Raw genomic sequence first — 72,089 nt, 5'->3', positions numbered from 1 at the left:
TAATTTAATAGTAATTTTATTAATAGCACTAATATGAATAAATTGTTGCTAATATATATGTATTAATTGTAATGGAGTGGAGAATAGGAAAGCGAACTTTAAGATAATGTGAAGGATGGTACATAGAATAGCGTGAGCTAGAGTGCATCTGAGGGACGAAGATCGAGAAAGAGAGTTTCAAAGAGAAACTTCAGAGAAGATGAGAGTTGAATATGTAACTGGGACCAGTCGACTAATAAAATTGGCAATCGACTGAGAGTGAACAGAGACATTCTGTTCGCTCAACCAGCAACTACCAGTTGACTTGTATGTTTACCATTTGATTGGTAAGTGGTCATTGGTGATCGTTGGTAGAATTCTTGATTCTGCAAAGTAGCCGTTGGGTATATCCAATGGTAGCACCAGTCGACTGATGAATTTGTCAGTCTATTGGTGTGCAGGAAATGAGTTGATTGAGATCAACTCTTTCCACTTTATTTAAAGGAGCTTTGAGGGATGAAGGAGGTTATTGGTCTTGTTGAAAAACTCCTAAGTCATCCCTCAAGCTTCCAAGGTTTTCTCTTCCTCCTCAACCTAAGTTGCATCTTGTAAAGAGGAAGAGATGCTTGTGAGAGATTTGCTCCACCGAGAAAGAGAAAGCATTAGCCAGAGATTACCGTAGACTAATTCACCAAAGGATTAAGGGTTTATCCACCTCAAGGACAATCCGTGGAGTACAAACAAGCAATCTCTGAACGACGTTACATAATCTTGTTAGAGTTTGTTTTCTCTTTTACTTTGTTTTCATTATTATTTTGCTTACGCAACTAATTATTTGTAGAGAAGCAAAGAATTTGGGTCAACATTTATTCAACCCCCCTTCTAACTGGCCTAAGATCTCCAACAAGTGATATTGGAGCGAGGACGCCCTTCAACGGACTAATTGCTGAGAAGAGCACTTTCAAACAAAATGGCCGGTTCAAGCATTCATCCACTAAAATTTGAAGGAGAATTCTCTTTGTGGAAAAAGAGAATAGAGGTATTTTTTGAAACCAATTTTGATATATTATGCTAATCATGGAAAATGATTTTGAGATATCTAGGGATCAAAACAATGAGATACTCAAGAAAATAAGATGGATCAAGAAGCAAAGGGAAGAACATTTGGCAAATTCAAGGGCAATGCATCATTTACTAAATGTGCTCCCCCAACAAGAAGTAACACAGATTGGAAACTATACAGTGCCAAGGATTTGTGGGAAAGGCTAGCAGAGCTTCATGAAGGCACATCAGAAGCAAAGTTGGCAAGAAAAGATCTTCCCCAAACTCAACTCAACAATGTCAAACTTGAAAAAGGAAAAAAGGTAACCATAGTTCATTCTAAAATTAAGAAAATTTTGAATGGACTAATAAGTGTAGGTGAGAAACTCTCAAATAGTGATATAATGATAAAAGCCATCAATGTTTTTCCACGAACCATAACTTGGAGCTCAATTATAGACTCATTCTATATTTCAAAGGATCTAGAGAAGTGCTCTCTAGATGAATTCTTCTCAACAATGGAGCTTCACGAAACTAGAGTTGAAGGGTTAAAAGGAGAAGCCCATAGATCAAGGGGAGTAGCTTTCATAGCAAACAAAGAAAATGGTAAGAAGAAATCTTCATTCCCACCATCTTCCAACTCTGAAGAATCAAATACCTCAATGGATAGCGATCAAGAGGCGTATATGGTAAGAAAAATGAGAAAAGCATTTAAAATTTTTTCAACTAACAAATCTCATGCTAGGATAAGTTCAAGAAGCAAGAGTAGAATTAGGAGGGTCATTTGTTCTAATTGCCAAGAAGAAGGACACATGAGGGATCAAAGCCCTCATTTGAAGAAAAAGGAAGGAAAGAAGAAGAAAGAAAAGAAGAAGACAAAAGAAAAATGGAAGAAGACCCAAAATCTAATAGCAACATGGGATGATCCATCATCATCGGAGGTAAAAGAACACTATGTATCCCATTTTTCTCTAATGGGAATTGATGATATTGCATCTACTTCATTTGAAAGAGAAGAGGAAAGAAGTTCAAGTGAAGAAGAGGGGAGCTCAAGTGAAAGGGGACGTCAAACATCGGATTCGGAGTTCTCGGTAAGTGAGGTATATAATCTACCCACTCAAACTTTAGTTAAGATCATTATAAGTACAATTAAGGATTTATTCAAAGCTAAGAGGAAAAACAAAGCCTTGAAACATGATATTAGCATGCTTGAAGAAAAGTTAGAATCCATGACTCTTAAGGAAAATGATATGCATGCTTTTTCCTCTAAGGTAAATGTATCATGTTTAGAAGAAGAAAATAATGATTTAAGGAAAAAAGTATAATACCTCACTAAAGTCCTTGAAAAATTTGAAATTGACTCTAAAACCCTAAATATCATCATTGGGAGTCAAAGGGTAAGTTTCAACAAAAAGGGTTTAGGGCATAAGGAATCAAACAATGAAAAGTCTTACCATTATCTAATTGCTAGGGCCAACTCAAGACAAAGATCATAGACAGAAAATGAATTCCCAAGGAATATTTGGTTAACTCAGTTAGAAAGAATTTCTATTGGGTGCCAAAATCAATCTTCAAGGGTTAGAGAATTTAGGGTTTAGTCAATCATAAATGTTATAATTTAAAATTTTAAAAAAAAGGTTGACTTAAGACCTAAGGAGGGAAACTTGACCATTACCTTCATTACATCTCACAATACACTATAAGCATGACTTGCTTTACATATTTCTAGACATGTATGTGAGATGATAGGATAATACTCATAATTCACTTATGCTTATGGCATTTTTGATGGGTTATGAAATGTATCAATTTTTAATGATTATAATACCAACTATGGGGAAAACAAATATTTAATTAATGGACATCTTATCCATAGATCATGGTTGGATAGTTTAAATGTTTTGAAAATAATTCTATGTTTTATAAACAGTGACTTAGTTTTTTAAAAATATATGAATTCAAAATAAGTTTTAAAGTTAATACAAACTTGAATAATTTTCAAGGTTTTTGAGTTTTTATCAAAACTTCAAAAATATAATGAATTTTCATGAAAATATATTTTTCATAGTTAGAGGACATTAAAAGAAATATGTTTTCAAAATTTTATGATTTTCAAATTTTGTGGATTTTCTATATATTTCTGAAGTTGGATTTAGAAGCTGAAATTTAGACTGACTATGTACCAGTCGATTGCATCAGATGGCAGATGACTAGTAGCTTTTTCTAGTATTTTTCTTGTATTGTCAAAAATTGAACTTGATTCAAATTGAGTCAAAATTTGATACCACGGTATATACGATTGTTGGTAGCAATCTTTTTGATGGTGTCAAAGAGAGAAAAAGGGCAAAGTTTAAGTTAGAAACTTATTTCTCCATATTTGTACAAAACTTAAAAATTAAAGTATTCGAACATACGTTAAGGGAGAGCTTGGTTGTATGCTTCATATTTACATTTTGCTTTTAATTTTCAAATGTTATTTATGTCTAACTTAAACATATTGCCACACATAAAAAAGGGAGAGATTGTGGGTACAATTGACACTACAAGAATTTTTGCATTCAACAACACCCAATAGACAACGCTTTTTAATAAAAACGTTGTCGTTCTTTGTTTTACAACGCTTTTAGTGAAAAGCGTTGTCTATGGTATTTACTTTTTACTAAAGACAACGGTTTTTAATGAAGTGTTGTCTTTAGTGTTGTTGTTTATGGTCAAAGACAACATTTTTTTAAAAAACGTTTTTTAAAGTGTTGTGTATGTTTCCCCTAAACTCACTTAAAATAAATTCGCAGCCCTCGCTTTGCTAAACTCTAAACCCTCAACGCGCGCGCGCCTTCTCCTCACCACTCCTCTCCACGAGTTCTCCTCTCCACTCCTCTCCACGAGTGCCTTCTCCTCTCCTTCTCCTCTCCACGAGCGCCTTCTCCTCTCCACTCCTCTCCACGAGCGCCTTCTCCTCTCCTTGCCGCGTGATCTCCTCTGAACCCTAATCTCGACCCAAACTCCTCACGCAAAACTCCTCACGCCGGCCCAACTCCTCCAAGTCGAGATCCCTAATCTCGCATTTCCCCATCTCCTCAATCAAAGTCAGCTTACCCTTCCTAATCTTCTCACGGCGGAGGCGACGGAGCCGAGATCCCTCAATTTCTTCTACTATCCGACGGAGCCGTAGCACTGCCACGCGGTTCTTCGATCCGGCTCCTCGATATCTTTGCTCTTGCCCTCACTGTTCCTCCCTCTCTCTGCTCTTCCTTACCTTCACTGCTCGTTCTCGACTTCGCTCTCTCATCCCTTCGTAATGGCGTCTCCACGAGTGCCTTCTCCTCTCCTTCTCCTCTCCACGAGCGCCTTCTCCTCTCCACTCCTCTCCACGAGCGCCTTCTCCTCTCCACGAGCGCCTTCTCCTCTCCTTGCCGCGTGATCTCCTCTGAACCCTAATCTCGACCCAAACTCCTCACGCAAAACTCCTCACGCCGGCCCAACTCCTCCAAGTCGAGATCCCTAATCTCGCATTTCCCCATCTCCTCAATCAAAGTCAGCTTATCCTTCCTAATCTTCTCACGGCTCCTCAACTCCTCTGAACCCTTCGATCTTAGTTCCTTCCTCGCAGAGCAGATTCGAGAGTAGGAGGAACGGAAGAAAGAAAGGTAAAATTTCTTCCATCCCTCTAGAATAAGATTTTGTTTATTTTTGATTATTTTCCGAACTAGCCATTTTGCCGGATTCATACTGCATCAATTTTCCCCCTCCCCTGATTGTATTTTCTCATGATTTAATCTGGAATTTTTAAACGTTTAGCTATAGACTTTGGCAGTAGGTATTAATCCTTAAAAATAGCATGAAGCATATAACATGCTATCCTTTTTTCTCAAATTCAGTGTGAAGCTGTTGGCCAAGTTGTAGATATTATTCACATTCCAGCCTTTCTTTGTCGTCAGGTATAATGTGCAGCTTGAAATTAATCAATCTCTAGTGTTATTCTACTATTATTTTTATTGTGTACCCTTAATGCGCAGAGAATATCTCTCATTTTTATTGTATCTAAAACTTGTGTTCTGCATTATCTCATCTTAATTCTGGGCAGTGACTTGTGCCTACTCAGTTTGTTGAATTTATATCAACTACTATTGTTATATTTATGTCACATGCCTTCTAAGAGCTTAATGGCTTAAGTATGATTTAATACATCATGCACTATTGCATTGAGTTGCTTATGTTGATGTCCCTTTGAGGAAGTTGCAGATTCTCAAGTGCTAAAGAAACAAAGTTGCTTATTATAAGTTATAATTCAAGCATTTTCCTGGAATGGTTTCATTTTTCAACTAAAGGTTAACATGTTTCAATAGAGAATATGTTTTGGTGAATGCTCCAATATTATATGACTCTACAATTTATACCAAGGCAAAAGTACCTAACTACCTATACGTAGACTCTAACAAACATGTACATATGGATAATATAGATAACTAGGTTATCTCCCCAAGTGAGAAAATTGCTATTGGGATTGCATTTTGATGAGAAACCTGTATGGTCAAAAATTTTCAGGTAGAAATACAATTTTGATTAATTGTTTAAATATTTTGTTATAGTTTCACACTATTGTTTGTGTTAATATTTTTAGGTATTAGCTCATTGTTGATTGATTAGTTATAAAGAATGGACAAAGATTGGATGTCAAAGGATAGACTATCACGTGAATATGAGAATGGAGTTGAGTCTTTCTTGCAATTTGCAATGGAAAACACTAATGATCCGAATATGGGAATATCTTGCCCATGTGCAAAATGTGGCAATCTAAAGAAGAAAAATATACAAACTATCAGGGCACATCTGTATTGTAACGGTATAGATATGACATATCATACATGGATATGGCACGGCGAAAGATCTACGATAGGGATTTCACAAAATGAAAGTGACCAAGTAGGGCCAAATGAATATGTTCGTGAGGAACCAATAAATATGGTTCATGATGCATATGATAGTTATGCTTTGAGAATCCAACCCAATTCAATAAGCTTCTTGAAGATGCCGAGACACCTTTATATCCGGGATGCACTAAATTTACAAGGTTATCTGCAATTGTGAAATTATTCAACTTGAAGGCCAAATATAGTTGGAGTGATAAAAGTTTCACTGACCTACTCAGTTTGTTAGGAGAAATACTTCCAGATGACAATAAATTGCCTTTATCTCTGTATGATGCAAAGAAAAGCTTATCTGCATTAGGGATGGATTATGTAAAAATTCACGCTTGTCCTAATGATTGTATCTTATACCGGAAGGAGTATGAGGATTTAACTAATTGCCCTACTTGCGGGATGTCAAGGTGGAAGTTGGGAAAAAAAAATATGATAAATGAAGGAATTCCTGCCAAGGTTTTGTGGTACTTCCCCCCTATTCCAAGATTTCAAAGAATGTTTCGGAATAAAGAGATATCTAAGGAGTTGACTTGGCATGCCGAAAAAAGACTTTGTGATGGATATTTACGCCATCCAGCTGATACACCTTCTTGGAAAATAGTTGATCGCAAATGGCCAGATTTTGGTATTGAGGCAAGAAATCTCAGATTGGCTATATCAGCTGATGGGATGAATCCTCATGGTTTAATGAGTTCTGCATATAGTTGTTGGCCAGTTTTAATGATTACTTATAATCTTCCTCCATGGTTGTGTATGAAGAGAAAATTTATGATGCTCACATTGTTAATTTCTGGTCCCAAACAGCCGGGAAATGATATTGATGTTTACTTAGCACCTCTAATTGATGACTTAAAATGCTTATGGGATATAGGTGTCGAAGCATATGATGCATATCGCCAAGAAACTTTTATGCTTAGGGCTATCTTATTATGGACGATCAATGATTTTCCTGCATATGGGAACATGTCAGGATGCATTGTGAAAGGATATCATGCATGTCCTATTTGTGGTGAAGATACCTATTCAACAAGGTTGAAGCATAGTAGGAAAATGTCTTATACAGGTCATAGAAGGTTTCTACCTGCAACTCATCCTTATCGAAGGCAACGGAAGGCATTTAATGGGAACCAAGAATTTAACCCTGCTCCAAAACCATTAAGTGGCGATGAAGTTTTTGAAAGAGTTGAAAGAATTAATTGTCATTGGGGAAAAATGAGTAGAAAGTCTCAGTCGAATGATGATGTAAAATCATGCTGGAAAAAAAAATCAATTTTCTTTGAACTTCAGTATTGGAAACATCTATACATTCGACATGTTCTTGATGTGATGCACATTGAAAAGAATATTTGTGAAAGTCTTATCGGAACGTTACTTGATATTCCAGGAAAAACAAAGGATGGAGTAGCAGCGAGATTAGACCTTTTGGAAATGAATGTCAGGACAGATTTGGCACCAAGGATGGGGGAGAAGAAAACATTTTTGCCAGCAGCCTGTTATACACTTAGTAAGGATGAGAAAAGGAAAATTTTGAATTCTTTGTTTGGAATACAACTTCCATCATGTTACTCATCTAATGTTAAAAACCTCGTGTCGTTGAAGGACTTAAAACTTATTGGCCTTAAGTCACACGACTACCACGCTTTAATGCAACAATTGCTTCCTGTTGCGATACGTGGTGTTTTGCCCAAACATGTTAGAGACACTATCACTCGCTTGTGTTTCTTCTTCAATGTGTTATGTAATAAAGTGATAGATGTTTCAAGGATGGATGATATGCAAAGAGAGATTGTGACAATATTGTGTTTACTTGAAAAGTATTTCCCCCTTCATTTTTTGATATAATGATTCATTTAAGTGTTCATCTTGTGCGGGAGGTGAAACTGTGTGGACCGGTTTGGTATAGGTATATGTATCCATTTGAAAGATACATGAAGATTTTGAAAGGTTATGTGCGAAATCGCAATCGACCTGAAGGGTGTATGGCTGAATCTTATATTGCTGAAGAGGCTGTTGAATTTTGCTCAGACTATCTGTCTAGTGTGCACACAATTGGGATCCCATCAAGTCATCGACAAATAGAACTTACTAAGCCTTTATCAGGTGCAGTAGTCTACTCCACTACTCACGATGAGTTGACGCAAGCACATCGTTATGTATTGGCAAATGATCTTGAGATTGATCTCTATATCGAGTAATGTATCTAACTTATTAATATTTTAATGTGGTTTGCTTACATTCTGTTGGTTTATTTATACCAAATAATTTGATTAGGGAACACATGACGTATTTGAATGCAAGATTTCCTCGTAAGGCTAAGTCCAAGAAGTGGTTACAAGATGAGCATAATCGAACGTTTATTACTTGGTTGCGTGATCGTGTAAGTTTCTTTAGTATTACATATTGGCATACATTCATTTTCATATTTATGCATAATTAAATATTTATTGCATAAAAAATTTAGGTTCTTGATGTAGTTGACCATTCCACTCATCAAGTTTCAGAAAGATTGATGTGGATAGCTCATGGGCCTAACAAGCAAGTACTAAAATACTCTAGCTATTTGATTGATGGGGTTACTTATGCTACAAAAGAGCGTGATGCTATACGAGTTGTTCAAAACTCGAGTCGACTTAGTTGCAAAGACAATGCAAGTTGCAAGTGCAAAGGATAAAAATCCTATTGTGTCAGATATGGTTTTTTATGGAGTTATAGAAGAAATATGGGTAGTTGATTACCATAAATTTCAACTTCCAATGTTTAAATGTAATTGGGTGGAGCATAATAACGGCATTAAAGTAGATGATCTTGGTTTCACATTGGTAAACCTCAATAGACTTGGATTCAAATCTGACGCTTTTATCCTGGCAAGCCAAGCAAAGCAAGTATTTTACATTGAAGATCCCGAAGATCCTTTATGGAGTGTTGTACTTGCAACACCAAACAGAGACTACTTTGAATACCTAAAGGGCGAAGAGTTAGAGGACACTGCTATCCACTATCAATGTTTTAGTAGGGGTTACCATCAATGGATATTGACGGAGAAGATGATAATGAACCACCATGTATTCGTGAAGACTGTGATGGGAGTTGGATTGACAATATTTAATTGCTGAATTTTTGCTTTTGATTATAAGTGTGTAAACAATTTACATATGAGAATGACTTTGTGGACAATATTAATATGTTATATTCCTCACTTTAATTGAATCAGATATGTTGTGATGTTATTGCAAGTTTCGCTTTTATCTTTTATTTTTTTTCATTGTTGTGATTTTGTTGGTGTAAATATATCATCTTGCTGTGAGTTTATGCATGTTTCTAACTAAACTTATGTTGATCAGTCTAAGTTGTTATAGATCAATGGATTCTACTAGAAAGAGTAAGAGAATAGGGCAACTTGCAAAGTTGGACAAGGGTAAAGAAGTCATTACAGCTGCCCGTGAAGAGAGTTGCGAGGGTGATAAAGTGTTGGATTCCAAAGACACTATCTCCTCAAGAACTTCTAGAGGTCGCACACAGTTGGATAAGATTACAAAGCAAAGAATGCAAGGTATTAGAAATGAGGTGTCATTCAATAATTTTGGACAACCGATAGGACCAGCTGCTGTAGCCATGCAAAGTTACATTGGTGTCTTGGCTCGGCAAAAGGTTAATATTAAATACAAGACATGGAAGCAAGTCCCAATTGCTGTCAAAGAATTAATATGGGAATCAGTCAATGTAAGCAAGTTAGCATGTTTTAACAATTATAATATTTCACTACTAATGATAGATATATTTTATGTTTGTCTTAATTAATCTTATTAATGTTTTCCACTTATTTGATGTACAGTTGATTTATAATGTTGACTCAAAGTGGAAAAAGGGATGTTTGAGGTCTGCAAACAGTAAGTGGAGGCAATACAAGACCCATCTCACCCAAAAATTTATTTTAAGCAGGCGTGACAAACCTGAGGAGTTGAATGAGCCACCTATTGGCTTTGAAATTACAAGAGAAGATTGGCGTGCGTTTGTCATTAGTCGCATTTCTGAAGATTTCATTGTAAGATTCTAAATTTTTTCTTTTGAAACTATTCGATCATAATTCATTATGTATTATTCAAATTTGATATGTCGCCTGTTTGAAATAACTAGAAACTCAGTGATCAACAAAAAGAGCGAAGGAAAAAAATAGATATCCTCATCGACTCTCACGCAAAGGGTATGCACGCTTTGCTGAAGAAATTGTAAGTATTTTTAAAATATATTTCCTCTAAGAACCCTCTAATTGATTCACATTAAATTATTTCACATTTGTTATTTGATTTTTCTTTGTTGTAGGGGACTGAATTATGTGATGATAATGACATCAATAGAGCTATTATGTGGAAGAAAGGACGCGCCAACAAAGGAGGAGAGTTTGAAGGTGAAGATTTGGTGGACACAGTACACAAGATTGTAAGTAAATTTTCATGTTCTTCTGATAATGACTTCAATATATCTTCTAGTTTTCGAGAGTAAAGTTGCATGCATGCATACCCTTTGCGTGAGGAAGCCAAGGCAAGCAATGCAATGAGGAGCCATTCCTTGCATAGCTTGAATTCTCAGTACTAGAGCATGTATTGAGGAAGTAAATGGTGAATGAATGCATTGAGAGCTTAGAGGTGACGGGTTTATATAGAACAGATGTGGATTTACTAGGTATCTAGGTTTGAAATGTTCTTACTTGGAGAAGAGATCAAGTCGAAAAGTCTATTACATGCAGTGGTTTCCTTTTGCTGCAATCAATTAATGGTGAATGCATTGAGAACTTAGAGGTGATAGCTAGAGTTTCTATAGAACAGATGCAGATAAATCAACCAGGTTTGAAACGTTCTTGGCAGTAAGAAATTTGTAAGCTTCAGTAACCCAAGGGCCAGTAAAGTTGTTCCCCAGACCACTGCTCTGAAGCTTCTATTATGTTTTCCCACTTAGGAAATAAAGATTAAAGAATATATAACAACCATTGCTAAATGTGTATAACTTTTATAATTTCACATCGTTTATTTATTAATTGTTTACGTACATATTTTCATCTTAAATTTATTTTTCAGTTTTTTCTTGATAAGTATAACTTTGATTATTCTCATGTCTTATATTTTTCATTGTCATATGTCCACATATTCATCCTAATATTCTCATCTACATTTCCTTATAAATAACTCATTATCTCCTATTTTAATACCGATCTTATTATTATATTATATGCTTATAGAAAATGGAAGGTGTGATACGCATGCACTTACATTACATTTCACAAAAAGCTAATTCTATAAGCAAAAATTAGATCCAGAAGAAGAAACAAAATTGAGATAAGATAAAGGACTGAAGGAGAAGTTTGTTTGGTCTACCGGCCCGCCTAACATTACAAAATTGAGATAAGATAAAGGACTTAAGATAAACAAAATTTGTTTGTTTGGACTTACATTACATTTCATGCATGTCCGATACTTCCCTAACTTCTCCTACTGGCCCGCCAGTTAACTACAGGTAACAGCAACAAAAGAACAAACAGTGCTTTTCATTCACATTCATTGTTAATTTGTATAAAAGAAAGAGAGGGAGCTTCAGAGAACTAACTCACCTCCTTTAGCATCAAAGACTTCGGAATAACACTGCATACAAGGACATAAGTGCATGAGGCACAACTCAATTAATAAGTTAATAAGAAACGATATATTAAAATGAACTCTTTAATTTGTATACACATTTAGCAGGTTTACTTTTGATTATTCTTTCCTGCAACTCCAGACAATTAGCTTCAATTATGTGGTGGTCCTCTCTTTATGGGTTTGTGTAGTGAAAATTTATTAAAATTTTGTCATTTTATTAAACTTGTAGTCAATTGCTCAATCAAATATGTGCCTTTTTTAGAACTGTGCAGAAGTAAATATATGATTGAATGCCAAAAAAGGAAAAAATATTTCAAAGTCAACTTCATATTTGTTCAATATGACTTACTAAGCACTTGACTTGAGCTATCACGGGAAGAACCGGCCTGGACATCAGTATTTTTTAAACCAATATTGCATATCCTTGGTAATTATCCTTGGTAAAGTACTGATAATTCTTTTTAATGTTGCATTACAGGATGAATATATACAGCAAAAGAGGGAGGGTAAGCTGCAATGCGAAGGAGCAAAAGAGGATATTCTTACCAAGGCACTTGAAACTCAGGAATATTCTGGGCGTGTCCGGGGTATCGGAGGTCATATCAACCCAACAATCTATTTCAATGTTGGTAGAACAAGGAAGAAATATGATGTTACCCTAGATATAATCGCTGAGCATAAAAGGGAGTTGAAGGAGGCGAAGATGCAAATTTTAGAACAAGATGTACGCATCCAAAAACTTGAAGCATTAATGCATAAAAGGGGTGCATGGGACAATTCAATTGATGACAAAGGCAGTTGCTCGGTGAAGTTTCATCAGAAGAATATTGAAGAAGATGACGTACAGATTGTGGGTAAAGACGAAGTTTTACAGGTAAAATACAAGTTATAGTGATATTCATTATTATTATAGCATTATAAACTAAATATAATCAATATGTTTTTTTTAATTTTTTAGGGTCAATCAGTTGCATTGACATTGGAATCTTGCTCAAATATTCTTGCATATGGTACAATTGTTTGTTTCAATGGCATGGAAAAAATGCTTCATGGTATTCCATTTCCCAAGAATTGCATTCGAGTCTCCATTGATCAAGCAGTGGACAAATCCGCTCCTTTGCCATATCCAATTCCAAGTGAATGTGAAGTAATTGGTGATGCCATAGGAACTGTTGTGGCTTGGCCTGAACAGCAGATTGTGAAGCAAGATGAGGTATATGAGATATTATATTTCTAATTATATTGTCACTTTATTATTATATTTCTAATTATATTGCCACTTTATTATTATTCAACCTAGCTATCTAACTTGTTTATATTTGAAATTATTAGAAGCCTAGAAGGAAGAAGTTTGAACGAAAAAAATCAAAACCTACTTTGTCAACAAGTGTCCCAAGATCATTACATATGTTATATTGTTACAGTAAGCATGCTCTAGATGGAGGAAAATGTATATCAATGTGCTTAGATAATGAAGTGTTTGATGAAGATTGTGAACTTTTTCTTGACCTTGAGGACATCAATTCTTTGTATCATTTGGAGGCAATTTCAGGAAATTTGATCGTTGCCTACATATGGTAAGTAAGTTTATTTAAGCAATTTCAGCAACTTTTTCATCACATGTTTGCTTCCCAATTTTAGCAACTTATTATGGTTTATTGTTACAATTTCACCAACTTATTATGAGTGATCATTATTTTTTAATCCACATGATTGTTTTGTTAGTAAATTTTATTATTTAGTATCTAAATATTATTTTCTCGGTTGCAACTGCATTGCTTTACTTATGCTGGGAAATTACTGCATTGCTTTATGTTTCTTGGGAAATTCTAATATCTAGCAAGACAGAAAATCCCTGATTTGAACTGCAAGAAGTTTACTAATATTGTTGTGTGAACAAGTTTACTCTTGAAAAATTCAACTTCTAGTAATTTTCTCATACCATGTTATTCTCATTAAGTTAATAGTTCATCATTTCTATTGAGAGGTTTACTAATATCAATTGATGTGGTACACTTTACATAAATATAGCTCATTCATTTTCAACCGGCCCTTAATGTTTGGCTTCTGCCATTTGTTCTTCTAGACAGGAAGTACTTTGCTCATATCTTTTTTCTTGTATATTTTTAAGTATCTTAAATGTGCTTGTCCTCAAGAAATAAAAGAATTTGCATGTATACATTTCTGGTATGTTTAATATGCAAGACTGTTCATAGTAAGTTCTCATGTATGGATGTTACTATCATCACCATAACTTAGTGTTATGAGTGATCATTATTTTTTCCAAGTTATTATGAGTGTTTTGTATCTAAATTTTATTATTTAGTATCTAAATATATTTTTTCTTTGCAATGATAGGTGTCTGTATAAAAAGATGGTGAAAGATACCAAGACAAAGAAATTCAGATTTATGAATCCTCACAAACTCCCATATCTGGCAAAAGCGGCACAAGACAAATCAGTTAAGCTTGAAACCCTGAATCAAAGGGCAACTCTTTTAGCAGATAAGCTGACAAGTGCATCAACAGATCAACTAGTGTTAGTGCCATGTAATGTCGGGTAAGCAAGAAGTAAAACATCACTTTCAATTGCTTCCTTTCGATAATTTATTCAATTTTATGATCTAATCCTATGTATTTGCCTAGTTTCCATTGGAATCTTAGTGTTATTGAACCTTACAAGGATGCTATTTACCTGCTGGATTCCCTAAGTTGCCGCATTCGCGATGATGATTCAAAATACGTAATGGAAATGTGAGTTCAGATTTCTTTTAGTAAATATTTATTATAATAAAAATCTTATTTAACAAATATTCTTAACGTATGAAGGGCCTTAAAATTGTTTAATTCAACCAAGGGAAGGAAAGGTAGGAAAAATGTTAAGTGGGAAGTAGTTAAGGTATGTGTACTTTTGTTTAACATATATTGTAATGTGTATAATTTTCATTAACAATTTGACTCTAATTACTATATATAGGCTCCTCAACAACCGGATGCGAAACAATGTGGTTTTTTTGTGATGCGCTTTATGAGAGAAATTATTGAAGAAGTTGAGACTATTGAGAGAGATTCACTGCAATCAATAGTAACATTATTTAGCTTATCTCAAATTATTTGACATAAACTATTTAAACTTGCAAAGTGATCAGTGTTGATTATTTTTCCATTAACATAAATTGTGTATGCTCACAGTTCACAAAAATAGGGTACTCTCGTGAACAAATTGATGAGGTTCGGTCCGAGTTGGCGGAGTGCATACAAGATCATATTTATGAATAGGTATGGAATGATAGTTGCCATAATTCTATTTAGATTTAAGTTCATGGAATGGTGGTTTTTTTTGGTGGAATCATAGTTAATGCCAATTTTTTTGATGCAGTGCATAGTTACCAGATCGACCTTGAGCAGTTGACCCCAAAGAAAAGTTGTCACTGAAGTTTAAAAACTTGTGAAAATTTTTAGTGAATGATGATGTTTTGTGAATGATGATGTTTTGGAAAAATTGTCACTTAGGTGAAAGGATGTTTTCTGGATTAATATGCAAGTACAAAGCACTGTATTATATGTTATTCTGTAAAGTTCTGTCAGTGTAAATTATCTAGTTTCTTTATCAAGCTTTTGTTCCACTATTGGGTTTGTTTTTCTAATAATTACTCGTGCAGCAATATACTGAGCAAGAAGCTGTAGATCTTATAATCAGGTAAAGTAGAAAAAGTTAACTACTTCATTATGCTTTCATCTTAGTATTTGTATATTTGATTTGTCTTCTTTGAACCAACTTCAAGTCAAAAGCGAGATCCTCTAGATAGCTGTTAAAAATAAGGTATTATTTGGTTTGTCAGTGATCTTAATATTTGGTAATATTTGGTCTTTGATGCTCACGACAGAGTTCCAACGCTGCATGATTACCTTGTTCAAGCAGATTGCTCGCTGCCTCAGTAGCTCGCATTTTCAGGTTTGTTTCATCATTGATATTCCTTCTTTTTAGTGTTCTATATTAAAAGGAAATACTAACTGTCGATGAGATTGTTATCCTCTTGCTTGAACATGAACCAAAGTATTAGTGTTCAAGCAGATTGTTCTATATTCCTTGCTTGATGTGTTTAAGGCATTCAAAGCTATTGGCCTCATCCGGTGGGTGGCTGTTCAGAAGACTGCTCGTGAGGGGATGCAGTGGGTTTCAATTGGCAATGAGGTGACATAGTAGGTTTCAACCGACAAAGAGGAACACATGAGGTGTTAAAGGCGGCAAGCGGTGGTGCAGTTCATAGGAGCATACCAGTAGTTTTGTTCTTTTTCGTGTGCCAGTTGGCAGATGGAATGAATTTTTTTCCCTGTGCCAACCAGCATGGACAAAATTTAAAACTTCGAGGCTTCTAAAGTTGTTGGTCTCTTCCTGATCAATACTTTTAATCTTCCATCTTAACTAAGGTAATATTTCTTCGCCATTTCGTGTTCTGGTGTTTGGATTGCTATGGATGGAGAAGTTGTGCAATAATTCAGAGTGATGCCACCGTTGGGATTCGAGGTGATAAGTTGCAAATTTCTAGGCTAACCAAAACAATGTGGGTGCTTCTCATGTGGTGTGGTAGGATGTCTTAAAAAGAATAGGACAGTAAGATGAGTAATTTACTTTTTTTGATTGCTTGATCAGATGGCCTTTGGACAAATGCATAACCATAAAAGATGGATAATTCAGAATATTGGTTATTAGGGAGAAAGGTGATAGAGATCTCATTTACGATGAGCCACACAATCTTTTCAAGAAAATAAAGTTCTTATGTGCTTTATATTAACTTGGTTTTTCTCTAATGATTTCTATCTGTTTGTATTGCAGGTTCTAAAATATAGTAAGCATTGTAGAGTCTGTGACAAATGCGTTGATGGCTTTGATCATCATTGCAGGGTGAGGGTTTTCTCCATTCACAACCTTATATGTTTTGTTATCTTGTAGTAATATGCAGTATTCATCTTTCCTTGTAGTGGATCAATAACTGCATAGGAAGAAAAAATTACAAAAGGTTCTTCATCCTCATGGTGTTTGCTCTTCTCTTGGTAAGCACAAATATTTCCTACCATTCCAATAGTTGTATTCATTAATCATGCATAGTGATTGACACTATTTTCTTAGTGTAGATTTATCATCTGTGTGCATCAACTTAGAAGATACTATTTTCTTAGTACGTGAAGGACCTGATACATAGAATGCATTTTATGTCAGGTCCTTTTCATTCTGATTGACTATTGATTGGTCTCCATGCTTTGTGCACCTTGGCCCAGCTTATTCTGCAGTGGGCTGTTGGGATGCTTGTGCTGATACTGTGTTTTGTTGAGAGAAGGAGATTTTCTGCTGAAATTGTTTCAAAGCTGGGTAGTAGCTTTTCCTTGGCACCCTTTATCATTGTGGTGGTGAGTACTCAGAAGAGAAAATGAATGAAAATCACACATCATAATGAGGATTTTTCAAGGTTCTGATACTAATTTGATAATGTCTCTATACTGCAGGCTGTGTGCACTTTATTAGCCATGGTTGCTACTCTTCCAGTTGCACAACTTTTCTTCTTCCATATTCTTTTAATAAAAAAGGTACACTACTTTCATATTTCTACTTGTGACACAGCAAACACTACCAGTTACACAGCTCCTACATTTATATAAAACAAACCTATGTATCCGGTCAAATATCTCTATTTCAAGGAATATATCTTTTATATTTTCAAATTCTTTGCATTCATCCATACACTGAGCATTACTGAAACTTATTATCCAACTGAACTATTACAGCTTGTTATTTAACTGATAGATTTTCCATAGTGGAAAACAAATAGTAGAATTTGAACGATATGGTGTTGTTTATTCATCAATTCTGGAGAAAATTGACACTTTAACTAGCTCATGCTACTCTACATGGATGCGCTTACAGGGAATCAGCACCTATGATTACATTATTGCTTTGAGGGAGCAAGATCAGGAGCAGGAGCAACTTGCTGTTGGTGGGCAGCAAAGTCCGCAAATGTCCCAAGTGAGCTCTTTTACTGGACTAAGCAGCACCAGTTCTTTCAATCAATTCCATCGCGGTGCATGGTGTACTCCGCCAAGATTATTCCTTGAGGATCAGGTATCATACTTTCATTATTTAGAAAGTTATTGTGAATGTAATTTACCATGGTTAAGATTATTTTTGAAAAACCTTTTAATAAGATTTTTTTTACTGTACGAGGCAAATCCATTTAATTAAAAGTTTTTTTTTGGTAAAAAAGCCTAGTTGTAAATCTTTATCAGCACTTCATTCATTTCTCCTTATTCATCATTATCGTATTTTTGAATAAAAATTGAAATAACAAATGTAATCCACTTGCTTATTGTACACTTGGTTCAATGGTTAGCGAACTTAGGTGTGTGCTGTTTGAATTTTGTTTTCATGCATTGACCTCTTTAGATGATTTGTTTCTTGTGAACCTATTTTGAAAGATGCAATATATCTTTTAATATGGGAAGTTAATGTTGTTATAATTAACCCGTTTTTATGGAATTTCGTGAACTAAGAATCTTGTACACTGCATGCGATTTCTTATTCAAGCTCTCGCTGGAAAGCTAACCAAAATCAACTTAGTTGATCATTAGCTATTCATAAATTGAACTGCATTCACATTTCCATTGCCAACTTCTGACTTATGAGAATTTGATAGTAGGATAATGTCTACAGTTTGTTAATATATATATTTCCATGACGCATGGGTGTTGGAAGGGAATAGAATGTCGTCCTCGATTTTGGGACTGTGAATGTGTCATGTCAAGTTGAACTTTTACCTTGCTTCAGCTCAATTGTGTAAATAATTGTCAATCTCATGGTATAACTTAAGTTAGATTCTATTACAGAAATTCTAGTTCAAAATTAATTCTAGTTCAAAATTAATGTCAATAGCACTCGTTGCTTTTTCACGTTCGTTTAAAAACAATTGAGTAAAATGCAGCAGAATATAAGTTAAGTAAAAACAATTGCTAACACAGTTTATTTTTACTTGGTTCGGAGTCTACAGCACTCCCGCTTGGTTAATATATATGCTTAGAACTTGTAAAGACAGGTCAAACATTAATATGCTTGGTTAATATATCCATCTACAGCACTCCCGCTTTTTCCTTTAAATATGATTTTCATTTAGCACAGAACTAATGCCAATTTTTTTATTTTGATGCAGTGTTTAAAGAGCTTGAGTAGAAGTTGGCCCTAAAGAAAACTTGTCAGTTACGATATAAACACACTTACGGTATGAATTACATGTATATATAACATTGACATATTATTTAGTACGAGATTTACATGTATGAAAGTTTTCATACAAAATTTCTTGATTGCCTACAACCCCAGGTGTGCTGATGACAAGTTGAAGAAGATGGCTCTAAGAGTGATAGCTGAAAGCCTTTCAGAAGAAGAGATTGCTGGACTTAAAGAAGCAATTCCATGCGATGGACACCAACAACAGGGGTTAGTCAATGATGAGGTTTTGTAAAACTTGTGTGTTTGAAAAATTATTGTCATGAAGTTAAGGATAACTTGTATGATACAAATTTAATTTGTGGATCAATATGTATACATTTTGTTTGTATAATATAAAGTTTTATTTATTTGTTAAATAGTCTTCTTATAAAAATGATTGTGGTTGTGGATATTCAATTATATGTAAATTTTGAGTATTTTTTATAATTTTTGCTATTTAATTAAGAAAAACACTATTTTTTATAAATTTAAAAAGACAACGTTTTTAAGTAATAAAAGACAACGCTTAAAAAACAATGTCTTTGAGACCAACCACAACGCTTTTAAAGCGTTGTCTTTGATATGTGCATTTTTACAACAGCATCTTTAACAACGCTTTTTAAGAACGAATAGACAACGCTTAAAAAGCGTTGTCTTTGTGACCAACCACAACGCTTTTAAAGCGTTGTCTTTGATATGTGCATTTTTACAACAGCATCTATAACAACGCTTTTTAAGAACGAAAAGACAACGCTTAAAAAGCGTTGTCTTTGTGACCAACCACAACGCTTTTAAAGCGTTGTCTTTGATATGACTTTCTACAACACCATCTACAACATCACTTTTTAAGTACATACGACAACGCCAAAAAAGCGTTGTTGTTTAGCTTTTTTCTTGTAGTGTGACCTAGGTTTGATTGGGTATGATCATGGTTTTGATATATATGTCAAAGAGTTTAAGTTAGGTTTTATATTAGTTTAATAAATGTTTGAGTCATGCAGGACTTGGAGAACCACACATGAGAAGCTTGGTGTGACCAAGTTTGGGAAGCTCATCCTAGGGCTCGGGTCCTTGTTATGAAGCCACAAGTGCATGAGTACATCGTTAGTAATAAAAATATTGATCCTATAGGGATTGGAAACACTCAAAGACTCTCACCTCGAAATAGCTAAAATAATGAATTCTTGAAGGAGTGTTTTGCACAAAAATAATAAAGTAAAGTAAACTAAAAATATCAAGTGAGGAAGTCTTGAATAGTGAAATGTTCTGGGGGTTTCAGTTTCAATGTGATATAAATTATGTGCTTGGATTCATCTATTTCCTATCATCAATTTTCATACATGTAGGAAGCATAACCAAATTCCAACTAATCTGAGGCTGTGTTAGAGTGCTATTCCTATTGTCATCCTATGCTCCTAAATGGAGATGGTAATCTAAAAAGTCCAATTAAGAGGGAATCCCTTTCACTAAGAATCCTCGGTCATATATTCTTAAATCATTCAAGTCACCTATGAGCACAAGATTAGGAAAAACCTATTAAGTGTAGCTAAGTCTCCCTCATGGGAGGATTGCCTCCTTTATCTAGATATATCCCTAGATGTCCATTTAGAGGGAATCCTTATCACTAGAACCCTCCGGACATATAATCTAAAGATCAATCTATACTAAGTTAACAATCCATACACATCCACCAAATCTAATATGAGAAATTAGCACAAATCCACACATGCACATTAGATTCAACAAGAATAAGAATGAAAACATTACTTGAGCAGGGCATTGGCACAATCCAAGAGTTTTACATCAATATCCACATCACAAATACTCTCGAGTCCCTAGAACAAGAAATCTACTCCATAATAAGATGGAAATCAAATCCAAAGACAAGGAATGCAAGCCTCAAATTTCAAATCAAGAAAGAAGAGAAGAAGAGACTTAGTGAATGCCGATGAGTGATCTTCGGATCAATCCCTACTAATGGAGTGATGGAGAACTAGAATCCAGCCTTAGATAGTTGATTTGAGGTCTCCGAGACACTAGATCTGAGCTTGGATCATCTTCCCTAAAGGGGAAAAAACTTCCTCCCTTCAAATGGGGGAGAAACCACCATTTATAGGGATGGCACGATCCCTGCCGCGGGCCATGCCACGGTCATGCCCCTTGGGCACAGCCAAAGCTTATTGGCCTCCGTGTGGTGAACGGTCGTGTGGAATCCACACGACCCCAGCAAGGTTGGTCTCGGGAGGTGAGGCATGACTGTACCAATTGACACGCCTCAGTTGAGTTGAGCTCTGGATCCACCACACGGCCGTGTGAATCCACACGTCTTAAGTGGGTTAGCAGCTGGTTGTTCCGCACGGTCGTGCCTGGGGGCATGGCTAGACTCTTATTGCTCTCAAGTGAGGAAACATGGTCGTGCCAAGAGGCACGGCCCTGCTCTGCTCCATTCTTCGTAAGTTGCTCCTTTGCGTGTTTCTGCTCTGTTTCCACTCCAAAGGTGTTCCTGTCACAACAAAATACACAAAAGCATATCTCTAAACTAAAAGAGCAATTATGTTGAAATAATGATGAAAGGAAGTGCCAATGCGTAGAACATACTTGAAATAAATCCATGAATGTGAGATAAAGTGTGGATAAATGTGTATGTAAATTACGCACATCAGTCCTTGAGATAGGTAAAGGATGATGTGGAAGGCATCCGAGGGACCACCGGATGAGAAACAATGGAGTGTAGCCAAGGGAAGTGGACTTCAAGGTAATATGAAGGATGCCATAGAGAGGAGCCACAGAATCGAGTGCATCTGAGGGATGAAAGCCGAGGAAGAAGGTTTCAAAGGGAAACTCCAGAGAGAATGAGAGTTGAGTGTGTAATCGAGACTAGTCGACTAATGAAATTGGTAGTCTACTGATCCAATTGACTGAGTAGTTGACTGGGAGCGAACAGAGGCATTCTGTTTACTCAGCCAACAGCTACTAGTCAACTGGTTAGTGGTCGTTAGTGACCATTGGCAGAATCCTTGATTCTTTGAAGTAGTCATTGGCTATATCCAACGGTAGCGCCAGTCGACTGATGAGTTTGTTAGTCGATTGGTGCGCATGAAATGAGTTGATTGAGATCCACTCTTTCCACTCTACTTAAAGGAGTTTTGAGGGATGAAGGAAGTTACTAGTTCTTATTGAAAAACTACTAAGTCATCCCTCAAGCTTCCATGCCTTTCTCTTCCTCCTAAACCTAAGCTACATCTTATAAAGAGGAAGAGGGCCTTATGAGAGGTTTGCTCCACTGAGAAGGAGAAAGCATTAGTCAGAAGTTGTTAGAGACTAATCCACCAAAGAATTAAGGGTTCATCCACCTCAAGGACAAGTCGTGGAGTAGGAGCAAGTAATCTTTGAACAACGTTACATAATCTTGTTAGAGTTTGTTTTCTCTTTTACTTTGTTTTCATTATTATTCCGCTTACGCAACTAATGATTTGTAGTGAAGCAAATAATTTGGGTCAACATCTATTCAGCCCCTTTTGGCCGGTCTAAGATCTCCAACAAACATCAACACTAGTAGACCTCAATTAGATGATATTAATTAAACATGAATGTAAATGATATTGGAGGAAGTTATACCTCAATATTTGAAGAAACACAAAAAAAGTTGTATCACACTTATCCTAATTTTTCCATATTCAATTTTTTGGTCAAGTTAATGCATGTGAAGGTGTTAAATGGCTCGAGTAATAAATCTTAATTTTGATATGTTACTTCAATTATTATAAGAGACATTTTCCAAACCGAATGTGATTCCAAACTCTCATTATGAAACAAAAAAATTGTTAAAAGAGTTAGGATTGTCATATGAGAAGATACATGTATGTAAGAATAAGTGTATATTATTTTTGGGTGAGCACAAGAATAAGGATACATGTCTAGTGTACAAGGAACCAAGATACAAGTATGATGGGATGAATAAAAAAAGAATTCTTAAACAATTCTTTGATATTTTCCTGTGAAGCCCAGACTTGAGCAGTTGTTTATGGTGAAATATACATCAAAAGATATGAAATGTCATAAAGAAAAGCAGGTTGAAATAGCTGGTGTATTAAGTCACCTAGTAAATAGTGAATCATGTAAAGAATTTGACATGTCACATGAAATATTTGTAGGTAATCCATGAAATATTCACTTAGGATTGACTACTAATAGTTTTAATCTGTTTGGAAACATGTCAAATGCTTATAGTATGTGACCTTTTATACTTATGAATTATAATTTGCCACCATGAAAAATGATAAAGCCATCATACTTGATTATGTTCTTTTAAATCCTCGGCATAAATTACTTAGGAAAGAGATAGATGTATATTTATGACCTTTGATCAACAAATTGAAGGAGCTATGGAATGATGGGGTGGAAGCATATGATACATCGACTAAACAAATATTTCAATTACATGCTATTATGATGTGGACCATTCATGACTTTCCAGCATATGGAACAGTATCTAGATGGAGCATAAAGGGTTATGAGGCATGTCGAGTATATCTTGATGAAACTAAATCTCAAAGATTACAAAGTAAAATATGCTACACATGCCACCATCGATTCTTGAATGTGCTAAACCCATGGCATAAAATAAACAATTTCAATGGAAAGGTTGAACAAGAAGGATCACAACAAAGATTTAGTGGTTATAATATTTTAGCACAATTAGATGCATTACCCAGGTGACATCTAGTAAGCATCCTACATTAAGTAAAAAATAGTAGTGATCATTGGATGATACAGATTAGGTAAAGAAGTCTACATTTTTTGAGTTAAAGTATTAACCAGATTTAAAGTTGAGACATAATTTAGATGTGATGTACATTGAAAAAAATATATGTGATGCTTTGGTTGGCACATTATTAAATATAGATGTAAAGTCAAAGGATACATTTAAAGCAAGGTTAGACTTTTAGGATATGGGGATTAGAAGTGAATTGCATTTAAAGAAAGTAGGAGACAAATTGTAGGATGGATGACGTGCTAGAGGAGGGGGGGGGATAACATTCATGGCTTTTTCACTCGTTTCGGAAAACACAAAATAAACGCAGCGGAATAAAGAATAAGTAAAACAAAAGCAATGCTAACACAATTTTTTTTTACTTAGTTTGGAGCTTGTGACAACTCCTATTCCAAGGCCCGCAATCATTGATTGTCTTCATTGAGCAATCACGATAGATCTGAAAAGGATTTACAAATATGCAAGTACAAGTATTAACAAAAATAAAGTGTACCGACAATAAATGATTAGTAGTTCGTTGATTGTCAGAGCAGTAGTTATGCATTGTTGAGTTATTCCGGAGCAGCGCGCACGTAAGAAGATCATTCAGAGTGTGTTGTCTGAAGCTATTGGCCGACCCTCCTTTTATAGCTGAGCCAGACTTGATTCAAATCCACTAATCTCGGGATTAGTCTTTAACTCAAAGCTGATCGATCGACCGATCTAGGTGTTCGGTTGACCAAACCCTCTGAACCTACCCAACTTTTCATCCACATGCTTCTACTCAGATAAGAGTCTTCGTTCGGTCGACCGATCCTTGCATTTGGTCGACCGATCCTGTCGGTGATCTCTGACTCATCTGATCCGATCAACCCAGCCTGAAGCTAATCCATGTTCAATCGACTGAACCTCCTTGTTCGGTCGATCGATCCCCTAGTCAACACTTCACCGTGAGTTGGAATCTGATCTGTTCACTCAGTGGTTCAGTCGACCGATCAAGGCCGACTCTTCAACCTGCAATATGTTAGTTCTTGCAAAACATATATTAGAAAATAGTTAGATAACATGTAAAGTAAAATCTATTTTGATAGTGATCGGACTGTCTAGTTCTGACTTTCAAATTTCACCATAAACCCTAGGTTGAACCAACGCCTACTATTCCCTCTTCGGAGAATGCGTCCTCACCTACTCCTCTTAGAAGAGTTTACCTTGTGCTAGACCGGTCCTCCAAACTTACTAGACTTTGTAGGATCGTAGACGTGCTAGAGGGGGGGGGGGGGGGGGGAATAGCATGCGTTGTTTTCTCGTTTGTTTCGGAAAACTCAAAGTAAATGCAGTGGAATAAAGAATGAAAAAGACAAGCAATGCTAACAAGATTTCTTTTATTTGGTTCGGAGCCTATGGCGACTCCTATTCCAAGGCCCGTGATCGTTGATCGCTAACGTTGGGCAATCACTATAAATCCAAAATTCTTTACAAATATATAAGTACAAGTATTGAAATTAAAACAAATTATATCAACAATAAATGATTATGAATTGGTTTGTCGATTTGTTGGAATAGCAACTGAGCGTTGTTGAGTTGTTTCGACGTGGCTAGCAGCTTGGAAGATTGATTGTGTAGAAATTGTTATATTATAGTGTTGGTCAAGGCTCCTTTTTATAGCTGCTTCAGACCTGATCCAGATCAACTGATCTCGGGATCAGGTTTGATTCGAACCGGATCGATCGACCGATACCCAAGTTCGGTCGACCAATCCCATCTGAATTGGTCAGCCTTCCAATCTAGGTTCTGCTGCTCGGATAGAGTTTCTTCGTTCGGTCGACCGATCCTACTGTTCGGTCAACCAATCCCCAGCTCATCTGGTCTGATCAACTTGGCTCAACCACGTCACCACTTATCCTCGGTTCGGTCGACCGATCCCGAGGTTCAGTTGACCACTCGTTGGAACTATGATCTTGCTACTTGGAGGTTCATTCGACCAATCCAGACATTCGGTCGACCGATCCTGGTTGATTCTAACCCTACACAAAGTGTTAGTCTTATGTAAAATAGAGTTAGCACATAGCAAATAATATGTAAGTAAATAACTGTAACAGCCTTCGGACTATCCGGTTCTGACTTTGGATTTCCTCTAAAAATCCTAGGTCAAATCGACTCCTATCGTTCTCTCACCAGGGAACATGTCCTCACCTACTCCTCTCAAGAGAAGTTACCTGTTGTCAGACCAATCTTTTAGACTGACTATACTTTCTTCCTAGGGTTACCACCCTCTAGGACCTAGGGTTAGCTCCCCCTAGGGTTTTCCATAACCTAGGGTTACCACGCCTTAGGACCTAGGGTTACCTCCCCCTAAGGTTTTCTAGAACCTAGGGTTACCACCTCCTAGGACCTAGGGTTACCTCCCCCTAGGATTTTTCACTTGCCTAACAGCAGCTAGGACTTTCCACCACCTAGGGTTACCGCCCTCTAGAACATAGGGTTACCTCCCCCTAGGGTTTTCCATCTGCCTAGAATCCTCTAGGACTTTTGCCTAAGATAACTTAGGACTTTCCTGCAAGCTCAATCAATTTTATTAGATCACAAGATAACTTAACTTTGGACTTTTTGGCATAATCAAAACTCAGTTTCAATTATTTGATGCACCAACAATCTTCTCCTTTTTTATTATGTCAACACGGTTCAAAGTTAAGTAAAACACAACAATAAATAAAGGAATTTAAGCATGAGCATAAATACAATAATTTATAAAAAAAACTCCCTTATACTCTCCCTTTCATAAAAATTATATTTAACTCTTAACTTTTAACTTTTCTCTCCCCCTCTCCCAACATATATCAAAAAGGAGAGAAGATTGATTGAAACAAAGGTTTTACCTTTTTCAACAAAGACTTAACTGAATTGAAGCTTTGAAAATTACTTAACTAAAAAAAAACTTAGCTAATCTTAAGTTTTGAAACAGTTTTAGCTTTTTCCAAAAAAAAAAATTAGCTAAATTTTAGCTTTAAAAGTAATTATGTTGTCAAGGACTTAACTTTCAAAAGAAGTTGATAAAAACTTAGCTTTAATACTTAGCTTTATAGTGGTTTTGAAAAAGGCTTAGTTAAAAGTACACAGCTGAAAAAGATTTTGATTAAAGCTTAGTTCAAAAAATTTGATAAAAACTAAGATAAGTACTTAGCTTTAAAAATATTTTGATAAACATTTAGCTTTAAGAGTATTTTAATAAAAACTTAGCTAAATATATTTTAATAAACACTTAGCTATAAGAATATTTTGATAAAAACTTAGCTTTAAAAATATTTTCATAAAAATACTTAGCTAAGTAAATGATTTCTTTGAAAAATACTTTATCCAAAACTTAGTTTCTATGTTTTCAAAAATAATTTATTTTTCTTTTCAAAAATAATTTAAAAAATTAAACTTCCTCTTTCAGAAGTATTTTGAACTTTTAAAAATTTTAACTTTTAAAACCAATGTTTAAAAAAAAAAATAAAAAAAAATAATGTCTTAACCTTCCTTTCACTCCTCCTTAATTAATGCAAAAAATGTTTAAGGGTCCTAGAGTCCAACCATGTAAAATAAATATAAAAGTTATTATTTATTTTCCTAATTTTTCATCTCGCTCATTCTATGTTGTCAAGCATGTTCAGCTTATGAGTGTGTGTGAGACGGAGTTAAGTTGATTTTATCTTTAACTTTGAAAAATATTTATGATATAGAAGTATATTTCAAAAATAGTTTAAGTTAAATTTGGATTTCAAAAATACTAAATTTGATATTTTAAAATATAAGTTTGAATTTGAAGATTACAAAATGTTGAAGACAAAAGTATTTTAAATTTGAGTTTAAGTTTGAATTTGAAAACATATATGTCTAATTAATTAAATTTTGAATTTTAAAAAATTTTAAACAATATTTAAAAATAATTATGATTTTGAAAATTAAATCATTTGAAAATAATTTACTTTGATTAAGGATTTTAGAATTAATTGAAATTAATTATTTTTTTAAAAATTAATTATGATTTGAAACTAATTAACTTTTTAAAATTAATTATGATTTGAAAATAATTATAATTTAATGAAAATAATTATCATTTTAAAATTAATTATAATTTAATTATGATTTAAAAATAATTAACATTTTAAAATTGATTATGATTTGAAAATAATTAACATTTTGAAATTAATTATGATTTAAAAGTAATTATAATTTTAAAATAATTAACATTTTGAAATTAATTATGATTTAAAATTAATTATAATTTTAAAATAATTAACATTTTGAAATTAATTATTATTTGAAAGTAATTATAATTGTGAAAATAATTAAGATTGTGGAATTAATTATGATTTTAAAATTAATTATGATTAATTAGATTTTAATTATTAATTAAAATGACTTAGTTTAATTGAATTAATTTTTAGTTAACTTAATTGAGTTTAACTAATTTGGGTTTGGTTAACTACTTTATATTTTAAACCTCGGTCCATCTCACCATTTTCTTGATTTTCAGCCAGGGAAACTTAATAGTTTTGTGAGATGGTTAATTTAATCTTCAATTTAAATTCCAATCTAAGGATCGATTAACATTTAAGTTAGACTAAGGTTTAACAATCAGTTAATTAAATATCTATTTCAATAATTGGCTTCCAGGCTGTGGCGAGACACTAGGCCTTATTGGGTACGGGATCATCCACCACTTCTAGATAAAGCCTTTTAAATAAATTAAATATTTAATTTCCTTTCTGAAAATCTTAGATTTAACTAGTCAAGTGTGGATCAAGCCTAAGTCCTTATCTATCCTTAAGCAACTAATAATCACGAATGATATTTATCAATTAATTACTTATATGCATATTTATGGTAATTATGCATGGATCAAACAAATCAAGCATTTATTAGTTAAGTTAACAAGTTACAATTTTAAGTTAACTTTAAAGTTGAGTTATGAGTTTACTGATTAATTTAGTATTTATCGATTAGTTTCATGATTAAAAGGTACTTGATTATAATTTGGCTTGTAGAGTTTAAGTTTTACCTTCAACTTGTAATCCAAGTCTAGATTTTATAATTTGGTTAAATTATTAACAATCTTTTCTAATTTATTAATTTTATCTTTTAAAATATTATTCTATTTTTCTAATTTTTTAAGAATTAATTTTTTTTAAAAGTAATTTTGAGTTATTCTTATTTATATTTGAATTAACTTTATTCATTACATTATTAGCATGCATATCTAATTTTTGAGAGAAATCTAAACTAGTGCAATCAGGATTAGTTAGGGTACAGACATGTGTTGGAAAAATTAGATTTTCATGTAATGTAAATTTACTAACCTTAATTTCTCCCTGTGGATTCTTGGGTCTTCTTTCTGGGCATTGACTTTTGTAGTGACTCATTCATTTGTACTTGGAGCATTCAATGTGCTTCTTTCCTTTCCAGATCGATTTCTCCTTTTCCTCTGGTTGTGTTGGCCAAATCTTACGAGTAGGGCACTGGTTTCTATAGTGCCATCTCTCCCTATATTGATTATGTCGTGGTTCTCCACCTTCTATCTGATGGCGTGGAGGCCGTTGAGGAGGTCTTGTATACGAGCATGAAGTTGGCTCGCTGACTCACCTTCCTGCATTTTCATATTATACAATTTATTTAAAAGCAAATCACATTTGCTTACCTTTGTATCAGAAGTGCCCTCGTGCAGCTCGATCAATTTTTTCCACAGCTCTTTCGCACTTGAGAATGGACCGACTCGATTTAATTCTTCCTTTGTCAGCCCACATTGAAGAGTGCACGTTGCTTTGGCATTGGCTTCGACCCTCTTTATTACGCTTGCGTCCTAGTTCTCGCATGAAACTAGTTTTCCCGTGCCGTCGAGTGGGAGTGTGACACTAGTTTTGATGATCATCCACATCTCGAGCTGGGTTTGAAGGTAAGACTCCATTCGGCCCTTCCAATAGCCAAAATCTTCGCCGGTGAAGAGCGAAGGTCGGGCTGTGCTATAACCTTCTTGATGCGCCATCTTAGAAAAAATCTCGCACACAAAGAAAACAAGGAATTTGGTTTCAAGACTAGGTCTTGGATTTAGTAGTGCGGGATAAAGAAAAATAATGAAACGAACTCGAGTGGTGTTGCACCAACTTCGAGAGAAAAACTCGATTGCGATAAAATCACATCGGAAGACGATAATTTTATCGATTCCGATTGACTCCGAAAAATTGAAAACTACCACGAAAAATTGCTTGAATGGTGGTTTCACCTATTCAAAGCAACCCCGCTCTGATACGAATTATTGTATTGAAAACGCTAGAGGGGGTAGTGAATAGCGCTCGTGGCTATTTCGTTCGTTTCAGAAAACTCAGAATTATGCAGCGAAATAAAGAAAAGAAACAAACGCAATCGCTAACAAGTTTCTTTTACTTGGTTCAGAGCCTGTGGTGACTCCTACTCCAAAGCCTGCGATCGTTGATCGCTTTTGGCGGGCAATCACTATAAGTCCAAAAAATTGCACTTGGAAGTACAATATAAAAGCAGTACAGAAAACTTATACCGACAATTAAGAATAAAGAAATTTGAAGCTTCTGCTCGTTGGTATCTTATTACAGCTTTATCGGATCATCCTTTGAGCAACACACAGAAGAATGTTTGTGAGTTCTTGTTGTTTCCTAGCTGCTGCTCGAGACCTGCTTATAAAGCCCGTGGAGGGCGCCCTCAACCCCGTCAAAAATGCAGCGTCAATAAGACACGACTACTTCATGACTTATCCGCTTGAGGGCACCTCCAACAGCATGGAGGGCGCCCTCGCGCTAGTGTCCAGAGCACCCTCAAGCTCCATGAGGGCGCCCTTACGCCTTGCTACGAGGTTGTTTCTCTAGGTCACCTGAGGTGCCACCAAGCTCCATGGAGGGTGCCTCAGGTACTGTTTATCCGGGGTAAACACGTCCAATTCGCTTCCTGCAAAATACATTAGTCCAAGAAACTAACCATACCCTGCAAAAAAACAAAGTTAGCACAATATACACATAATAAATAACATATTTGATAGTCTTCAAACTGTCCAGTTCTAAATTCAGATTTTTGTCTGGAAACCCTAGGTCGAACCGATGCTTACTGCTCCCTCATGTTAGGATGTATACTATAAGCCTAACTTTTGTATAAACATCTGTTTTGAAATATTTTGAAATGAGAATCATTTTGGTCAAATGTTTGCATTTTATATTTATATATATGTCAATGCAGTTGTCCATTTAATTTATATTGTAGATAACATGGTGTGTGGTGTCACACAGAAGATCATGTTATCAGTTCCTTATAAATTATAAATAGTAGCTCACAACCAAGATGGATTGGGACAAACCATTGGAACGGTTGTAGTGTAATTTAGTATTAGTCTGTCTTGACTATAAAATTACACTAGTATACTATGTGTGTATTGAGCAGGACCGTTTGAGGTTGTTTGATTTGTACTGACTACATAAAAGAACAGAACCTCTGTTATTATGGATGTGTGTCCTCTTAATCCCGATATAATAACAAACACGTATACTTAGTATTTATTTCTTTAACTTATCAATGGATGAGATTTATTCGTTAAATCAATAGGCCCGATGAGTTGGGAGATAATACTATTTATATGGTGTGTTGTTGATTATAGAAGGAATCTGTATCCTAATTATTTAGGCTGATGATGTCCCCTTGAGGAGCTCATAAGGATTATCATGTAAACCCTGCAGGTGGACTTAGTCTAGCATGATAATAAAGTTGAGTGATACTACTCTTGGAATCAGATGTTAATTAATAGAGTTGTCAGTAACTCATTTAATTAACGGATATACGATATCTTAAACACAGGGAGATTAACGCACTTATGATAAGAAGGAGCCCATATTGTAATATGAGATTGGTGCGGTAGTTCAATAATAACCCTTTAGTGGTATGAGTTATTATTGATGGACTTGAGTTGAGTGTTCAAGCCGAACACAGGAAGCCCAAGCACATCAGGAGGCCTAAACCAATTCCTCCTCTAGGTCCTTGTTTTAGCCTCTATATAAAGTCTCGCATCCACCCATCCACGAGTAGTTGTAGTTGTTTTTGATTTTCGGCACCACCTTCTTGCTAGGGTCGGCGCCACCTCCCTCCTTTCCTAGGGCCAGCGCCACCTCCATCCCTAGCTAGGGTCGGTGCCACCTCTATCCCTTGCTAGGGCCGGCACCACCTCCACCTTGCTAGGGCTGGCGGTTCCTCCACCTTGCTAAGGCCGACGGCTCCTCCTCCTTGCTAGGGCTGGCGGTTCTTGCTTTCCTTAGTGGGCGGCGGCTTGGAAAACAAGAAGAAGAGGAGAAGGTGCCTTATCCTAGAGCTTCTTTTAGTGGTCGGAGATTTGGAAACAACAAAGGGAAGGGTGTTTGTTATCTTGGTAGATCGTCGCCCACACGACGCCCAAGAAGAGGAGAGGAATACGATAGAAGATCAAGAGGTCTTTAGCTACAAAGGAAAAGGTACAACTAGTTCTTTGATTCCGCTGCGTAATTAGTTTAGTTTTCTTTGTATCGATTTTGAATACCAACACAAGAGGCCAGCGGTCTTGTACTTCGATCAAGGTGTGCTTTGATCTGTCAAGAACTTGCTTGATTGATCAAACGCATGTCTGATCGAACATGCGGGTTGCTAGGAAAAGTTCTGTACTTGTGCAATTTTTGTACAGGGAAATTGAAACAGAACGGAATTCCAGCACCTTCAAGTGGTATCAGAGCGAGTTTTCGAGATCTGTGTGATTGGTTTTTGGTTAAATTATGCACTGATCATATATAAATTTAGGCAGGATAATCGTAGGATGTGTAAGAAAGATTAACTCTGTGGTTGCAGACATCCTAGTTCCAACTATTATGACTTTTTTGTGTTTATGTGTGATTTGAACCCTCGGGCATGTCGAGGTTGTTTTGTGTTGTTTTGTATTAGGCTAATTTATTTCCCTAGATCTCTCCCTGTATTATCTCACTTGGTATAAGGGGCCTAGCCATGTGTGCATGATCACTAGTTAATAAACAAGGGGCTTTTGCCTGGCCGGGCATACACAGAAAGCCTTATGTTCGACTAGCCTTTATCCGACTAATTGTACATTAAGTGTTTTATGAGGCTAAGGGCACTAAGCCCAATAAGGTGCCTTACCTGGATGGGCACACACATAGAGGCTTATGTTTGACCAGCCTTTATCTGGCTGATCATATATTAAGAGTTTTATAAGGCTAAGGGCGCTAAGCTTGGCCGGCCTTTGTCCGGCCTAGCGTACACAAAAAGTCTTATGTGTTGGTGCAGGTAGCACCAGACGATTGGACCTGAGTGTTGATTATGGCAAAGGGTTCAAAAGTTAAGATGTCTTGTGATCTAATAAGTGTGACTGAGCTTGCAAGAAAGTCCTAAGTATTCTTAGGAAAAAGTCCTAGTGGATTCTAGGCAGGTGGAAAACCCTTAGGGGAGGTAACCTTAGGTCCAAGGGGGTGGTAACCCTAGGTTATAGAAAGTCCTAGCTGTGGTCAAGTAACGAAGTCCTGGTCTAGGGGACTGGGTTGTATATTAAGAGTTTTATAAGTCTAAAGGCGTTAAGCCCGGCCGGCCTTTGCCTGGCCTAGCGTACATAGAAAGCCTTATGTGTTGGTGCAGGCAGCAGTAGACGATCGAACCTGAGTTTTGATTATGGCAAAGGGTTCACAAGTTAAGTTGTCTTGTGATCTAACAAGTGTGATTGAGCTTGTGAGAAAGTCTTAGGTGTTCTCAGGCAAAAGTCCTAGTGGATTATAGGCAGGTGGAAAATCCTAAGGGGAGGTAACCCTAGGTCCTAGGAGGTGGTAACCCTAGGTTATGGAAAGTCCTAGCTGCAGTCAGGTAACAAAGTCCTAGTCTAGGGGATTGGGAAAAATCCTAGCAGTTCGAGGACGTCAGGAAAAATCCTAGAGTCGAGGACTCTAGGTGAAAATCTTGGGGGTCACGGACACCAGGTGAAAGACTAGACGGTCGGGGATCGGGCGTCCAGTGAAAAACTCCTAAAGTCTAGGATGCTGAGTAAAATTCCAAATGGTTTGGAGGACTAGTCTGGAAAAAGGTAAACTCTTCTTAGAGGAGTAGGTGAGGATATGTTCTCCAAAGAGTGAATAGTAGGTGTCGGTCCGACCTACAGTTTTAGGAAAACTCAAAGTCAGGACCGGATGGTCCGATGATTGTCAAAAATTATCTTTACATGTTATTTTTCTTTTATTTTAACTATGTTTTACAGGAATACTAACACTTTATAGATTAGAATTTTGGCTTGTTCGGTCGACTGAACATCCTAATTGGTCGATCGAACCCTCAAGAAAAATGATCAAATAAGCAGTGACTTAATCAGGTTCAACCAAGGGATTGGTCCATCGAACATAGAGTTTAGTCGACCGACCTTGGGTTCAGTCGACCAACCAGTGTATAAGTAGCGACTTGATTGTGTTAGAGTGTATACTAAAAGCCTAGCTTTTTGTAAACATTTATTTTTGAAATAAAGAATCACATTGGTCAAATGTCTACATTTATATGCTAAGTGTAGCTGTTCAATTAATTTATATTGTAGATAACAAAGTGTGTGGTGTCACACACAGAAGATCATGTTATCAATTCCTTATAAATTATAAACAGTAGCTCATGACTAAGATGGATAGGAACAAACCATTGGAATAGTCGTAGTGTAATTTGGTTACACTAGTATACTCTAAGTGTATTGAGCAGGACCATTTAAGGTAGTTTCTTTTTATACTGACTATTTAAAAGAAAAAGACTTTTGTTATTATGGAAGTGTGTACTCTTAATCATGATATAATAACAAGTACGTATACTTAATATTTATTTCTTTAATTTATCAAAGGTTGCGATTTATTTCGATAAATCAATAGGTTCGATAAGTTGGGAAATGATATTGTTTATATGGTGTGTTGTTGATTATAGAATGAAACTGTGTCCTAGGAATCTAGGTTAATGATGTCCCCAAGAGGAGCTTATAAGGATTGTCATGTAAACCCTGTAGGTGACTTAGTCCGACATGACAATGAAGTTGAGTGGTACTACTCTTGGAGCTAGATATTAATTAAGTGAGTTGTCAGTAACTCATTTAATTAGTGGACATTCTACATCTTAAACACAGGGAGATTAACACACTCATGATAAGAAAGTGCCCAAAATGTAATTTGGGATTGGTGCGGTAGTTCAATAATAGCTATTTAGTGGTATGAGTTATTATTGATGAACTTGAGTTGGGTGTTCGGGGCGAACATGGGAAGCTCAAGTTCATCGGGAGACCATAACCAATTCCTCCTCTTGGTCCCTATTGTAGCCTCTTATATATAGCTTTATATCCATCCAAAGCCTAACCTCTTAGCCTATGCTAGGGGCCAGCCCCTATCCTTGCTTGGAGCCTAAGCAAGGGGCCGGCCAAGCCAAGCTTGGTGCTTGAGCTAGGGTCGGCCAAGCCTTTCTTGGTGCCCAAGCAAGGGGTCGGCCAAGTGTGAAAAGGGAAGAGAGATTTTATTAAAAATAAAATTTTGATAAAATCTTTCCTTTTATGTTTTCATCCACATGGTTTTAAAAGAGAGTTTTAAATTTTAAAATCTTTCCTTTTATAGATTTTCTACAAAGGATTAAAAGAGAGATTAGATATCTTTCCTTATTTGTAGTTATCTATAATGTGAAAGAAATATTTTAATTTTTTGACAAAAATTTTCTTTTTATAACCATGATATAAAAGGAGTTTTATTTTTATCTGTTATCTTTTATAGATATCCATAAAAGGATTTAAAAGAGAGAGATTTTAATTTATAAAACGTTCCTTTTATAGCCAACCACAAAAGGGATTTATAAAAGAGAGATTTTATTTTTTGTTTTAAATCTTTCCTTATTTGATTTTACATGAGGTGGCAGGCCAATATAGAGTAATTAAAGGAAGTTTTATTTTTGTTATAAAACTTTCCTTTTTTGGATTCACCAAGGAATATAAAAGAGGGGGAGAGGGTGCATTCATGAGACACACAACCTATTCTATTGTTCCTCTCCTCCATCCTTGGTGGCCGGCCCTACCTCTTCTCTTTCTCTTCTTCATTGTGGTTGGCGGCATCTTCCTTTGTGGAGCACTTGGTGGCCGGTAGCTTGGAGGTGAAGAAGTAGAGGAAGGAGACATTGTTTTCTAGCATCCCTTGGAGCATTGTGGTGGTGGCCGAAACTTGGAAGCAAGGAAGGTTTGGTGGTTTTCTTCTTGGTAGATCGTCGCTCACATGACGCCCAAGAAAAGAAGAGAAATACAATAGAAGATCAAGAGGTTGTTGCTTACAAAGAAAGGTATAACTAGTAGTATTATTCCGCATCATACTAGTTTTCTTTGTATGAATTTTGAAATACCAAACACAAGAGGCTTACGATTCTAGGTTTCGAATTTATGATTCGATTTAGTGTTTCTTTTGTTTTTTCGATCTTGTGATTCGATTGTTCTTAATGGTTAAACCTAGGGTTACTATAAGGAGATTAAATATTGAATTTCGTTGAAAGACTTTGTCTAGGAAGTGGTGAATGCTCCCATAACCAAGAAGGCCTAGTGTCTCGCCATGTTTAACCTAGAAGCCGATCTCTGAAATAAATATTTAATCAAATTTGTAACATGGGTGGATTTGGATCAATAATGTTAAGCATCGTTTGCGATCCAAATCTAAACCACTAAGAACAGATAAGTTGAATTTGGAATCAATAATGTTAAGTTCTGTTTGCGATTCCAAAATTAATTTCTAAAGAGCACAATAGGTTGTTAGGAAAGATTCAGGACTTGTACAAAATTTTTGTACAGGGGAACTGGTACGATATTTCGAGTAGCAACCAACAGATTGGACTGGGTTAATCAGGTTGATCTGACCAGATAGGCCAGCAAGGATAGCAGGATTGATCGATCGAACGATGGGATTGGTTGATTGAACAAAGGCTTTATCCAAAGTGGCAGCATCTGGATGGGAAGCTAGATAGATGTAGAAGGTTCGGTCAACCGATCAAGGAGGATCGGTTGATCGATCAGTGTCGAGTCAAAGACTGATCCTGAGATTAGTGGATCTAGATCAGGTCTTGCTCAGCTATAAAATGGGGTTCAACTAGCAGCTTCGGGGATAGATATTTTGACATCATTCAAAACTACTTCAGCTCTTGTGTGCTGCTTCAGAACTATTCGACAACGCCCAAATGCTAATCCTACAATTGACAAAAAATTGCTACTTCTTTTGTTATTGGTAACTTGATTTTATTACTATTGTACTTCAAGTTTATAATCATTATTCGAATTATTAGTGATTGCCTAATAAAAATGATCAACGATTGTGGGCCTAGGAATAGGAGTCATCAAAGGCTCCGAACCAAGTAAAACTCTACCTTGTTAGTGTCGCCTTTGCTTTCTTCTGTTTTTTCCGCTATATTTTACTCCAAAGTTTTTAAAAAAATGACAAATAGCCATGAGTAATATTCACTGTTAGGACTGTTGGCCGGCTAAAAGGGGGAGTTGAATAGCCCTGCATAATTAAAAGAGACGAACCCTTCTCGGACTTAATAGAACACTTGCATAAAAACAATTAAATGAACAAAAAAACCTAGGCATAGAGTTTTTACTTGGTTACAACCGAGGAGGTTGTTAATCTGTTACGCACCACAAGTGTATAGTTACGTTGTCAGTAATAAAAATATATCGAATCCACAGGGACTGGTTATAACCACTAAAGATATTTCAAAGCGAATTAGCTAACCAATCAAAGAAAATATTATATGATCTAAGAAACAACTAAAGAATAGAAGTAAAAGGTTAAATGCAGGAACTTAGTTTTGTGAAGGTTCTAGGAGTTTTGGTTTCTTTGTGATATTCATCAATGATCCTATCTAAGAGCTTGCGGGATGAAGCGCTGGGCGATGAGGGACGGTGATGAACTATAACTCTGATGTCGGCGAATAGTGGAGGATTCGAGAAACCCACAACGGACCTCACAAGAGCCTAAATGCAAAATAATAGATCCGAGAAAACCAAAGCAGATCTGTGAACAATACCTCGCAAAATGAATTCCGGCGAGGTATTTCCATGGGAAAGCCAACTCCGATGAGGAACACCGTGGATCAGTGAAGGCTCAGCGGTCTAATGGATGATCTCCACCTCCTGCGCACTATGAGACCAACCAAAAAAGTGTTAGCGACCTAAAACCGGGGTGGGAATCCCTAGCTAGGCCCTCCGACGCTCAAGTTAGTTCCTCGGAGAAGAAGAAGAAGTACAAAAAAAATAAGATTAGGGTTTGATTCTGATGCAATGCGTATGTTTGCATACCTGGCTAGTGGAGAGGATTTCCCTTTTTATTCCACCTCATCTAACCTCCATAGTCATGAGGTGGACCCCGATTTGTTAAAGTTTGTTAGGAGATGGCGTAAGCCAAAACTGTAATAATAGTTTAAGGAATCTTTTTCTTACCCCAGATATACCTTCTTTGTCGTTTAGCACACCTGTGGAGACTTCTAGAAGCTATTTGTCGCAAAATTAATTAAGCTATCATATGATCACATATTCTTATGGTTCACCTGTTACATACACTTGGTTAGTCACATAAGCCCATTCTGTATATATGAGAAATATCTTCTGTCGTACTAGTCTCGGCCGGTATTTTATACTCGATCGGTTATTTATACCCGACCAGGACTTTACTATTATAAATATACTAGAAATTGTGCAAGGTTGAAGACCTTTATGCTCGATCTACTTTTCATGCTCGGTCGGTCTAATAGGCCCAGCCAGTCATACCTTATCGACCGAGATTAACAGTCAGGCGTATAAAAATACTATTGCTCGGTACACCTTCCCTCGGTCGGCTGTATGCTAAGGATCATACGAGACTAAATGCCTCTGTGCTCGGTCGGTCTGTTTAGCACGACTGATCCTACCTTATCGACCGAGATTAACCAGTCGAGCATATATAAGCATTCAAAACAGCTTAATCCTAAGTGCTTCTACGTTTGATCTGTCTCTTACACTCGGCTGATCTTTGCCTGCCGAACTCATATGCTCGGCCGGTCTATTATGTTCGATCGGTCTCTTACACTCGACCGGTCTTTGCCTGCCGAACTCATATGCTCGGTCGGTCTACTACGTTCGATCGGTCTTTGTCTGTCGAACGTGCTATGTCTTCATTTTACATGAAGCTAAATATTTCTATACTCAGTTGGCTATTTATACTCAGTCGGCATTTTCCTGCCGGTCTCATATACTCGACCAATCCATTACTTTCAACCATTCTTTACCTGCCAAACGTGTAACAACATTCTTACCTAGTCAAACCCTTTTCCGGGCAACCTACTAAATCCTTATCTTGCTCTTTTCCGCCTTCCTTGTCCTCATTACCCCTTTTTTCTCTCCTGCAAAGGGTCCACTCATCATAACCCATATCAATCAATGTAATACAATCTACCAATCCTTATCCTCAATTATAATGTATTTGTAAGAAGTCACCGGTTATTTCCTACAGAAAACACCGGTCAAGGACTCTCATCTAAACCTTAAGCAATAAAATAGTTATGATCCCTATGAAGTCCGTTAGCGGGGTAGCCTTGTCACGACGCTCCTCGGTCATATAACATAGAAACACTTCACTAATCAATTCACATTAAGATATAGAATTCAGCACATCAATCCATCCTACTTCTTTGTAGGTTCTTACTTCACCCCTCAAGGTGATCCCCTAAATGTCCGTTAGTGGGGTAGCCCTATCACGATGCCCCTCAGTCATACAATTTAGAGAATTCCTCTACAAGATTCCATAAAAAATACAAGCAACCAATCAAGAATGGTAATTAGGTACAAAACACAACAATCCATACAAGATTGAATTGATACAAAACATAACAACATCATTGAATCAAGAAGATGTCAAATCCTTGAATCTTACATCAATTTACATCATAAATACTCCCTCCATCCTAGAACAATAAGATCTACTCCATAGAATACAAGAAAAGAATAGAAGACAAGAAGATCATAAACATTCCAATCTCAATTAAGAAGATAGAATAGAAATGCTTATCTAAAGACGACGAGTGATCTTCGAAACCAATCCATGCTATCGGAGTCGAATCTTGGACGAAAACACCTCTTGATCGCTGGAAACCATGCCCAAGATGTGGAAGGAAGCCTCAAGAATGGATCTCCCCCCAAAGGGAGAATCTCCCATTTCAAAGAGGAAGAAGCCCTTTATATAGAAGAGGGTATTTGGGCGACACACAGAACGTGGTACAACCGTGTGAATTTCACAAGACCTTGCCAACTTCCTTCTCGACCAAGGTCACATAGCCGTGTGACTCTCACATGGGTGTACCATGCTTTGTCCTAGTCGGATTGCACGATCGTGTAGATCCACACGGCCTAGCCAGTCTTCGTCTCTGGAAATTTCACACGGCCATGTCATTCTTTGGCTCTGGAAAGGTTGCACGGTCGTTTAACCCTACATGCCCGTGTACTGGTTGGCTTAAAGAGTGGCACGGCTATGTGGCTTTCACACGGCCATGTCATTCTCCTTTACTGCTGATGCTACACGGCCCTGTCATCTCCACACGGCCAAGGCCATTTTCCTTTGGCATGGTCGTGTGGGAGTCACAGCAAGTGTCGTTTTCCTTTGTTTGATTGTAGATTTGGCTACAAGCATTAATTCTTCTCCAAATTTGACTCCTGAAAGTAGAAAATGCACAAGAGCAAATCTTCGAACAAAGAAAAGTAATTATGCTAAAAGTAAAGCAAGGAGCATGAAAGTGCATAGATAAAGCATGTATAAAATATAAGAATGTACGTCAAAATATGCTAAACAAGTGTATAAAGTCTATGCACATCATAATCCAAGGAAATGAATCACACTACATTCTCCTTAAGGTGGAGAAGCCTCTTTACAGTAATTTACACACAAAAATGAAGAAGCTAAACAAAGAGGAAAGCGTGTACAAGTGTTGCTCAATAATTCTTGTTGTTGTCTAGCTTCTGGACCAAGACTATATTTATAGCCTTGGTCAGGGCACCTAGAAGTGTTCTAGTACCTAGAGTGGGATAGAATTCTATCCTTGACACAACAATCAACATCCACGTCGAAGTGGATAAAATGAGGTTCCGAGCGCCTGGAATGGGTCCGGACGCCCGAACCCTAAAAGTCAATAGGGTTGACTTTTTTCAATCCGGGCCCTCTGCTCCGGTATTGCTCGCTTCGTTCCGGGTCTTCCACTCCGGCTCCATTTGCTTGGGTGATTTTATCCATCCGAAATAGGGCTCACTCGAACCCAACTTCCGATCTTCTCGAGCAACCTTCCGCTCCGGCTTCTCGACCCTCGAAAACGCTGCGCGCCTCCTTCTCATATTCCCGCGTACTCTTCCACAGCACCTCGTCCCTCAAATGCACCGAGCTTGTTGGCTCTCTCCCGTGTCGTCCTTCTCGCTAGCTATGCCTTTTGCTTGACTTCCTGTGCTCCTGCATACTTAGACACAAGGTTAAACACAACAGGATCTAACTTAACTTGTTTAATCATATCAAAACTACCTTGGGGTACCAACATTCACCCCCCTCTAGCACATCTTAATCCAACATATGTTTGACCATCCTTTATCTGGCCGATTGTATATTTAGAGTTTTATGAGACTAAGGGTGCTACGCCCAGCTGGCCTTTCATTCGGTTGGGCTCCTTTGAACCCAACCATCCATTTACTGATCAAGCATATTATTTCTTTAGTTTCAGAGTAAAGTCTTAGAATCCTTATATCAAACTAAGTTTGTAGCCGGTCGACCTTATTCGAGCTTCCTACTTTAGGGCTGTGCGTACAAGACCCGAAAACTTTGAGGCTGGGCGATCAACAGAACTAGGTGTGGAATGATCCTCTATCCTGACTTTGACCGTCACATCACCTTCTGGATCCACTTGCTATAACCCATACCAGATACCATACAAGGTCTCGTGATTCTCGCATAACTACTTAGAATTGTGGGGTTAGCATACCATCATCTAATGATGGTGACTAATGGTATCGAGATTTATCCCTGAGTGTCCCAAGTTGCTAGAATCTTCTCCCGAGCAATCCATTCTCAGGTTCTACAATAACCATGATGCAATACCTTACTCCGCAAGCCAAATTGTTCTCCCAAGCAAGCAATCCATTGCTTAGCTGCTACAGTAACACTACTACAGTGTTCCAAACCAATCAGATTATTCTTCCAAATAAAATATTGCTTAGCTTCTAGAGGAACAATGTTGCTACAATACTTCTATAGTGTTACTATGCTATAGTACTCCAAAAAAAATAGCATCATCTTCTAGAGAAATTCCAATTTGAGGTGCTACAGTAAGTGATGTAGTAACAATATTGCTACAGTGTTATTACACTATAGTACTCCATAAAATTAGCCTCATCGTTCTGAACAATCCCAATTTCGACTGCTACAGTAAGTGCTACAGTACTCTACAATACACATGAAGATATAATATCCTCAAAATTAGCCTATTCTCCCAAATAATATGAGCAAAGTTCCACCGAGCAATATATTTATGTTTTGCCGAGCAATATCACCAAGTGTCTCCAAGCAATATACTCAAGTTATCTTGAGTAATACAAATAAATCCCACTCAGCAATTAGTTAGGCTCTACCAAGCAGCAAAGTCTCTAAAGCTTCTAGTTGTGAAGATATGGCAATCATTAAGTGGATAGGCAAGTAGTGGATGTTATATCTGGTTCCCTTGATTCATTCCTCTCGACACATAGCGATCGATGAATGGATAAGTGAGTAATGGATTCTCATAGGTTGTGTACCTTCACTCATATGAGAGAAAATGGGAAGGACATGAAGGATCCGATTTAGAGATGCCTTTTTGATAGCTATATAAGAACTAGGAGAGGTAAGGTATCAGCAAGTTGGTTCTCTTCTTCTCGCAAGTGGAGGCGGCTCCTTTCTATTTGATTTCTTCTTCATCTTCTTCTTTAGTCTTCTACTTCTTCTCCTTCTCTGATCAATGACTGACTAGAGCATTGGAGGGGTCATGCTGATAGACTAGCCTAAGCTCTAATCCGTGTTACATCTCAGGATGCTTAGATCTCGCCGGATGGGATGCTCTCACATTTTGGAAAGGAGGAGCTTGAGTAAGTGAAAAAAGAGACCATCAAAATAATTTCAGGTATAAAGAGATAATTTGCATTTTTTTGGAGTGTTGAAGGATGTTGTTCAACTATTTTACTCTTTTAGGTATAAAGTATACTTATTCTAGTGCGAATGGTTTCAATGTAATCCTAAAAAAAATTAATGGTTGAAGAGTTTGGTCTCATGTATTGACACTTCTAAAATATGGTACGCTTATGACCCATTCATTTTGGCCAACCAAGCAAGCCAAGTTTATTATTTAAATGATATAAAATGTGGAGGCCATTAGAAGGTAGTGAAAATGGTTTAAACCAAAAAATATATGAAGTAACTGAAATTGATGAAGTATTAGAAGAAATTGAATATGCAAATAATTTCAATATTGAGTCTAACTAAGATATATCATCTAATGAAGCAACTTCAGTAGTTGGTTAAGACTTAGAGATATCCCAACTTTGTTGATTAGATGTTGAACATGAACATACAAATATCTCAAATGCACAAGTGGTGTTGGCTAGGGTACTCAAAGTTTTCTTAATGATGAGGATGAAGATGATAAAATTGATAATGATGCAGATGATCAATTGTCTCTTTCAGATAATGATAGTGATTAATATTTATTTACATGGTATTTATATTTTTCTTCATTTTTAATTCATTTATATAAGATAAAGTTTCATTACTTGTAGATATTTATATATGTTGATGTATATTTATTGATTTATATATGATAAATATATGACAGTCATGACGTTCAAGAGGATAGAGCATCTACCAGTTCTGCAAGCATCTGATGATGATAGTTCTTCTAGTGGTTAGTTGTTTTGTATTTAAATTACAAAAATTTTATTTAGTTTGCTATTTATTTAAGTATTTCATTTATTAATTGTTAACACTTTTGTATTTACAGGCAAATCGCTACATAGAAAGGCACGTGACATACATTCCAATCTGCTATGATGCTAGATTAATGAATGGGGTAAATTATCCATTACTTTTTGTTAGATAGATGAGCATCCAATTAGACCAAACACAACTTCATTTATGACCAAGTTAGGTCTTTTAATAAAAAGTTTACTCCCTTACAAGCTAAAAGTTTACTCTCTTAATAAAAGGACAATATATGATCTATTATCATTAAGTACAAGTAATTCAACATATTTATAATCACTCCTTTATTGCTAACCACAAGCAAGATAAATTTATTTTTTTAGGTACACTTTTGATATCAATATCAGAAGGGTTCATCATCGGTTATAAAGGAGATCAATAGATTAATGAGTGTAAGGTATAGAGACAATATAAATAACATGCATAGCCATTATAAGAAGTTATTAAACCTTCCTCCTGTTGAACACTAATAAGTTATACTGATCGAGTTTTGTGAGATGCAAGTGTTGGATCGAAATGCACATGAGAGGGGGGGGTGAATCACATGGTTTTTAAAGCTTATTTTCTCATTTTAAAATTTAAAAACAAAGTACGCAGCTTAAAAAGAAATACAAAAGCTAGAACAAAGAACACTAGAAAACACAGTCGGTTTACTTGGTTCGAAGCCTTCGGCGACTCCTACTCCAAGACTTAGGTCCCGCGGACCTATCGATGGGTAATCCACTAAAAGGCCTCTTCTAGTACATCTGGAAGTGGGAATCGAGTACAAAAAGATTAGAACAAATGCAACACACTACACTTGTCCTTATGTAGTAATTAAGTACACAAATAGAATTTGTTACCGACACTTAAAGATTGAAGTGGGAGCACTCGTGTCAATGTCGGTCAGCCGGCCACGATCGGAAGTCTTTGGAGTAATCGTCGAGCGCAACAGTTTTGCAGTAGAGTCATAGTAGGAGCTCGGAGCAAGCAGAACTTCAAATGAACGTGTAGTATCTTTTATAAGTGTTGTTGAATGAAGCTTCTTCGAGACTGCCTTATATGGTGAATGGAAGGTGCCTTCAATAGTCATTGAAGGTGCCTCCAATGGGTTAAACTTGATCTCGAACAACCTGACATTTATCCACAGTGAGGTTAAAATTTCACCCTGCAGAAGGTGCCTTCGATAGACATGGAAGGCACCTTCTATAAGCAGTACGAAGGCACTTTTACTGCTTGAAGGCACCTTCGGACACTGCTCATCCGAAGGCAAATATGCTCCTTTTATCTTGCAAAATAACGTTAGTCCAAATAATCTACAAAATAAATATTAGGACAATGATAATTAATAATAAAGTGTAGTAATTAGTTCATATCCTCCCAGGACCAAGAACTAGTCAAGGTCTCAGTTTAGGGATCTCAAATGATCCTAAACTAGACTAACGCTTACTGTCCCTCAACCGGGACACATGCTCACAAGTCACTCTCCTCCAGTGACTTACCTTAACTTACCAACTTGACAGATATCTAGTCAGCATGTCGACCTATCTGGACTTCATACCAGCTATCCGGTCAGCTTGTCGACCTATCTGAACTTCGTACCAGCTACCCGGTTCACTCCTTGACCTAGCTAGATTTCCTGCCAGATATCCGGTCAGCCCGTCGACCTATTTGGACTTCTCCTGCACACTTAATAAAGTGGTTAGATCACAATAAAACCTAACTTAACTCACTTGTCATTCATCAAAACCTCAGTTAAATCATTAGTGCAAACTGCACCAACAATCTCTCCCATTTTGATGTAATGACAACCTGGGTTAAGTTAGGAAAAAAATGCAAGCATAAATAGGCAAATGATATTTAAGTTATTCAATAGACAAATGATATTTAAGGTATTCAAATTTTAGTGTTTGCTAACTTAATCCCCAACCCTCTCTTTTGTCATTCATCAAAAACATGAATAGATAACTAAGAGAAAAAAATATGCTAAGTATAGTAAAAAAATTTGACAATAGGAGAAGTTCTAGGATTACTTGGGGGAGGTAGAAAATAACTTTTATAACCATAAAGGCTTTTTAAAGTGTTTTCAAAAAGTATTGGTCAGCATATCATAGAATACTTTCAAAATAGTTTCGAAAACTATTATCTTTACAAACTGTTTTAGAAAAGAACTTTAGTATAGAACCGATTTTTAAGAATCATGAAAAATAATAAGGTTTTTACAAGACATCTTTTAAAGTAATTTTCAAACATTGAAATGGGTTTCAAATTAATTTTTAAAAACATCTGTCAAAAATTGTTACAACACTTATATCAAGATTTTCACAAGGCTAATAATAATTTTCAAAATCTACTGACCTTTTTGTTTTTTTTTTGAAAAAAAACCATGAATATGCTTAAGAGAACGATTAGGAAAAACATAAGTTTTCCAGAAATAAAATTTTGAAAATGCTAGGTTTTCCAACAAAACTTTTGAAAAGCATTTTCCAAGAATAAAATTTAAAACACTAAGTGCTGTAAAGCTTTTCAAAAACATTTTTTAGAAAGATGGTTTAAGGTAGTTTAGAAAAATTGAAATAGTTTTCAGAACAATTTTTCAAAATATGTGATTTGATCAAAATTTTTCAAAAATGTGATAAACGTTTTCAAAAGTGGAATTTTGAAAGGTATAATGAATGTTTTCAAAATTTATCGAATTTGAAGACTTTTTTTTTGAGATATTAATTCTTCCCCTGAACCTGATATTATTTTAAAATTATCTAGTCAACTAGAAATTATCCTTAATTAATAGTTACTAACTAACTATCAGAAGATAGCAGTGTTCACTTGGTTAGTTAGGTTAAGTCTTTTTATCCAATTAGTGTTTGACTAAACTGGATTACTTAACCTGATCACTATAAAATTAGTATTTAACGCCTAGACTTATGTTGATGAACTGATATAAGTATCTTAAGTCTAGGCAATCTGCCTATGCATCTCACCCCTTTCTAAGTTTGGCAATACACAAACAAGGTAATCCTAATGTGTTAGTGAGATGCACAAGTCCTAAATCTATAAGAACATACTTTCTATGGATTTGATCTAGGCTAAGGCTAAAATTGATTTTGAAAATTCTAAGAATAAGGGAATTTTGAGAAAAATGTAAGAAAAATTGTACCTTAGAATTTGAAAATCATTTGAAAAATATTTTTGAAAATAATGGTCCTAGTCTATTAGACACATTCCTAATTGTCGATGTAAGTTGTTAAAATCACTTTTAGGGAGAGATTTGGTGAATATGTCAGCTAAGTTTGACTTGGACTCAATGTACTTGAGTTCAGTGTCACCTTTAGTGACATGATCCCTGATAAAGTGGTGTCTAATTGTCACGCCCCGGAGGAGTCCCTGTCCGAAGAAATTTCAGCAGCATCTCCCCTATACGACGGACAATCTGAAACTTCTACATAACACATATACCTCAGCCATAGGCGGCTGGAATAATAACAATAAATAAAAACAAACATCACGCAGTTTATATAGATATTCAGCCTCTGGCTATCACAACCACGCAGTTAATAATAGTAATCACAAACAATAGTACTCTGACTCGAAATCCACCCTACTCAACTACACTCGTAAAGCTCAAATCCGACGAACTCACCTCTTCTACCGTCCAGGCAGGCAGGTAGTAGAATAAATCCAAATCTAAATCCATCGACATAATAAAATCCATACAATGTCCATAAGTAAAATAATCCAAAACATAACAAGATCAAAACAGTCTAGAACAGAAAAGAAACCAAAAGAAAACCAATCATATCCTCGAGGTCTGCAGGGACCAGCAACTGGAACTCTCTCCTGACAGCATCAACCTGAAAATATCAACAATGGAGGCGGGGTGAGTCCAACACTCAGCAGGTACAATTGATATACAAAGTAGGGAAATAACACCTAGCACTAATCATGCGTACAGTCTCTTGATAAGAAAGATAAAAATGCATCTGAAGTAAACAGGAGAGACTGTACTAACCAGGACCTGAGTATAAGGTCAAACAATCCGAGGGATAGGGAAATCCTGTATGCATGTCAAACATAGGTATCCAAACAATATGCAGCATATAAATGCAGCAAACACAAACACAAGCAATAAATGCATCATGCATATGATGCCAATGATGCGTCCTGGTCACCCCTGACGCCAGTCGATCATCTCACAGAATAGTGAGGTCGAGTGAGTAGGGCTGTGACAACCGTGCACTCTGTCGTCACTACTCCTGATGAGTGACCGAGTGGATGCCGTTAGAAAAACCTATCATATCCTCCAAATCATAAAGGGACCGCAACTGGAACTCTCTCCTGACAGGATCAATCTGACAATATCACACAATGGAGGCGGGGTGAGTCCCTGCTGCAACACACTCTGCCTGAATCGACCACTAACCCATGAGTGGTGGTGTGTGCAGATCCATGTAACTGGCGATGTGCTCAACAATAATGGAGAGGACTATCGCACAACATGCAATCATGCAAATGGTGCATGGCAATAACCATAAAAAAACATCCTGACCTAATCCATATATATAGAAAAGTGCACCCTAGGTCAACGAATCATATCGAATCAAAGGTACACAGAAGGTATAAAAACCTAGGTCCTGAACAAGGTGAAGCATGGTATATCACTACCCCTATAAGCATGTATAAACAAATAAAGTATACATGGGATGCAAATCAAGCAATAAATCAATCATGTATCAGATATTGGGTAGTGACTAACCGAAACAAATAAAGGACATAATTAATGCAACTTGTTAAATTCACTACTATGTATATCAAATGACATAAGTCAAAAGTACCCGCCTCCGATAAGAAAAGTCCAAATCTGACTTCGAGATACCCGTCTCGCGTCAAAGTCCTGTGTCACCAATATATATACATTTTTATTTAGCTACAACTCATATAAATAGCCAAATAAAAATCTCTAACACTAAATTAGGGCAAAACCCTAATCATATAGCATTAAACCTACCAAAATTAAATCCAACGATTATTTAGGGTTAATTGCTTTAACCCTAATCATACCATTAATTTAATTCCAAACCTAATCCATATAACCTAATTATTCTACACAACCTAATGATGAATAAATTATCAATAGGTATCAAGATCATACCTAAACATCGATTAATCCAATATATTCCTAATCCAATACATGAACCTAACTCATCAACAAGTAACAATTACTCTACTTCTTACCTTGATTCAAACCTCTGCTCTTGATCCAACCCACTGGTGATGCTAGTTTGAGTGCTGCCGGTAAGAAGACCTACTGGAACCAAGCTTCCCTGCTGGAATCTTCCTCCCGTATGGTCTAGAGAAACTCCACAGTCCACTTCCCGGGGATCCTCAACCCTAATTGGTTGCCGCCGGAAGAAGACTCCACCACCAGATTACCTCAACAACCCACACGGTACACTGCTTACCTCCAAGATCCGGCTAGGGCACGGAGGGAAGTAAAGAGGATCGGCTCGGATATGGCTGTGATGACTCTATGCCGATGATGAAGAGCCTCGGCAGTGGCACACAAAGGAAGCGATGTCACGAGCCGAGGGAGGAAGAAGTCAGCCGGCTGTGAACCCAACCTAGGGCACCGGTAAACTGGTTGAATCGATCGGAGAGGGTCACGGGTCGACCGGCTAAGGTAGAGGAAGAAAGGACGCTGCACGGTGATCAACGCTAGGGCACCGGGGTGTGCGGTGCTGCTCCGTGCGTCGCCGACGGCTAGGGCACAGGGACGGCTCGGGAAGAAGAAATGAAGAGAAGGGAAACCGCCGAGCGGTTAGGGCAAGGATCGGGAGGAAGCTTGGCGTCGGCGCGAGTTCGGCAGGGAGAAAGGAATCAGCGGGGAAAATAAAAAAAAGAATAAGGAAAAAGGAATTTATAAAATAAACAATTCCTCGCTTAAATGGGTAGCCTAAACAGGCTTTCCCGGAACCCAAATCTTATCCCCGTTAACTCATCCATACGAGCTCCGAAATATTCCCGAAAATTTTCCAAAAATTCTGGAAAATTCCCTTATTAATATTCGCCTATTTCCGGTATTTTATATTCTCCCCCACTAATAAAAAATTTGGTCCTCAAATTTCGTTATCTACCATCAGTAAGTACTAATAACAGACAGAAAGTATAAATGTTGAACGGTAAACTGAATCACATACCTCAAGTGAAAAGATGGGGGTATCGAGCTCGGATCGTATCCTCGAGCTCCCAAGTAGCCTCCTCGTCCGAATGATGCTGCCATCCGACTTTAACCAGCCGGATAGTCTTGTTCCGCAACTGACGCTCTTTCCGGTCGAGAATCCGTACCGGAACCTCCTCATATGAAATGTCAGGCTGAACTGGAACTGGAATATCTGCCAGCACATGCGTCGGGTCGGGCACATATCTCCTCAGCATCGATACGTGGAATACATCGTGAACGCCTGACAGGGACGGTGGTAGTGCCAGTCGGTAAGCTACTGCTCCGATCCTCTCCAAGATCTCGAAAGGGCCAATGTACCGCGGAGCTAGCTTACCTATGAGGCCAAATCTCTTCACCCGTTTCGTGGGTGAAACTCGCAAAAATACATGGTCGCCAACAGAGAACTCTAGTGGTCTGCGTCTCCGATCAGCATAACTCTTCTGGCGGTCCTGCGCCTCTGACATCCTCCGTCGGATAGTACGGACCAACTCTGCATCCTGCTGAACTCTATGAGGTCCCAACAACTGGGCCTCTCCAACCTCATCCCAGAGGACGGGTGTCCAAAAAGGTCTACCATACAACGCCTCAAACGGTGCCATCTGAATAGCCGAATGAAAGTTGTTGTTGTAAGCAAACTCTACTAACGGCAAATGGTCCTCCCAACTGCCTCTAAAATTCATAACACATGACCTCAGCAGGTCCTCTAAAGTCTGAATGGTCTGCTCTGACTGTCCATCTGTCTGTGGATGGAAGGCTGTACTGAAACGGAGATGTGTGCCCATGGCCTGCTGCAGACTCTGCCAGAAACGAGACATGAACCGTGGATCTCTATCCGAAATGATACTCAACGGAACACCATGTAGTCTGATAATCTCCCGACAATACAGATATGCTAATCGATCCAGGAGATCAGTCCTCCGAATCGCTAAAAAGTGCGCGGATTTGGTTAATCGATCAACGATTACCCAAATCGCGTCATGGCCTCGTCGTGTCCTCGGCAACCCTACTACAAAGTCCATGGTAATGTGATCTCACTTCCACTCAGGAATAGGAATCCGCTGAAGTAATCTTGCAGGTCTCTGGTGTTCAGCCTTCACCTGCTGACAGACAAGACATCTAGCTACGAAATCCGCGATGTCTTTTTTCATACCGTTCCGCCAGTAGGAACGTCTCAAGTCTCGATACATACGGGTCCCGCCTGGATGGATCGCAGATCGAGAACGGTGAGCCTCCTGAAGTAGCTTCTGTAAGACCGGATGAGACTGAGGTACACATAATCTGCCTCGGAAGTATATAACACCCTCCTCGTCTCATGTAAACTCGATCTGTTGCCCGGAAGCTATCTGACTACTAATGAACTGCAAATGCTGATCACCAGCCTGTGCCTCTCAGATCCTAGTCCTGATCGACGACTGAGCAACCTGTTGGTTGCTACTCGGAAAACCTATAGGTTCCATTGTACAAAAATTTTGTACAAAGGTCTGAACCTTTTCCTAGCTACCATGTGTTCTTTTAAATTAAATTTTGGATCGCCTGCGGAACTTAACACGTTTGATCCAAAACTTAATCTATTTGTTCTTTTAGGTTTTGACTTGGATCTCCTGCGGAACTTAACACGTTTGATCCAAGTCTCCTTAAGTTATTAATTCCATTAAATATTATTTTCAATAATTGGTTCCCAGTACTGACGTGGCGAGGCACATGGCCTTCTTGGATATGGGAGCAACCACCACCGACTAGACAAAACCTTTTATAGAAAGATAATATTTAATTTCCTAAAATAACTTTAGGTTAACCAAAGAGAACAATCAAATCACAAGGAAAAGAAAAAACAAAAGAACACAACTTCGAAAAACATATTCGAAATTCTAGAACGTAAGCCTCTTGTATTTGGTATTATTTCCATAAATAACTAGCATGATGCAGAAAGAAAAATTACTAGTTATACCTTGTAGAAAAACCTCTTGATCTTCTACCGTATTCCTCTTCTAACCTCGGACGTTGTGTGGGCAACGATCTACCGAGATGAGAAACCACCAACCACCTTCTTCTCCTCCAAGCAAGGTTCGGCCACAAAGGAAAACTTCACTAAGGAGAAAAACCAAAATACTAACCAAGCTCCAAGAGATGCTAGCTTTCTCTCCTTCTTCTTCTTCTTCTCAGAGTAGTATCCGGCCACCACAAGAGCTCCAATGGAAGAAGGAGATTCGGCCACCACAAGAGGAAGAGAAAGAGAGGATGGCCGGCCACACCAAGGAACAAAAGAGGGAGAGAAAACAATAGAGGTTGTATCTTGTGAAGGCACCCTCACCCCTTCTTTTATATTCCTTGGCCTAGGCAAATTAGGAAATTTAATTACAATAAAATTTCCTTAATTCCCTTGACATGATTTAATTGAGAAAAATAAAATAATATTTCCCCAATTAATCTCTAATGGCCGGCCACATCAATGGGAAGCAAATTGGACAAGTTTCAATCAACAATTAAAACTTTCCTTATTTGTTTCCGGAAATTTTAAAAATAAAATTTCTCTTCAAAAATCTCTTCATGGTTAATAAAAAGAAATTTCCATAATTTTAATTTTACAACATGTGAATAATTTTTAAAGAGAAAATAAAATATCTCACCAATCTACAAATAAGGAAAGAGATCTAATCTCTTTCTTTAATCTTTTGTAAATTTTACAAGAGAGATAATTTAATTCAAATTCTCTTTAATAAATTATTTCTTCCACATAATAAAAATTAAAATTAAAATTCTTTTAAATTTATTTTGGCCGGCCCTACTAGCTTGGGTTCAAGCTAGGGCCGACCACCCAATCTTATACCTAGGCCGGCCCTAGCTTGTTCCCAAGCTAACTTGGCCGGCCCCTATTGGGTGGGTATAGAAGGTGGGTATAGGTGGGTATAGAACTCTATAAATAAGAGGCTATGATAGGGACCGAGAGGAGGAATTGGTTTTGGTCTCCCGATAAAATTAAGCATCCCGTGTTCGCCCCGAACATACAGCTTAATTTTATCAATGATAATTCATTCCACTAGAGAACTATCATTGAACTACCGCACCAATCCCAAATTACATTTTTGGGCTCCTTCTTATTATGAGTGTGTTAGTCTCCCTGTGTTTAAGATATCGAATGTCCACTAATTAAGTGAGTTACTGACAACTCATTTAATTAATATCTAAGTCCAAGAGTAGTACCACTCAACCTTATTATCATGTCGGACTAAGTCCACCTGCAGGGTTTAACATGACAATATTTATGAGCTCCTCTTGAGGACATTATCAACCTAGTATCTCTAGGACACAGTTTCCTTCTATAATCAACAATACACTATAAGTGATATCATTTCCCAACTTATCGGGTTTATTGATTCATCGAACTAAATCTCACCCATTGATAAATTAAAGAAATAAATATCAAATATATGTGCTTGTTATTATATTAGGATTAAGAGCACACACTTCCATAATAACTGAGGTCTTTGTTCCTTTATAAAGTCAGTATAAAAGAAACGACCTCTAATGGTCCTACTCAATACACTCTGAGTGTACTAGTGTAATTATATAGTCAAGATAAACTAATACCTAATTACACTACGACCTTCTAATGGTTTGTTCCTTTCCATTTTAGTCGTGAGCTACTGTTTATAATTTATAAGGTACTGATAACATCATCTTCTGTATATGACACCACATACTATGTTATCTACAATATAAATTAAATGAACAACTACAAACAAATGTAGACAATTTGACCAAATGTGATTCTTTATTCATAATGAATGTTTACAAAGCTTAGGCTTTCAATATACACTCCAACACAACCATGGTAACCAGAATACCCTGCTCTGTCGGTCCCTGCTCCTCAATGTCTAACTCAGAGAAACTTTGAATCAAGTCTGTAACTGAAACTCGGTGACAAGCCAAAGTCCCTCTGGACTTCCTGCTGAGTGCATCAGCAACTACATTAGCTTTACCCGGGTGGTAGCTAATGGTACAATCGTAATCCTTCAGGAACTCCATCCATCTCTTCTATTAGAGATTAAGCTCCTTCTGAGTGAAAATGTATTTGAGACTCTTATGGTCAGTGAAAATCTCAAATGTAATGCCGTACAGGTGATGGCGCCAAATCTTCAATGCATAAATGATGGCGGCTAACTCCAGGTCATGAACCGGGTAGTTCTTCTCATGCTCCTTCAACTGACGAGAAGCATAAGAGACTACTCTGCCGTGCTACATCAGAACAGCGCCCAAACCCTGTAGAGACGCGTCGGTGTAGAGTACAAATCCATCCTCTCCAGAAGGTAAAACCAAAACTGGAGCCGACACTAATCTCCGCTTCAGCTCCTGAAAGCTGGTCTCGCAATCCTCTGTCCACATGAACTTCACGCCTTTCCTGGTAAGACGTGTCAATGTCATAGCAATACGCGAGAAACCCTCGACAAAACGTCGGTAATATCCAGCCAATCCCAGAAAACTGTGGATCTCCTGAACTGACTTCGGCTGCTCCCAACCGGTGACAGCCTCGATCTTCTGAGGATCAACTGAAATACCTCTACTAGAGACCACGTGTCCCAGAAAACCGACTGAAGATAGCCAAAATGCACACTTGCTGAACTTCGCGTACAGCTGATGCCGTCGAAGAATCTCCATAACTGTACGAAGATGTTGTGCGTGCTCCTCCTCGGAATGCGAATAGACCAATATGTCATCAATGAAAACAATAACAAACTGATCCAGATACTCCAGAAAGATGCGGTTCATCAAGTCCATAAACACCGCTAGAGCATTGGTAAGCCCAAATGGCATTACCAAAAACTCATAATGACCGTATCTGGTACGGAACGCTGTCTTCTGAATATCTAAGTCTCTGACTCTCAGCTGATGATATCCGGATCGCAGATCAATCTTAGAATACACTGAAGTACCTCTGAGCTGATCAAACAAATCCTCAATCCGTGGTAATGGATATTTATTTCTGACGGACACTGAATTCAGCTGCCTGTAGTCAATACATAACCTCATGGTGCTGTCCTTTTTCTTGACAAATAGTATCGGAGAACCCCATGGGGAAACACTAGGGCGAATGAATCCCCTGTCTAAAAGCTCCTGGAGTTGAACCTTCAGCTCGTTCAACTCTTTTGGTGTCATACGATAAGGAGCTTTCGATGTCGGCGCGGTTCCCGGAATCAGCTCAATAGTGAACTCCATTGGCCTTCTGGGAGGCAAACCAGGAAGCTCCTCAGGGAATACATCTGGATACTCTCGGACTACAGAAATGTCGGAGAGCTGCGAACTGCTGCTGTCTTCAGTACTAATCAGAGATAATAGACTGCGCCTGAATCGCCGAAATAATCGAGATGTCGTCATCTCTGATGCCAGTGAAACTCCACGAGGGTTGGTTCGGAGGCCGGAAGGTGACCACCCTCATCTGGCAATCAACGGTAGCATGATATACTGACAGCCAATCCATGCCAAGAATGATATCAAACTCGATCATCTCCAATACTAGAAGATCCACCGTAAGTGTCATGTTGCCAAAGTCTAACGGGCAACCTCTGACCTCTTGGGTGACGTCTAAAGTATCACCGGACGGTAGGGAGACGGTCAACCGCTGCAGTCTAACAGTAGGTAATCTACCAATCTCCCGCATAAAGGTACGGGATATAAAAGAGTGCGAACTACCAGTATCAATCAAAATATCAGCGAAAAATGCATAAATGGAAATCGTACCGCGGAAAACAGATCCTTTGGCCCGCTGAGCATCCTCTCTAGTAATCGCATGAACACGACCAGTCTCTGGCGGAGGAGGAGGTGGTAACGCTGCCAGCGGCTGCTGCGGCTGGGCAGAAGCCTGCCACTGAGGCGGTGCTGGTGGCTGGGACTGAGTCTGGTACTGCCCCTTAGTCGGATAATAAGGTCCTGGAACAAAACTCTGGGGTGCTACAGAAGCACTAGAGTACTCCTGTCCAAGCATGCCAAATGTAGCTGCTACAGTAGGAGCTGCTCCCTGCTGACGATGTGAAGAATGAGCTTTCTACCCTCCTCGATATGCCCCTGACTGACTAGACTGTCCCCTCTGACCTGACCCTCCGGAAGCCGTGTGCTGAGCCTTCAGCTGACAATCTCGGCTCTGGTGCCCCGGCAGTTTGCAATAAAAGCAAACTGACTGTCCCAGAGAGCAAGCTGGGGTGAGGTGATCTCTGGATCCACATCTGAAACAATGAGTATCACTGGGAGGTGGTTTCCGGTTCTGTTGAGAAAACTGGGAACATCCTGAAGAAGACTGCCCTGACTTCTGAGGCCTACGAGATACCCTAGAAGTACCCTAACCTGACCGACCGCGACTACTCTGCTGCTGTCCGGTCGTCTGTGTCTGCTGGATCTGCCCTGATGCCTGACCCGTATGCTTCCTTTTCCTGTCCGGATATGCTGTCTGCTGAGTTAACTCTATCATCAAAGCTCGATCCAGTGCATCAGAGTAAGATGTGATCCCTAAACCGGCAAGCCGTACATGCAGATAACCATCCAGTCCCTGAATACACTGCATCATGCGAGTTCTGTCCTCCGCAACTAACTCTGGACAAAACTTAGCCAACCGGTGGAATTCAGTATTATACTCGGTCACTGAGCGGTTGTTCTGCCTCAGACTCATAAAATCCTGTCAGCGAGCCATCTGATAAGACAGTGGAAAGAAGCGACTCTCAAAAGCCTCTCTGAACCTGGTCCACGTGACGTTACGCTCACCAATAATAGAACGCTGAGTAATCCACCAAGCATTAGCTTCATCCCGTAAATGGTAGGCAGCCAGCTCTGCTTTCTCCCACTCGGAGCAAGCCATATAGAAGAAAGTCTGCTCCATAGTCTCTATCCATGATAGAGTCATACTCGGATCGAGATCTCCGCGGAAAAGAGTAAAACGAGTCTTCATCGACTCAGCCAATGCTGGAATCCTAGCTCGTGCAGCGACAATATCAGTGAGCTGTGTCGGGACGGCTGCAGGAACTGGCGGAAACACTGGAGCTGATACTACAGGTGGTACCACGGAATAAACCGGAGGAGGAACTCCCGGTGCTGCTGTATATACTGAAGCATAAGCCGTCGGTGGTACTGCCGGGTGAACATAAGTGGCCGCAACTGGAGGTACTGTAGGTAATGGTACCGAATATGGTGCAGCTGCTGCTACTGTAGGCACTGGGGGCACAGGTGCCACTGGTGTCGGGTACACTGTAGATCCAAGTGGCGGTGGTACTGAATACGTTGTAGGCTGCGCTGGAGCAGATGTCGGGTACGCCAATGGTACCCCTGATGGTTCCGGAGCTACTGTAGGGATAGGTACGCTCGGCACAACCGAGGTAGGTACCTCTATAGGAGCCGTCGGGGTCTGAAAGTCCAACGTGCCCGCAACATGCTGAGTCTGTCCCTGACTGACAGGCTCACTAATAGTGGGCATCTCTGGCATATCCAGAGATCCCGTTGTCCTCGCACGTGGTCGTCCATCACCACGTCTCGCAGCAACACGAGTAGATCGCCTCATATCTGTTAAATTAAATTACAGATATTACTACAAGTATAACAATCATAAAATAAACATCATACCTATTTGCTGTCTAGAGATGTTCCGTCACTGTCCAGTCCCCAACTTTTGACCTCAAAATTTCGAACGAGAATATCGCCGGAAATCCAAATAAATTCGAAATGGAAATCCGAAACATAACCTAACCGAAAATTCGAAAATGCCCAGTTTGACTTGCAAACCTGGCTAACCCAAATATCCAGAATACCAACAACAGGTATCTGATAAATCTCCAGAACACCAAAAGCAGGTCAAACAATCCGAGGGATAGGGAAATCCTGTATGTATGTCAAACATAGGTATCCAAACAATATGCAGCATATAAATGCAGCAAACACAAACACAAGCAATAAATGCATCATGCATATGATGCCAATGATGCGTCCTGGTCAGCCCTGACGCCAGTCGATCATCTCACAGAATAGTGAGGTCGAGTGGGTAGGGTTGTGACAACCGTGCACTCTGTCGTCACTACTCCTGATGAGTGACCGAGTGGATGGGATGCTGTCGGAGTACACCTATCCTCCTACCCCAAATCATAAATGGGGGAGCGCAATGCTCTCAACTCCCGGTACACGATGACGGGGAGGAATCCCTGTCGGATAACACGTTGTGTCACACTACCCATGAGCGGACCAACGGTGCCTAACAGAGTCCCTGCTGCAACACACTCTGCCTGAATCGACCACTAACCCATGAGTGGTGGTGTGTGCAGATCCATGTAACTGGCGATGTGCTCAACAATAATGGAGCGGACTATCGCACAGCATGCAATCATGCAAATGGTGCATGGCAATAACCATAAAAACATCCTGACCTAATCCATATATATAGAAAAGTGCACCCTAGGTCAACGAATCATATCGAATCAAAGGTACACAGAAGGTATAAAAACCTAGGTCCTGAACAAGGTGAAGCATGGTATATCACTACCCCCTATAAGCATGTATAAACAAATAAAGTATACATGGGATGCAAATCAAGCAATCAATCAATCATGTATCAGATATTGGGTAGTGACTAACCGAAACAAATAAAGGACATAATTAATGCAACTTGTTAAATTCACTACTATGTATATCAAATGACATAAGTCAAAAGTACCCGCCTCCGATAAGAAAAGTCCAAATCTGACTCCGAGATACCCGTCTCGCGTCAAAGTCCTGTGTCACCAATATATATACATTTTTATTTAGCTACAACTCATATAAATAGCCAAATAAAAATCTCTAACACTAAATTAGGGCAAAACCCTAATCATATAGCATTAATCCTACCAAAATTAAATCCAACGATTATTTAGGGTTAATTGCTTTAACCCTAATCATACCATTAATTTAATTCCAAACCTAATCCATATAACCTAATTATTCTACACAACCTAATGATGAATAAATTATCAATAGGTATCAAGATCATACCTAAACATCGATTAATCCAATATATTCCTAATCCAATACATGAACCTAACTCATCAACATGTAACAATTACTCTACTTCTTACCTTGATTCAAACCTCTGCTCTTGATCCAACCCACTGGTGATGCTGGTTTGAGTGCTGCCGGTAAGAAGACCTACTGGAACCAAGCTTCCCTGCTGGAATCTTCCTCCCGTATGGTCTAGAGAAACTCCACAGTCCACTTCCCGGGGATCCTCAACCCTAATTGGTTGCCGCCGGAAGAAGACTCCACCACCAGATTACCTCAACAACCCACACGGTACACTGCTTACCTCCAAGATCCGGCTAGGGCACGGAGGGAAGTAAAGAGGATCGGCTCGGATATGGCTGTGATGACTCTATGCCGATGATGAAGAGCCTCGGCAGTGGCACACAAAGGAAGCGATGTCATGAGCCGAGGGAGGAAGAAGTCAGCCGGCTGTGAACCCAACCTAGGGCACCGGTAAACTGGCCGAATCGATCGGAGAGGGTCACGGGTCGACCGGCTAAGGCAGAGGAAGAAAGGACGCTGCACGGTGATCGGCGCTAGGGCACCGGGGTGTGCGGCGCTGCTCCGTGCGTCGCCGATGGCTAGGGCACAGGGACGGCTCGGGAAGAAGAAATGAAGAGAAGGGAAACCGCCGAGCGGTTAGGGCAAGGATCGGGAGGAAGCTTGGCGTCGGCGCGAGTTCGGCAGGGAGAAAGGAATCAGTGGGGAAAATAAAAAAAAAAGAATAAGGAAAAAGGAATTTATAAAATAAACAATTCCTCGCTTAAATGGGTAGCCTAAACAGGCTTTCCCGAAACCCAAATCTTATCCCCGTTAACTCATCCGTACGAGCTCCGAAAAATTTCTGAAAAATTTCCAAAAATTCCGAAAAATTCCCTTATTAATATTCACCTATTTCTGATATTTTACTCTAATTTTGATGTGTTTGTTTCTTGAATGATGCACAGGATTTTTTGTTAAATTAATTAAGCTAACATTGTTAACTAGTACTTTTGTATTTGTAAAGTTTAAATTAAAATCTTTTAGAGTATGCATCATCTATAACAATTATGCAACACATTCTTCCATTTCTATATATTCTACCTCAATAGTAGATAAGACAACACAATGTTGCTTTCTACTAAGCCAACTGACAAGTGATGGTCCAAGTAACTGGCATTCACCACTTGTACTTTTACTATCTAGTTTACAACCAACATAATCTAAGTCAGAGTAACCTATGAGTTCAAAGTTAAGTGTTCTAGGATACCAAATTTCTACATTTGATGTTCCTTTTAGATATCTAAAAATTCTTTTTACGTTAGTTAAGTGGGATTCTTTAACACAGGTTTGATATCTAGTACACATACTAACCACAAATAAAATATCAGGTCGACTTATGGTTAAATATAGAAAACTACCTATCGCACTTTTACAGTACTTTAGATCTACGAGTTTTTCATTTGGGGCATTATCTAAGGTTGTGTTGGTTGCCATTGGTGTTTTTATTTCCTTGGTGTTTTCCATTTCAAATTTTTTAAGTAATTCCTTGATATACTTTTGTTGGTAAACATAATTTTCTTCATTAGTTTGTTTAATTTGTAAACCTAGAAAGTAAGTTAGTTTACCTACTAAGCTCATTTCAAATTCTTGTTCCATTAAGGTTGTAAACTCTTGTAAACATTCTGAATTGATTGAACCAAAAAGTATGTCGTCTACATATACTTGGGCTATAAAGATATCTTGGTTCATTGATTTTACAAATAAGGTTGGATCAATTTGTCCTTGGTAAAATCCATTGGAAATTAGGTAGGAGGTCAACCTTTCATACCAAGCCCTAGGCGATTTTTTAAAACCATACAAGGCTTTCTTAAGTTTAAAGACATGGTCAGGATGATCTAGACTTTCAAAACCAGGTGGTTAGCCTACATAAACTTATTCTTTTATTAGGCCATTTAAAAAGGCAGATTTAACATTCATTTGATAAAGCTTAAATCCTTTATGGGCTCCATAGCTAAGTAGCATTCTAATAAACTCAAGTCTAGCTACTGGGGCGTATGTTTCAGCATAGTCAAGTCCTTCTACTTGACTAAACTCTTTAGCCACTAGTCTAGCCTTATTTTTAATAATTTCTCCATTTTCACTTAATTTATTTCTGAATACCCATTTTGTTTCTATTATCTTTTTATTATTAGGTGGTGGTACTAAGTCTCAGACTTTGTTTCTTTCAAACTGGGCTAGTTCTTCCTGCATGGCTATGATCCAGTTTGAGTCAAGTAAGAATTCTTCTATCATTTTGGGTTCAATTTTTGAGATCAAAGATATTTGACTTAAATTTTTAAAGGATGATCTAGTCTGAACTCTTAAGTCTGGGTCACCAATTATTTGATCAATTGGATAGTTTAGGTTAACTCTTACCATTCTAGTAGGTTCATTTACTTGAGGTTGATCTTCTTCTTTGTATTCATGACTTAGGTTTTCACTGGCTCCCCCTTGACTAGTGTTACCTCGAATAGAATCAATTGTTTGAATCTAGGTTTGTTCTAAGTTTTGGTTGGTCTCTTCAAATTTTACATTTGAAGTATCTTCAATTCATAGTGTGACTTTGTTATATACTCTGTAACCTCTACTGTTTAATGAGTAGCCTACAAAGATTCCATTTTCTACTTTTGAGGTGAATTTTTCTAAGTGTTCTCTTATGCTTGGTATGTAGGCTGGGTATCCAAATACTTTAAAGTATTTAATATTAGATTGTTTAGTATAATAGAGTTCAAATGAGGTTTTATTATAAACTTTATTTATTGTGGTTCTATTTTGTACATAGTAGGTTGTGCTAATAGCTTCTGCCCAAAAATATTTTGATAGTTTATACTTATTTAGCATTGTCCTAGAGACTTCCAGTAGAGTTCTGTTCTTTCTTTCAACTATTCCATTTTGTTGGGGTATTTTAGGGCATGAAAATTCATGATGATACCCATTTTCAAGGTAGAATTGATTGAAGTTGTGATTTCTAAATTCATCTCTGGTATCACTTTTGATTCATTTAATTTTTCTATCTTTTTCATTTTCAATTTGTTTGTAAAAATTACTAAAGACTTCAAATGTTTAATCTTTATTTTTTAAGAATTTTATCCAGGTGAATCTAGAGTAATCATCTATTATTACTAGGCAGTAAAGGCTTCCATTTATTGATTTGATTTCATGGGAGTCAAATAGCTCCAAGTGTAATAGTTCTAGTATAGAATTTGTTTAAAGTTTATTAGTTGATTTGTGAGTTGATTTTGTTTGTTTTCCTTGTTGACAGACATTACAAATTGTTGAGTCTAAGTTGGGTAACTTTGATAAGCCTCTAACTAATCAATTTAATTAATTAAATTTCTAAAGTTTATATGTATCATTTTTCTATGTCATAACCAGATTTCTTCTTTTTGTGTCAGGTGACACTCAAGTGAGGAAGCAATTAGATTGATTGCATAGATATTTTCCTTCCTAAACCCCTTAATTTTATGGTAGGGTTATCTATATGTTGAATCAAGCATTCAGAGGATAGGAATCTAACCTTATATCCAGAATCACACAATTGACTAATGCTAAGAAGATTGTATTTGAGATTTTCAACAAGTAATACTTTCTTAATAATAAAATTAGTTTTGAGTTCAATATTACCTATCCCAATTACCTTGAGTTTGTAGTTATTTCCAAAAGCAACTATTCCTAAACTTATATATGTTAATTAAGTGAATTTGGTGTGATCCCCATACATATATTTCGAATAACCACTATCCAATATTCACTTAGTTTCCTACAACAGGTAGGAGTTAAAAACTAATTTAGATTAAACCTGATTTCGAATTCGATTAGGATGAATAAGTTAAGTTTAAATTTTTAATTTTAGTTTTTAAGTTTAATTTTAAATTATAATTATAATTATAATAATAATATTAATATTAATATAAATTTTCATTTTCATTTTTCATTTTTTATTTTAACTTTTAAGTTTAATTTTTATATTTAATTTTAATTTTAATTTTAATTTTTAATTTTAAGTTTAATTTTTATTTTTATTTTTATTTTTAAGTTTAATTTTTTAATTTAAATTTAAGTATAATTTTTAATTTAAGTTTAAGTTTAATATTTTTATTTTAATTTTGAATTTTTAACTTTTAAGTTTACTTTTTAATTTTAATTTTAAGTTTAATTTTAAATTTTAATTTTTAATTTTAAGTTTAATTTTATTTTTTTTTAATTTTAACTTTAGTTTAAATTTAAATTTAAAGTCCTTAGTCATCTCACCCGATCTACAGTTTCAATCAGGAAATCCTATAATTTTGTGAGATGAGTTAAGTTTAATTTCAGGGTTTGGTTTAACTTTATGTTAGATTCAGGTTTAGCTTTAGGTTCAACAAACATATATTCTTTGGATAAAGTTTTAGGCTATGGTGAGTCACGTAGACATCATTAGAGTAATCATGCCTTCGAGGTTTTCAAATAGTCTCATCCACTGAACTTAGTACAAAATCTTGGTCTAACTACTTAGGATTTGTAAGAGGTAGCTTTAGTTAGTTCCACTAAGTCAAATGCACTAGGTCGAAGTCATATCTTCCTAGACATGTATAGACAGAGTTTTCCTAACATACTATCATCCAAAACTTCAACAGTACATTTGTCAAGTTAAACTGTTGTCCCTATTTTGGCTAGTCCTAATTACCCAGCCGGGTAAGTTATTATTTTGGAGGTGCCAATTAATTTGGAGTCTCCTCCTGAATTGTTGAGTTTGATTTTTAAGTTTTGGGTTTATGTCGATTACTTTTATAATTATAGTGGACTTGATGGTAATTTGATTTGTTTGATTTTATTTCATTTTTAAGTTTAGAATTTAGTTTTGAAGATTTTTTTTGGTTTGAATTTAAGGTTTTAGTTGGATTTGATTTTATATAATGGATCTCATTTTTAGGTACATAATATTGGTTAATTCTTACTTGCATGGTTAGGCACACTTTTGGAACCCGAGCTTTAGTTTGGGTCTTATTTTAATTAACTAAGGATTTAAAGGATTTGTTGGTTGAGCTGGACTTGTATCCGAGTCTGGACTTGTTGTACACAGCTCTTTGTGACCCAAGTATCATGTCGAGATACTTGGATCTAGTTGTGAATTTTTGTAGTAATTCTTTTAGTTCAATTATTTCATATTTCAATATGAAATTATCCTCCTCAAGTTTTGCAACTTGAGTTGGAGTTTCAGCTTGAATGGATTCAGTTGTTGAACTTGATTTTAGTTGTTCATTAAGTTTGTTATTTTCTTTGTTAGTTCATTTATGCAATTTTTAGAGTTAGTTAATTTCTTATTTATTTTGCTTAAAGTAAAGTATACCTCATTGGAACCTTCGGAGTGCGGACTCGTGGCTCGATTCGGGTTCAGACCCATCATCTGTTTCGTTCTCCGATTCTGATTCATAAGCCATCAGTGCGAGGTAGTTGGTATGCTGCGGTTCTCCGCCATCTGATTCATCTCCAGATAATTCATCCCACGTCTCTTTGAGGGCCTTCTTTTTCTTCAGATTCGGGCAGTTAGCCTTGTAGTGTCCCTTCTTGTTGCATCCGAAGCAGGTCACATTCTTGCAGTTAGAATTGGAGGTGGAGTTGATCTTTTGCAGGTCCTTTTTGCTAAAATTCTTCTTTCTCCTGATGAACATCTTTCTTACTAGGTTCACCAGGTATTCTTCATCCTCTTTGTCTTGGTCAAACTCAATTTCAGGTTCAAGTTTGGTTCTGGACTTTTCTTTTGATGTCCCTACAATAAGAGCAATACCTTTCTTGGTTTTGGCATTAATCTGTTCATGCAGCTCTAATTCATAGATTAACTCATCTAATTTTAATTTAGACAAGTTCTTCAAAATCTTATAGCCATCCACGATGGATGCCCACAATGCATTTCGAGGAACGTGTTTAGAGCATACCTTATTAAATCTTAGTTCTTCATTTGATGGCCAATTATATGAAGTCTATTGAGGATATCTTTTATCCTAACATGCAGTTGACTGGCAGTCTCACCTTCCTGTATTTTTATATTAAATAGTTTATTTAAATAAAGATCCTTTTTGTTTCCTTCGCATCATTGGTTCGTCGTGCAATTTGATGAGTTTATCCCACAGCTCCTTCGCATTTTCGTGTGGGCTAACGAGGTTCAGTTCTTCCTTCGTTAGCCTGCACTGATTGTGTTGAGAGCCTTGAAGTCGATCTGAGCCTTTTTCTTCATTTCCAGATTTCAATGTTCTGGGTCCATTGGAATTCTGGTGTTTCGACGGGAGCCTTGTAGCCTCTGGTGATGCTGAACCACTGGTCAAAGTCGGCCTTCAGGTATACCTCCATCACTTTTTCTAATATGGAAAGTCATCACCATTGAATAAGGGAGGATGGACTATGTTGTATCCTTCGTTTTGGACTATTTCACAGCTGTAGATAGAAAACTAAAAAGAGATGCCAAGACTTGGTCTTGGATTAGCAGAGTTTGAGATATATATAAAAAAATAGAAGAACTCGAGAGGTGTTGTACCAACTTCGAGTTAAAACTGAATGAGTAGAAAAAGTCTGAATAGGTAAAGTTTTACCAATTTAAAAAACTAAAAATGATTCCCCTGGCTTGATTGGTGGTTGCACCAATTCAGAGCAGTACCTACTCTGATACCACTTATTGGATCAATACGCACGTGAGAGGGGAGGATGAATCACGTGGGTTTTAAAACTTATTTTCTCATTTTAAAATTTAAAAACAAAGTATGTAGTAGAAAAAGAAATACAAAAGCGAGAACAAAGAACACCAGAAAACATAATTGGTTTACTTGGTTCGGAACCTTCGACGACTCTTACTCCAAAACCTAGGTCCCGCGGACCTATTGATGGGTAATCCACTAAAAAACCTCTTCCGGTACCTCCAGAAGAGGGAATCAAGTACAAAAGGATTAGAACAAGTGCAACATACTGTACTTGTCCTTATACAATAATTAAGTACACAAATGGAATTCATTACCAACACTTAAAGATCAAAGTGAGAGCACTCGTATCGATGTCGGTCAGCCGGTCGCTATTGGAATTCCTCGGAGCAGTCATTGGATGCAACAGCTTTACAGTAGAGTTGTAGAAGGAGACCGAAACAGTCGGAACCTCAAATGAACGTGTAGTAGCTCGTATAAGTGTTGTTGAATGAAGCTTCCTCAAGACTGCCTTATATGGGGCATGGAAGGCGCCTTCCATAGCCGTTGAAGGCGCATCCAATGGGTTAATCTTGATCTCGAATAGCCCTGCACTTATTTGCGGCGAAGTCAAAATTTCAGCCTACGGAAGGTGCCTTCCATAGCCATGGAAGGCGCCTTCTATGAGCAGTACGAAGACACCTTCACTGCTTGAAGGTGTCTTCGGATACTGTTCATCCGAAGGCAAATATGCTCCTTTTATCCTACAAAACAACGTTAGTCCAAATAACCTGTAAAACAAATATTAGGACAATGATAATTAATAATAAAGCGTAGTAGTTAGTTCATGTCCTCTCAGGACCAAGAACTAGTCAAAATCTCGGTTTAGAGATCCTAAATAGTCCTAAACTTGACCGACAACTATTGTCCCTTAACCGGGACATGCCCTCACAACGTCACTTTCCTCCAGTGACTTACCTTAACTTACCAACTTGCCAGACATTCGGTTAACCTGTCGATCTGTCTGGACTTCATACAAGTTATCTGGTCTGATCGTTGACCTAGCTAGATTTCTTTCCAGATATCTGGTCAGCCCGTCGACCTATCCGGACTTCGTACCAGCTATCTAGTCGGCCCGTTGACCTAGCTGGATTTCCTGCCAGATATTCGGTAAACCCGTCAACCAATCTAGACTTCTCCTGCAGACTTAATCAAGTGGTTAGATTACAACAAAACCTAACTTAACTTACTTGTCATTCATCAAAATCTGAGTGAGACCGTTACTGCAAACTGCAACAATAGCAAGATGACTAGGACTACATATGTGCTTTGTTTGAATCAGAGGCATTTTAGGTAACTCATTCTTTAACCAATATCTTTTTTATATATATAAAAATTTAATTATTTGTTCTATTACTAATGTTTTATTTTTTATTTATACAAAATTTTGTGTTAGGACAAATGTAGAAAATCAAGCGAAACTCCCATATAACCATCGCCGATGTTCTAAATCATTCATTCAAATAGCTACAATAATGCAAATACTAATTTTATAGTTATCGTATATTGTTTGTTGATTAAAATATTAACACATTATTTTTTTTAGACTAATCAGTCACATAGAAAAGATTGGATTTGTCTTTAATGAACTCATTATAGCTCATTAAAAGGGTGGATTGGGGAGAGGGTTGAAGCTGCATACGTATGTTATGACCTGATTTAGTTAATTTGTACTTAACTATAAATAATTAATTTTTATGATATTTTTTACATGTTTGTTATTTCTAGGATAATATGGTAAGACTGCTTGATGAGTATGTTCAAACATAAGAAAATACAAGAAAAGGCATTGATGCAGTACAAATTGTGGATATATTTTGTGATTAGGTTCTCGGTACTCGTTCTAGATACATTAAATGACTTAGAAGTGAGCCAAAGACAATTAGGTCCACTTCTTCATATGCCACCTCCTCATCTAGATTAACTAATGCAACATTACATGAAAAACTTGAATCCATCGAGCAATGACTAGAAGGCACAAAAAGAAGAGTTAGCAAACAACCGAGTTCAGTTATTAAGAACCCAAGATCAGTTGGAATTAAAGAGATCAAGACAAGATATGTTTGAAAAAAATTCTTAACCAGTTGGCACCTAGAGCATTATAATCCTTGATCCATGATTCCTCTTCAGCTCCACCTCCTGCTCGACCTTAAAATTTGATGTTGTAAACTTTCTTGTTGTTAAAGTTGTGAATTTAATGATGTGAACTTGATGTTGTGAACTGTGTTGTGTTACTTATTGTTGAAGTTGTGAACTTGATGATGTTTATGAATAAATTTTGTGAATGTTGTGAATCTATATTTGTAATACAGGATATGAATATAAATAAACAAAATTATTTTTTTTAAAAAAAATATGATTAGTGATAAATTTTTAAAAATCATCACTAAAAATTACTAGTTTTAGCGATGAATTTTGAATAATCCATTGCTAACCATGTTTGTATTTAGAGATGAATTCTGAGAAATTGTCGCTAACTACTGTTGTATTTATCGACAAGGTTTTAGCATACCTTAGCGACGGAACATAGTAATTTGTTGCTAATATTAGAGATGAATTTTCTGATATTTTTTCCAAAAAAAACAAGTTTATTGGAAATTATAGTTTTCTTTGTGACATTTTATGTTATGTCATTAATCTTAGTGACAAAATCTTGACTTTGTCACTAAATTTGGTTTATGACAAGCTTATAGCGATGATAATTATTCATTGCTAATGTTAATAGCGACGAATACAAATGTATTAGTGTAAAATACTGAACCAAATAATAATTAAATAATAAGGTTTAATAGGATAATAGCCTTAACAGAATTTTTAGGGATTTTTAGAAATTTTTCTGAAATTAATCAGAGCTCGTACGACGTATTTAGAGGGGATGCACTTATGGGCTCGAGAAAAGTCTGTTTGGAATATCCGGAAGTGGGAGTTGATTGAGGAATTGATCTACGATTTAATTGGAAAATTCCTAAGTTATAAACCTAATTCCCGTGCCCTAGCTCTCAAAATCCATGCCGACTCCTCTCTTCCCTCTCCCTCTCGTGATCTCCCGCAACTCAGCCGTCGGCCCTCCTCACGCGAACGCCAAGACGCCGTCGACTCTCCTCCTCACGTGAGCACCAAGACGCTGTCGGCTCTCCTCCTCACGCGAGCACCAAGATGCTGCCGGCTCTCCTCCTCACGTGAGCAACAAGAAGTCGTAGCCTTTTCCCCCTTACGCGAGCCACAGCCGCCGGCCCCTCTCTGTCGCCTTCTTCTCCGGGCATGCCCTAGCTACCACCTCCTTCCCCGCCACTTTCCCCGCCTCTGCCCTAGCGTCGACCGACCAGCTCCTGTGTCCCTCAATTCTCCTTCGAGCCTTGCTCTAGCGCCGCCTTGTGACATCGCTCACCCCACCGCCTTGCTCCTCCTTCATTGAAGTGGTATCCCGGTCACCAGTGCCAGCACCCAGCGGTGGCCAGTCGCATGACCACCGACAACCTTTCATCGGATCTGGACAGCCTTCATCTTCGTCGGCTCTGTGAACTTCCGGTAAAGAGGAGAAGCATTGGTAATAAAACCTCCTACCTTCTATGCGTTGTTCATTAATTCCCTATGGAGATGTAGGTTCATAGGTTAACGAAATAGGAGGAAATTAGATAGATTCAACTAGAATCTTATTTCATCTCATGTTGTATCAGTGATGAGGGAATTGGTAGATCGATTTAATTGCTACCTTGAGAGGGATCAAATTGTAATATTGGATTAGGTGGATTAATCAAGGTATAAGATTGATTTCAAGTTAATTAGTTGTAATCAATTTCATGTTTAGGTTGTGGTAGTCTAGCTAATTGTTCAGTTGGTTAGAGATAAATGTAGTATTTGATCTATTTTATGGGTGGGATTAACTGGTGTTACGTAATTAGATTTAGATTTGGTTTTCTACTTGATGTATGGTAGAATCTAGTTATGATATATATCCTATATTGTAGGGTTTTGACTCTGATTTGAAGCGAACTCTAGGGTGTGAAGATATTCCGGCGCGATCTACAATAAAGGCGGGTACTTCTTGTTTTGTTTCTTTTAGAACTTTGACCTTGGTGCATGAACTATTTTAGATAAGAAACTGTTTTACCTTGACTCCACTCTTATTTTTCCTGCGTTTGATACTTCCACGTGATCTTTGAAATATTCGTTTCCATATCTATACAGTTTCTTGTTGTTATCCATGATAAGTAGCAGATACTAGATACCATGTTTGTATACTTTGACTGTTGTTTATTTATGTACTATATTGAGCATGCTGGCTTCATGTAGTATACCTAATTTTTACTTATATTGGTATGATGACTGTTGTTTGTTTATGTACCATATTGAGCATGCTGGCTTCATATAGCATACCTAATTTTTACTTATATTTGTATGATGATTGTTGCATTTGGCGCATCATATCATGGCATGCATGTCAACGATCAATTCTCCCTTGCGGTCGAGAGAGTCGTTAATCAGGGCTGCATCCTCAGCCACTCGAGAGAGGGGTAGCTGTAGTTGATGTCGCTTGTCCTGTCATGCTGTACTCGTCCACTCATGGGTAGTGGTAGTTGGAGTTACGAGTAGCAAGGACTCCCGTCGCAGATGTAGCTAGTTAGCTACTATGCAACTGTCCCCTCGGCCACTCGAGAGAGTGGTAGCTGGAGTGGTGTATAGTCTATCACTGATCCAGCCTCTCGACCATATAGGGGTCATGGTGCAGAGGGGTGGGTGGGAGTGACCATCTGTGCATACGTTGTTGTTATACTTGCTTTGGCTACTACTGTTTACATATGTTGTTATTGCTTACTTACTGTTGTTACTCACTTTTACTGCTATGCTTGCTTATGTTGATATATACCCTCATTGTAGGTGTTTAGTCCTTGGTTTACTTATTGAAAGTTTGTATATACCTTACATATGTTCTCTGTAGTTATGAGCAGTACTGTAGCAGATTAGTACTACTTCTGACCTTCTATTACTAGCCTAGGATATGGTTTCAGGTATGAACATTTATTATGGCTTTATTTTAGTATCTGCTACTTTCCTTATGAGACTGTATTCCTTTTGACATTCTCTATTGGTTTATTTTGTTCATGCACTATCTTACCTTTACCCGCTGAGTTCCAATACTCACCACCTCGCAAACTGGTTTTATTTCTCCAGGTAACAGGTAGATGATTGAGAAGTTGCTTGGAGAGTCTCGATTGCCAGTCCCACGTCACACTCGAGGATAGCTTTCTTTTTGGTTTTGTTTCTCTTCATTTGCATTTCACGCTCGTTAGATTTGGTGTTGTGAGAACTAAATATGTTTTGATAGTTTTTTTGTGGACTTTGTATCTACGATGTTTTGTGGACTTTGCATTTGTGGGTTTTCTTCTCATTATTCCGCTGTGTTTTCAGTGCGGCCGTGTGGGTTGTTAGTGTTTTAAACTGCGTGGGTGTTGTTGTTTTGTTCCAGCCGAGTAGGCAGTAGAATATTAAATTGCATGGTTGTGTTTATATCCAACCGTGTGGGCTGATGAATATGTTTTATGTTGTTTGTATATGTATATTGCTTCATACTGTCACCAGTACAGGGGAGTTGCTGCCGAAACTCCTCTGGGGCATGACAGTTAGTGATAAAATTAGTCATCGATAAATGATATTTTTCCTATAGTATCTTTTGTTCTGTGCCTAAAAAAGCTCATTTAGTTCTTGATAAACGATAATGGGTAGTTTGGTCTCACATTGTATTAAGTTTTATCATTTTGTACATGTGTTTTTTATTTATTTTCTTTTTATGTTTTGCAGATGATGATGAGTTGAGGATGAGAGCATGATTCTTTCCATTGATGTCCTATTTCATTGTTCTTATTTTCTTAATTTTGTTCCTTTTGTAAGAATTATTCTCTCTATTTTTCATTTGATTATTAGACATACTTCTTGTAAGTACCTCGGGTTGGTTTTAATGTGATCAATCGAGTTAAGCTATGCTTTGCGTATTTAGTGCCTTGTGTCTAAGTATACAGGGACTTAGGAACACAAGAAGTCGAATGGAAGATACAACTAGCGAGAAGAATAGCATGAGAAGTGAGTCAATGGACTTAGTGTATTCGAGGGACGAGGTACTACAGAAAAGTACACTGGCAGATGAGAAGGATGCTCGTTGTACTTTTGAGGGACGAGAAAATTGGAAGGAAGATTGCTCGAGGAGAAGGCAAGAGTTGGGTTTGAGTGAGCTCAACTCTGGATGGTTGGAAGATCACCCAAGCAACCAGAAAAGTCAACCTGAGTTAACTATGTCCAGGTGCTTGAGAAGTCCTAGCCATATTAGATAATCATTGCAGTGAGGATCAACTTTGGAGTAGACGTCAGCAAGACTCCAAGCACCCAGATCAAGTTCAGGTGTTCAAGAACCAATAACTCATCGACGAAGAGCCATTGTGAAGATGATTGAGGTGACCATATCCAGGCGCCCGAATCGAGTCTAGGCACT

The 72,089-nt window shown here is 37.4% G+C and overlaps 1 protein-coding gene across 1 annotated transcript; it reads left to right on the top strand.

Moving 5' to 3' along the window:
- The first annotated feature begins 16,336 nt into the window (after positions 1-16,336).
- Positions 16,337-43,377, top strand: LOC122043713 (probable protein S-acyltransferase 22). The gene is made up of 6 exons (XM_042604309.1): positions 16,337-16,477; positions 16,555-16,626; positions 16,852-16,980; positions 17,077-17,157; positions 17,495-17,689; positions 43,282-43,377. The coding sequence occupies exons 1-6, from the start codon at positions 16,352-16,354 to the stop codon at positions 43,375-43,377; spliced, it is 699 nt and encodes a 232-aa protein (XP_042460243.1). The 5' UTR covers positions 16,337-16,351.
- Positions 43,378-72,089: the final 28,712 nt, after the last annotated feature.

Source organism: Zingiber officinale, chromosome 1B (assembly GCF_018446385.1).
Source record: "Zingiber officinale cultivar Zhangliang chromosome 1B, Zo_v1.1, whole genome shotgun sequence".
Lineage (NCBI taxonomy): Eukaryota > Viridiplantae > Streptophyta > Magnoliopsida > Zingiberales > Zingiberaceae > Zingiber > Zingiber officinale.
Note: the sequence above shows the minus strand (reverse complement) of the source record. Positions and strands in the feature narration are given on the sequence as shown.

Coding starts and splice junctions, on each gene's coding strand:
- LOC122043713 (XM_042604309.1), top strand. CDS start 16,352: ATGTGCTTTATATTAACTTGGTTTTTCTCTAATGATTTCTATCTGTTT. Junction 16,478..16,554: donor GCTTTGATCATCATTGCAGG/GTGAGGGTTTTC, acceptor CTTTCCTTGTAG/TGGATCAATAACTGCATAGG. Junction 16,627..16,851: donor TGGTGTTTGCTCTTCTCTTG/GTAAGCACAAAT, acceptor ACCTTGGCCCAG/CTTATTCTGCAGTGGGCTGT.